Below are 72,089 nucleotides of genomic sequence, written 5' to 3'. Positions count from 1 at the left end.
CATGCTTGGCCAATCACAGCGCCGCCTGAACAGAGAGCCGTAATTGGCCAAAGCCAAGGAGGCTTTGGCCAATTATGGCTCAGGGGATTTAGTACACGCCCCACACTATATAAGGCCGCCTGCACGGCGGCCCTGTGTAGTGTGTGTTCCGGCGTTCATTGAGAGATAGAGAGAGAGACAGACAGTATCATTTGATTTGAGTTAGATAGATTAGGCAGAACAGTCAGTCAGTTAGCTGCACTTACAGTGTATTGTGTATTTATATGCATCCCAGGTGCTGCATATATATATATATATATATATATATATACACTGTATTCAGTTTAGCTAGATCCGTTCTTGTTATCTTCCTACTGACAGGCAGGCTTGTCTTGTTACAGTATTTACAGCTACCTGAAGAAAATTACTGGTGTTCTTTTGATCCTATTAGTACCACAGTCAGGCAGCTAGACTATTTACAGTTAGTGCAGTGCGTCCTGCTCACAGTGTTCAGCTAGATCCGTTCCTGTTATCTTCTTACTGACAGGCAGGCTTGTCTTGTTACAGTATATACAGCAACCTGAAGAAAATTGCTGGTGTTCTTTTGATCCTATTAGTACCACAGTCAGGCAGCTAGACTATTTACAGTTAGTGCAGTGCGTCCTGCTCACAGTGTTCAGCTAAACCTACAAGTTAGTGGGGTGCGTCCTGCTCACAGTGTTCAGCTAAACCTACAAGTTAGTGCAGTGCGTCCTGCTCACAGTGTTCAGCTAGATCCGTTCCTGTTATCTTCTTACTGACAGGCAGGCTTGTCTTGTTACAGTATATACAGCAACCTGAAGAAAATTGCTGGTGTTCTTTTGCTCCTATTAGTACCACAGTCAGGCAGCTAGACTATTTACAGTTAGTGCAGTGCGTCCTGCTCACAGTGTTCAGCTAAACCTACAAGTTAGTGGGGTGCGTCCTGCTCACAGTGTTCAGTTAACCTACAAGTTAGTGCAGTGCGTCCTGCTCACAGTGTTCAGCTAGATCCGTTCCTGTTATCTTCTTACTGACAGGCAGGCTTGTCTTGTTACAGTATATACAGCTACCTGAAGAAAATTGCTGGTGTTCTTTTGATCCTATTAGTACCACAGTCAGGCAGCTAGACTATTTACAGTTAGTGCAGTGCGTCCTGCTCACAGTGTTGAGCTAAACCTACAAGTTAGTGGGGTGCGTCCTGCTCACAGTGTTCAGCTAAACCTACAAGTTAGTGCGGTGCGTCCTGCTCACAGTGTTCAGCTAAACCTACAAGTTAGTGCGGTGCGTCCTGCTCACAGTGTTCAGCTAAACCTACAAGTTAGTGTGCTGCGTCCTGCTCAGAGTGTTCAGCTAAACCTACAAGTTAGTGCGGTGCGTCCTGCTCACAGTGTTCAGCTAAACCTACAAGTTAGTGGGGTGCGTCCTGCTCAGAGTGTTCAGCTAAACCTACAAGTTAGTGCAGTGCGTCCTGCTCACAGTGTTCAGCTAGATCCGTTCCTGTTATCTTCTTACTGACAGGCAGGCTTGTGTTGTTACAGTATATACAGCTACCTGAAGAAAATTGCTGGTGTTCTTTTGATCCTATTAGTACCACAGTCAGGCAGCTAGACTATTTACAGTTAGTGCAGTGCGTCCTGCTCACAGTGTTCAGCTAAACCTACAAATTAGTGGGGTGCGTCCTGCTCACAGTGTTCAGCTAAACCTACAAGTTAGTGGGGTGTGTCCTGCTCACAGTGTTCAGCTAGATCCGTTCCTGTTATCTTCCTACTGACAGGCAGGCTTGTCTTGTTACAGTATATACAGCTACCTGAAGAAAATTACTGGTGTTTTTTTGATCCTATTAGTACCACAGTCAGGCAGCTAGACTATTTACAGTTAGTGCAGTGCGTCCTGCTCACAGTGTTCAGCTAAACCTACAAGTTAGTGGGGTGCGTCCTGCTCACAGTGTTCAGTTAACCTACAAGTTAGTGCAGTGCGTCCTGCTCACAGTGTTCAGCTAGATCCGTTCCTGTTATCTTCTTACTGACAGGCAGGCTTGTCTTGTTACAGTATATACAGCTACCTGAAGAAAATTGCTGGTGTTCTTTTGATCCTATTAGTACCACAGTCAGGCAGCTAGACTATTTACAGTTAGTGCAGTGCGTCCTGCTCACAGTGTTGAGCTAAACCTACAAGTTAGTGGGGTGCGTCCTGCTCACAGTGTTCAGCTAAACCTACAAGTTAGTGCGGTGCGTCCTGCTCACAGTGTTCAGCTAAACCTACAAGTTAGTGCGGTGCGTCCTGCTCACAGTGTTCAGCTAAACCTACAAGTTAGTGTGGTGCGTCCTGCTCAGAGTGTTCAGCTAAACCTACAAGTTAGTGCGGTGCGTCCTGCTCACAGTGTTCAGCTAAACCTACAAGTTAGTGGGGTGCGTCCTGCTCAGAGTGTTCAGCTAAACCTACAAGTTAGTGCAGTGCGTCCTGCTCACAGTGTTCAGCTAGATCCGTTCCTGTTATCTTCTTACTGACAGGCAGGCTTGTGTTGTTACAGTATATACAGCTACCTGAAGAAAATTGCTGGTGTTCTTTTGATCCTATTAGTACCACAGTCAGGCAGCTAGACTATTTACAGTTAGTGCAGTGCGTCCTGCTCACAGTGTTCAGCTAAACCTACAAATTAGTGGGGTGCGTCCTGCTCACAGTGTTCAGCTAAACCTACAAGTTAGTGGGGTGTGTCCTGCTCACAGTGTTCAGCTAGATCCGTTCCTGTTATCTTCCTACTGACAGGCAGGCTTGTCTTGTTACAGTATATACAGCTACCTGAAGAAAATTACTGGTGTTTTTTTGATCCTATTAGTACCACAGTCAGGCAGCTAGACTATTTACAGTTAGTGCAGTGCGTCCTGCTCACAGTGTTCAGCTAAACCTACAAGTTAGTGGGGTGCGTCCTGCTCAGAGTGTTCAGCTAAACCTACAAGTTAGTGGGGTGCGTCCTGCTCAGAGTGTTCAGCTAAACCTACAAGTTAGTGGGGTGCCTCCTGCTCACAGTGTTCAGCTAGATCCGTTCCTGTTATCTTCTTACTGACAGGCAGGCTTGTCTTGTTACAGTATATACAGCTACCTGAAGAAAATTACTGGTGTTTTTTTGATCCTATTAGTGCCACAGTCAGGCAGCTAGACTATTTACAGTTAGTGCAGTGCGTCCTGCTCACCGTGTTCAGCTAAACCTACAAGTTAGTGGGGTGCGTCCTGCTCACAGTGTTCAGCTAAACCTACAAGTTAGTGGGGTGCGTCCTGCTCACAGTGTTCAGCTAAACCTACAAGTTAGTGTGGTGCGTCCACCTTACAGTGTTCAGCTAAACCTACAAGTTAGTGGGGTGCATCCTGCTCACAGTGTTCAGCTAAACCTACAAGTTAGTGTGGTGCGTCCACCTTACAGTGTTCAGCTAAACCTACAAGTTAGTGGGGTGCGTCCTGTTCACAGTGTTCAGCTAAACCTGCAAGTTAGTGGGGTGTGTCCTGTTCACAGTGTTCAGCTAAACCTACAAGTTAGTGGGGTGCGTCCACCTCACAGTGTTCAGCTAAAGCTACCTGTAGAAGGTTGGTGGTGTTCTCATACTACAGGCAGGCAGTTGATTTTGCTAGCTGCAGTATCAGTACATATATATATATATATATATATATATATATATATATATATATCCCAGCTTAGTGCAGCTACAGGCCATTAGTATGTCTGGAAGGCCAAGAAGGAGAGGTAGACAGTCACAAGCCAATAAGAGAGGGCAAGCAGGCTCTGTGTCTAGTGCTGGTCGTGGAGACGGTGCATCCTCATCAGCACGTGGCCGTGGGACACGCTTGGCCTTTTTTCGGCAGCTGGCCATGTTGAGCCGCAACATGCGGAAGACTTGGTCGAGTGGATGACCAAGCCGTCCTCATCCTCCTCATCCTCTCTCACCCATGCCCAGGGTACTTTGTCTGGCAAAGCAGCGGCCTCTTCCCTCGGCTCAATGTCATCAGTGACTCCTTCCCTAGCCCCACCATGTCCTCCTGAGGAGTCCCTCGAACTGTTTGACCACAGTGTTGGGTACATGCTCCAGGAGGATGCCCAGCGTTTGGGAGGCTCTGATGATGATACTGAGCTCGATGAAGGCAGTAACATGAGCACGGACAGAGGGGGTGCCCAAGAAGGACAGCAATCTGGCAGTCATGCTCCCGCTGCTGCAGCATACTGCCAAGTTTGCTCCAGTGATGAGGAGGGAGGGGATGATGAGGTCACTGACTCAACGTGGGTGCCTGATAGGAGAGAGGAGGAGGAGGAGGAGGTGGCACATCATAAGGGCAGCACATTGACTGCATCACACCCCAAAGCTCCACATGTGCAGGGCGCTGCAGTCTCTGCGCGTTATTCAAAAAGTTCTTTGGTGTGGGCCTTTTTTGAGACGAGTGCATCAGATCGCACCGCTGCTATTTGCAACATATGTCTCAAGCGTATCTCGCGTGGCCAAAACATCTCCCGCTTGGGTACCACATGCTTGACCAGACATATGTTGACCTGCCATGCAATTCGTTGGCAAGCGTATCTAAAAGACCCACACCAAAGAACAAAGAGGACCTCTCCTTGCTCCTCATCAGCTGAGATTTCCAACCCCACTATACCTTCAGTCCTCTCTGAGACCTGCACTGAGAGGAATGAAGGTGTAGAATTAGGTGTGTCACAGCCAAGTACTTGTGGGCAATCTGCTTTTGGTACACCGACGTCAGATTGTACCAGGCAAATTTCCCTGCCCCAGCTGCTGCACCGCCGAAAGAAGTTTGCTCCCAGCCATCCACATGCCCAGCGGTTGAATGCTAGCTTGGCAAAATTGCTAGCACTTCAACTGCTGCCTTTTCAGTTGGTAGACTCTGCCCCCTTCCGTGAGTTTGTGGAATGTGCGGTTCCTCAGTGGCAGGTACCCAAACGCCACTTTTTCTCACGGAAGGCGATTCCGGCTCTCTACCGGCATGTGGAAGACAATGTCCATGCCTCGCTGGAAAGGGCGGTCAGCGGTAAGAAGCATATTACCGCTGACTCATGGTCCAGCAGGCATGGACAGGGACGTTACCTAAGTTTCACGGCGCATTGGGTGACTCTGCTGGCAGCTGGGAAGGATGCAGGACAAGGTGCAGTAGTGTTGGAGGTTGTTCCGCCACCACGCCTCCAAAATGCTAATGATTGTGACACACCTCTCTCCTCCACCCCCTCCTCTTCTTCTTCCTCCATGGCCTCTTCCTGTGCTTTGTCCTCGGAACCAGCGGTGCTCCGTAGCCGTTCAAGGGGCTACGCAAGTACGCAGGCCAAAAGATGCCATGCGGTGCTTGAGCTGGTGTGCTTGGGGGACAGGAGCCACACTGGGGTAGAGGTTCTGTCAGCTCTGCAGGGGCAGGTTCAGAGGTGGTTGACGCCACGCCAACTTAAGGCAGGAATGGTGGTTTGCGACAATGGCACCAACCTCCTCTCTGCCCTCCGACAGGGACAAATGACCCATGTGCCCTGTTTGGCTCACGTCCTTAACTTGGTGGTGCATCGGTTCTTGGGCAGGTACCCGGGCTTACAGGATGTTCTGAGGCAGGCCAGGAAAGTCTGTGTGCATTTCCGCCGGTCATATAATGCCAGTGCTCGGCTGACGGACCTCCAAAAGGAGTTTAACCTGCCCAAGAACCGCCTAATCTGTGACATGCCCACCAGGTGGAACTCAACGTTGGCCATGCTGCAGCGGCTGCACACGCAGCAGAGGGCCATCAATGAGTACCTGTGCGACTATGGCACCAGGACAGGGTCAGGGGAGCTTGTTTTTTTTTTCCCCACGCCAGTGGGCCATGATCAGGGATGCATGCACTGTCCTGTCACCATTTGAGGAGGCCACAAGGATGGTGAGCAGTGACAGTGCATGCATCAGTGACACTGTCCCCCTTGTCCACCTGTTGGAGCACACGCTGCGTGGAATAATGGACAGGGCACTTGAGGCAGAACAGAGGCAGGAAGAGGAGGACTTCCTTAGCTCTCAAGGCCCCCTTTATCCAGACAGTGTTCCTGCGTGCCCGCCGATCACACAGGAAGAGGACGAGGAGGAGGAGGAGGAGGAGGAAGATTGTGTCAGTATGGAGGTGGAGCCTGGCACTCAGCATCAGCAGCAGTCTTTAAGGGATCAGTCCCAAGAAACACATGGACTTGTACGTGGCTGGAGGAGGTGGCTGCGGACCATGTCGTCCTTAGTGACCCAGAGGACTCCGGACCGAATGCCTCAGCAAACCTACGCTGCATGGCCTCCCTGATCCTGCAAAGCCTGCGTAAGGATCCTCATATTCGTGGTATCAAGGAGAAGGACCAATACTGGCTGGCAACCCTCCTTGATCCACGTTACAAGGGTAAGGTTGCGGACCTTAATTTGCCAGCGCAGAGGGAGCAGAGGATGAAACATCTTTGGGAGGCCTTGCAGAAAGGTCTGTGCAACGCGTTCCCAGAGACTGGGAGGTTACAAACTCCTGTTTCTGGACAACGTGTTGCTGAGGCTTCGGTCAGTCAAAGAAGGAGCGGTGGAAAAGGTGGCCGTCTGACCGATGCGTTCAGACAATTTTTTGGTCCGCAGCCCCAAGGTATGATCGGTTCCAGCAACCTTCGCCAGCGTCTGTTTTACATGGTGCAGGAATACCTAGGGGCAAGATCCGACTTGGACACCTTTCCCACCGAAAATCCTCTGGGTTACTGGGTCTTGAGGATGGATCACTGGCCAGAGCTTGCACAGTATGCAATTGAGCTACTGGCCTGTCCTGCATCCAGCGTTCTTTCGGAACGCACATTCAGTGCTGCTGGAGGCGTGGTAACCGATCACAGGGTGCGTCTGTCCACCGACTCGGTCGATCGACTGACCTTCATAAAAATGAATCAGTCTTGGATCACCACCAGCTACCAAGCACCTGATGCTGATGTAACCGAATAATTTTTTTTGAAATCTCAGATCCCTTCAAAGACTGCCTATGCTGATGCTGAGTGACTATCCCTGAGTAATTATCCTCTTCCTTCTCAATCATCACGCTGATAGCTTGTAAGAACATTTTTGGTTCTGGGCGCCACCACCAGTGCCTAAGGCACAATTTTTCTGCCCCTGTTTCACAGGGGCGTGTAATTACAATTTTTGATGCAATACTTTGCAGCAGGGCTCGTTCCTGCGTTCCAACTAGAGTGTCTGTGAGGGGTTGCAGTGTTGTGGCACCAGCATCAGTGCCTAAGGCCCAATTTTTCTGCCCCTGTTTAACAGGGGCGTGTAATTACAATTTTTGATGCAATACTTTGCAGCAGGGCTCCTTCCTGCGTTCCAACTAAAGTGTCTGTGAGGGGTTGCAGTGTTGTGGCACCAGCACCACCACCACCACAGGCCCAATTTTTCTGCCCCTGTTCAACGGGGGCATGTAATTACAATTCTTGATCTAATATTTCACAGCAGGGCCCATTTCTGCACCCACCAAGAGCGAGTGAGGACTTACAGTGTTGTGGCACCAGCACCACCAGCACCACCACCAAAGGCCCAGTTTTTCTGCCCCTGTTCAACAGGGGCATGTAATTACAATTCTTTATCTAATATTTCACAGCAGGGCCCTGTGAGGGCTTACGTTGTTGTGGCCACAACAACACCTAAGGCCCAAATTTCTGCTGAGTATATAGGGCAGGCCCCTACTTTCAAACATCTAACTTACAAACCACTCCTACTTGCAAACGGAAGGAGACAACAGGAAGTGAGATGAAATCTACCCCTAGGAAGGGAAATTCTCTCCTGTAAGAGTTAATATGGGAAAAACATTTCTCCTTTCCACTGATGCTTTCCAATCCTTGTTCCACAAAAAAACCCAAATTCTCAAAAAACATTTGTCATTGGGACAAAAAGTGAGGTGAAATCTTCTAAAGAGGAGGAAAGACAGCAAAACAAATGTCACAGGGGTGATAACCCTTCCCTATGTTTTCCAAAAAGCTTAAAAAAGATATTTTGGCTGGAGCTAAACACGTTAAAAATGTACCCGTTCAAAATGACAAACAGATTCTACCTAACAACAAACCTACAGTCCCTGTCTTGTTTGCACCGCCTGTATACTGCTGTTCAGAGTATATAGGGCCTGGTGGCCCCACACCTTTCCTTATTTTAATTTGGGTGCGGGGTTCCCCTTAATATCCATACAAGAGCCAAAGGGCCTGGTAATGGACTGGGGGGTACCGTTTGTCTCACTGATTTTCATCCATATTGCCAGGACCCGACATTACATTAAACCCGCAAGCAGTTTTAAATGAGATTTTTTCCTTTAAAAATGACATTTGGTGCAGGGACTGTTCTAAACACGGGAAACACGCGCCACTTTACAGGCATACTATAGACACACCCCAGGTACGATATTTTAAGGAATATTTCACTTTTTTTTTTTTTACTTTAAGCATCATTAAAATCACTGTTACCGAAAAAACGGACGATTTTAAAAGTTTTTTTTGCATTGATACATGTCCCCTGGGGTAGGACCCGGGTCCCCAAACCCTTTTTAGGACAATACCATGCAAATTAGCCTTTAAAGTGAGCACTTTTGATTTCGAACATTCGAGTCCCATAGACGTCAATGGGGTTCTAACGTTCGTGCGAACTTTCGGTCCGTTCGCAGGTTCTGGTGCGAACCGAACCGGGGGATGTTCGGCTCATCCCTATACACGACATGCATTTTATTCGTCATACTCATGTGAGTGAATATTTTCAATACTCAATACATTTGTTTCCTGCTGGACTTATAACCCTCTTGTGTTCTTCTAACCTCGGAAGGTTGTGTGTCTCACCCAGCAGGTTTACCACAACCTCTCCAAATTTAAGTTGCTATGATTAGTATTCCTATCTAAACCGCTATTTTTGAGGTTAGTCCTACAGTATATACCAGTGGTTCCCAAGGCAAGACATGTAATTTGCGCCCCTAACCCATGGACATTTAGCGCTCCCTGAGTCCCTTCCACTCGTACAGTATTAAAACCCTCTTATGGAACATTTTAGGATGTGCCACTCTCTCTCTTTGTTCTCCTTTTTTTCCCTTTTATCTGTTTCTACCCTAAATTTCTTGTTTTTTTCCCCCCATCCCTCTCTCTATCCGTTTTTTCTTGTTCTTTCTTGTTCTTTCTCTCCCTTTTTCTTTGTTCCTCACCCTCTTTTCCTCTCCCTTCCGTGTATTCTCTATTTTTTGTCCTTCTCTTACTCCTTGGTGGGGATGGGGGGAATGGGATGAGTGGCAATGCTGGGGGGAGTTCTGATCAGCCAGTTTAGGTGCTCTTGATCAAGATCATCTGCTGATCTGAGAACTATAGTGGGGACGTTTACTACCTGATTTATAATCACAGGTAGTGTTAGTCACTGTGTCTCCGGCTTCACTGTGGCTCCGACTTTTTGGTGTCTCGTAGCAGTGACACCTACACCGAAATCAAGAGATAGAGTCTCCTCCAGCCCCTCCTACTTAACATTCCTCACCAGTCAGCTGACCTCTAGTCTCTGCCCCCCAGCCATGCCTTGAACTGATTGGGCGGCTGCAAAGAGGCTAAGTTGGCAGCTGCGGGCTCAAGGATCAGCCCAGCTAGGTGGCCACAGGCTCCAGGGACAGCCCTGCTGGATGGCCGCAAAAAGGTTGGGAGAGCGGTGCAGGTTTCAGGAACAGCCCAGGATTTGGTGACCCCTGGCAAATCACCATTCGACCCCTGAGGGGGTCCCGACCCCCAGGTTGAGAACCACTGGTATATACAGTATATACTACTCTATAAGGGCTGCTCCGCCACACGATAAGCCTTATTTGAGTTACTACACATGTGTACTAACTCAAAAAGGCATTCATTTTAGGGATTGGGGTCATGAGTTAGTGGTCCCATATTTAGAGTGTGCATAGCTCCAACTATGCCTCCTTTGGAGGAACTGTCCTTCACTGGGAACCAAATTCCCCTTCCCCATTGTATAGATCTCTATAAATAATTTATTATATCATTGTCAGAAGTGTTTTACCGCAAAAAAGTTTTATCCAATTTTTTTAAATATTCAATTTGTTATTGTGAAAAGCCAAAATAAAGAAAACGTAGTGATGAAAAAGAAAACATTTTTCGGTAAAGCAATCATTTTTTGCTTATTAAACCTCCTGGTCCACATGACTGGAGGTTTGGCAAGGTTGTGTCCTTTGCCTATATACTTCATGCTACAGTATCTCACAAAAGTGAGTACACCCCTCACATTTTTTGTAAATATTTTATTAAAACTTTTCATGTGACAACGCTGAAGAAATGACACTTTTCTACAATGTAAAGTAGTGAGTGTACAGCTTGTATAACAGTGTAAATTTGCTGTCCCCTCAAAATAAATCAAAACACAGCCATTAATGTCTAAACTGCTGGCAACAAAAGTGAGTACACCCCTAAGTGAAAATGTCCAAATTGGGCCCAATTAGCCATTTTCCCTCCCCGGTGTCATGTGACTCATTAGTGTTACAAGGTCTCAGGTGTGAATAGGGAGCAGGTGTGTTAAATTTGGTGTTATCGCTCTCACTCTCTCATACTGGTCACTGGAAGTTCACCATGGCACCTCATGGCAAAGAACTCTCTGAGGATCTGAAAAAAAGAATTGTTGCTCTACATAAAGATGGCCTAGGCTATAAGAAGATTTCCAAAACACTGAAACTGAGCTGCAGCACGGTGGCCAAGACCATACAGTTTAACAGGACAGGTTCCACTCAGAACAGGCCTCGCCATGGTCGACCAAAGAAGTTGACTGCACGTGGTCAGCATCATATCCAGAGGTTGTCTTTGGGAAATAGACGTATGAGTGCTGCCAGCATTGCGGCAGAGGTTGAAGGGGTGGGGGGGTCAGCCTGTCAGTGCTCAGACCATACGCCACACACTGCATCAAATTGGTCTGCATGGCTGTCGTCCCAGAAGGAAGCCTCTTCTAAAGATGATGCATATGAAAGCCTGCAAACAGTTTGCTGAAGACAAGCAGACTAAGGACATGGATTACTGGAACCATATCCTGTGGTCTGATGAGACCAAGATAAACTCATTTGGTTAAGATAGTGTCAAGCGTGTGTGGTGGCAACCAGGTAAGGAGTACAAAGACAAGTGTGTCTTGCTTACAGTCAAGCATGGTGGTGGGAGTGTCATGGTCTGGGGCTGCATGAGTGCTGCCGGCACTGGGGAGCTACAGTTCATTGAGGGAACCATGAATGCCAACAAGTGCTGTGATATACTGAAGCAGAGCATGATCCCCTCCCTTCAGAGACTGGGCCGCAGGGCAGTATTCCAACATGATAACGGCCCCAAACACACCTCCAAGATGACCACTGCTTTGCTAGCATGTTTTCAGACCTAAACCCTATTGAGCATCTGTGGAGGAGCGCAAGGTCTCTAACATCCACCAGCTCTGTGATGTTGTCACGGAGGAGTGGAAGAGGACCCCAGTGGCAACCTGTGAAGCTCTGGTGAACTCCATGCCCAAGAGGGTTAAGGCAGTGCTGGAAAATAATGGTGGCCACACAAAATATCGACACTTTGGGCCCAATTTGGACATTCGCACATTTAGGGGTGTACTCACTTTTGTTGCCAGTGGTTTAGACATTAATGACTGTGTGTTGAGTTATTTTAAGGGGACAGCAAATTTACACTGTTATACAAGCTGTACACTCACTACTTTACATTGTAGCAAAGTGTCATTTCTTCAGTGTTGTCACATGAAAAGGTATAATAAAATATTTACAAAAATGTGAGGGGTGTGCTCACTTTTGTGAGATACTGTATAATGTGTCCCTCTTTCCCATCTTACAAAGTTGGGAGACAAGAGTCTGGGCAGGACAAACCTGTATTGTGGGTGTGATAGACGGTCACCGAATATTTAGAGGCGGGGTCTGGGTGGGACCAACCCATAAAGTAAGCATGAGTTTAGTGTTTCCACCTAGAAAATTGGTGGATAAAATGCAGACCACAGGTGGGGTTAACAGTATCCTAGGCCATAATGCTGGTAAGTAGGATACAGTTGTGCAGTTGCTCCCTCTAATGGTTGTCTGTATGTCATAGAAAGTGTTAGCATCCATGCTGAAAGCTCAACTTCAGACAGATATAAAAGATACAAATCTTTGCTGCTCTGTATTCACTGATACATTATAATCCATAATTAACCACTTGTTTACCGGGTACTTAAACCCCCCTCCTATCCAGACCAATTTTCAGCTTTCAGCACTGACGCACTTTGAATGACAATTGCGCGGTCATACAACACTGTACCCAAATGAAATTTTTATCATTTTCCGCCCACAAATATAGCTTTCTTTTGGTGGTATTTGATCACCTCTGCGGTTTTTATTTTTTGTTAAAAAAATGTAAAAACACTGAATTTAAAAAAAAATAAATAATTTTTTTATATTTTGTTATGAAAACAGGTAATTTTTCTCCTTCATTGATGTACGCTGATGGGCACTGATAGACGGCACTGATGGGCACTGATGGGTGGCAATAATGGGCACTGATCAGTTACACTGATAGGCAGCACTGCTAGGTGGCACTGATTGGCACTACTGGCGGGCATTGTTAGGTGGCACTTGTGGGCATTGAAAGGTGGCACTTGTAGGCATTGATAGGTGGCACTGTGGGCACTGTTAGGTGGCACTGTGGGCAGTGTTAGGTGGCACAGATGAGGCAGATGTGCCTCTTTCACTTCGGGACTGATGTCCCCCGCATCTGAGCCGGTGACCAGCTTTTTTTTCTACTCACGCTATCAGCGTGAGAAGAAAAAAAAAAGATTACCGATCTTTTGTTTACATCATGTGATCAGCTGTCATTGGCTGACAGCTGATCACATGGTAAGGGGCCGGGACCGGCCCCTTACTCGGATCAGTGATCACCCGAGTCTCAGTGACTCAGTGATCACAATGCACTCGGCGCGCGCCCTGGTGGGCGCGTGCACAGTGGAGGCCGTCATTTGACGGCCTCCCGGGAATTCAGGTCCGCGCTGTGGCCGTCATTCGGCCATAGCGCGGATGTCAAGTGGTTAATTAAGTTAATTATTATAATTAAGCGTGTAAGTACTTACAAGCAGTGTAAGTACCTGAACTTGACTTGGTATCAGCCTCTTGTGATTCCTGTACAGCAGAGCTTAGCCTTGGAGTGGAAGAAACAGAACAAGGAGTCAATCAGTTGTACATACGGGAAACATACTGATAAGAGGAGAGAGAAGAGTAGCAGAGAGACAAGATTATCATGCTGCTGCTTCTTCTTTGTTTACTATCCACTCACAGGCTCACAGGTAGGCATAATCCCTTTATGGCCACATGCACGCTGAGCGCTAAGCCCTGGTGCATGAGGCTCTGGCATTTATCTCCAGATGGAGGGCACAGGTGTCCCGTCCAGTCCTGCTGCCAGAAGCCTATCAAACTCTATGAAAAGCCTTTGAAAATGTCCCTCTCTAGATGTGCAAAGCTGGTAGAGACATCCCCAAAAAGACTTGCAGCTGTAATTGCAGAGAAAAGGGGTTCTACAAAGTATTGACTCCGGGGGGCACATACAAATGCCCCCCCACACTTTTCACATATTTATTTATATCATTTATCATTTTCCTTCCACTTCACAATTATATGCCACTTTGTGCTGGTCTATCACATAAAATCTCATAAAATACATTTACGCTTTTGGTTGTAACATGAGTCTGCCAGCTGTTGTAGCTAGAAGGACCTGGATAGTACGCCTAGCTGTATGAAAGTTTCGGGCAGTATGTGCCCCGGGATGAACACTTGGAACACAGATATCTGTGTTATGGGCATTCGTCCCTGGGTGCATGCTGCCCTAAACATTTGTACAGCTAGGCGCACCATCCTTCTAGCTGCAACAGCTGTCAGACTCTTATAGAGTTTGATAGGCTGCTGGCAGCAGGACTGGACAGGACACCTGTGCCCTCCATCTGGAGATAAATGCCAGAGCCTCATGCATAAAGAGTTTTATGGGCTGCCAGCAGCAGCAACTTTCAGTAGAATAGCCCTCCCACCAGCTAGCCTACCTGGGACCTCGATGAGCATCAGAGACATGGCAGCCCCCCCAGGCTGTGATTTCCTCCTCCAGGTCAAGACCCCTCTGTTTCAAGGCTCAGTGTATTTATACACACTCCTAGCCACCATCTGGGCACCTTCGTCCAGGGATTGGCCAGGGCTGCATTAATATTCACCTGCTAATTAGATTCTCCCAGCCCACTATATTCCATAACATTTCCAGACAGATCAAAACTACAATGTAGATCCATCGTCAATCATGATGACGACACCACCGCCAGACCCGAAAAAAGGGGGAAAAAGAAAAGCTCCACCCACGACAAAGACTACCGCTCATTGCAGGCTCTGCTGTTTGACAGCTCTTATATAGGTAAGGGGCGGGACCACCTGGCGAAGTCACCTGGTGGCACTGCCCCCTTGTGACGTCACCGGCCCAGCATGCACCAAACAGGGTCACTTATTGAAAAGAAAGGACCGTAGCTGAGCAGGGACAAATCAGCGGAGGGGATACATGACATGGTGATAAGGGTATCCAGTCAACGCAGGGTTAACTTAAATACTATCTGCTTAACCATGTCCTCACCTATTGGCCGGTTGAGGAAGGGAGATGGGGGGAGCTCAGAGGTGTTAGCTGCTAGCAGGGGGTGGGGTTTCAGCAGTGCAGAGAAGAAAGCAAGGAAAGAACATTCACGCCCTCCCGCCTCTGTTTTGTGCTGTATATGTTGGTTTGATTACTGTTTAATTTTGGTGTGAGCGTTTTGGAGTCCTTGACGGCAGTCTAAATATGGTCATTGGGTAAACGGTGGGGAACCATCTGAATTATGGTATCCTCAAGTGGGAATGGTTCACTGCGTATCGAACGGGTATTGTTAAGAACCCTGGGTGACTGAGGTCAGTTGGGTTTAGGCCCTGAGTCAGTAGGTCGCGACTGGGGTGGCAACTCAGCTAGTTGGTGCCTCAGACACAAAATATGTTAAGGGTATATTGGTACCATCAAGGATCTCAAAATCAGTGGATATGGAATAGGTCAGAAGTACTATGTTAGTCATTTTAAATAAAGCTGTTTTGTTAAAAAAGGGTCGATTTCGGCCATTTACCCCACCCATGGTGTTGCGTGGTTCTTACTTAGATAAGGGGGTGTCAATCTTTATAATGTGGTGAGAAGTGGGTTAGTTGGGTGGTTCGCTCTTAGCTACCCTAGTCAAGCTGTAATATATAGAATTTTTGGTTTAAAACCGCTTTAAGTTAAAAAGTAAACAAAAATAATGCCCAATTCTGGGAAACTTTAAAAGTATCCCTTGCAGTGGAGCTAAACCTGTACTGCAAGGGTTAATTGATTATTTAAGCCCAGGGGACACAGAAAAGAAGATTTACTTACTACTCTATCCTGCACTCTTCTGCATTGCTAGTCCGCTCCCCGCAGCGTCTTCTCCCCCATGCTCAATCAGTCTAAGGTCCTGGCATCATCAAGACTGATGCAGGGCCTGGCACTGGATGTGATGGCGCAGAAGAACAGCCCACCAGCGGAGCATGGGGGTGCGCTGCCTGCAGGGAGTGGAGGATAAGGTAAGTAAAAGCACTTCTCTCCCCTAGACAAAGAAGTTAACACTTGCAGTACGGACGCAGCTCCACTGCAAGGGATAATTTTAAAGTTTCCCAGAATTGGACTTTAAAAATTAAAGTTAACCAAAATGAATTTAAAAAAAAACGTAAAGCCCTCTCCCCTCCCCCACATACACACAAAAGTAAACCCATGCATCAGCTGCATCTATGTACACAAACAACAATTGCACTACAATGTGGTGTGACAAAGAAAAATTTGCAACTGCCACCGTTTTATTCTCTGTGGTCTCTGCTTTCAAAAAATATACAATGTCTTGGGGGTTTTAGGTATATTTCAGGCTTAAAATGTACAGTGTAGCAAAAATATGCAAACCGACTCTGGCAGTGAAAGGGTTAAACGCAGGTTTAGCCATTTAAACTAGCACTAGCTTACGCCTGTGCATTGTTATGCTTTATCCATGTGTTGTTGCATCAATAAGCGGTATAGGGGTCGACTGATCACAAATGCCATCTGTGAAAAGGTAGGATTATTCATACCATACATGGAAACTTACTATGATAAAAAAAGGCACAGAAAGGATGGACTTCAACCTAAGGAAAATAACCGATCTATGGCGACCTATGTTGCATCTTACATACATGCAAAACCGTGTTTGTTTCCTATTACATTTCATTTCGAAGGTTTGAAGATCCGTGCACCAAGAACATGGAATATAATTTTATTCACATTTAAGTTTTATTATTATTATTAAGTGTTGATGTTGAGAAAATTGCATTTTTCCCCAGACATAATTTGCGCGCTCCGGCGCAGGTTGGAGTGTCTGTCAGATTGCATCAGTCAGATGGCATTACCTGACGGATGTAACACGTTGTGACTGATTCAACCCGACACAATGTGGACTTGTAATAGGATTTGTCAGTGGGGAGGTGGATGCTTCAGCTTCTCCAGTGCCTTTTAGCTTGGTTACCTGTAGGGGAAAAGGATGTGCACATTTAATCTGCCTGAGTGTCCCCCTGGCATTCCAGAGTAAGTTGTTTAGACTGAAGGTTTTAATGAAATAAGTTCTTCATTGTTTTTATTGACTCAGTATCCGGCAAGTAGAGCAGGCTTAGAAAAGAGAGGAAGAAAAGAAAAAAATATCGGAGAAAATCAGCTGAATTACATGTCCATGTAAATGAAGTGTTTTTGGTCAGTTTCATGCGGGCACCATTCGGTCAGATCAGCAGGGGATCTGTGAACAGATTACCTTTGTGAAATATGTTTCCATTTACCGTTTAGCTCCATTTAGGTTTTCACCCCCATATTAGCTCTAAGGGTGGTTGGATGTAAACAAACATGCTTTTGTTTACATCAAACAACCTCAGATCCGTCACGTTTAAGTCCGGACTTACCTAGCCGGCAGTTCATAGTGCTTTCTCAAGCCCTAGGTCTTCTAGTGCATCTTATCGTAATTTTAAAGACATCCACTGCTCAAGCCCTGAAGCAGGGGAGGCCTTTCCCTTGAAACGCATTGGCTGCATTTCATTCTTCTACCAAGACCTTTTTGGAACATGAACTTTTGTACTAGGTTCTCCTCAATACCCACTCCATAAAACCTAAAGGATGAGGACCATTTACATTTTTTTCTGGACCTGAACTGACTCGTTGTCAGGTTTAAGTTGTAGTCAGTCCTTGTGGAACACCTACCCAGGGTTCCTCAGGGCACAAAGTCTAAGCCCCAACCTGATTCTTCACCGGGGCCCCTGATAGTGGGGATGGCCTTGCAGCAAGCTGGAACCAGCTCGTAGGCTCCAGGTACGCCCAACTGACGATACAGAAACCACTCGTGTATGCAGAGCACAAATGGCAGGAGACAGAAGAGAATCCGTGTACCAAGCTGAGGTCAGGCAGGAGGCAGACAAGCAAGTAAGACTAAGCCGAGATCGGTACATGGGAAGTCAGACCCAAAATACACAAAGCACTAGGTAAATAGGAGCTCAGAGAACCAATAAAGTTGCTCAGGCAACCAAGGCTGCACTGAACATGTCTATATATAGGGGAGTAGACTGTGAGGTGACCTGCTAAGTGATAGAAGGGAAAATATATAAATCCACCATGGAGAAGGTGACACCCATAGGTGAACAGAGGAGCCAGCAGAAGATGTAAATGGAATCAAAGATCAAGCAGAACCACTGCAACAAGAAGGTAAGAATTTCACAAACAGAAATCTGCAGACTAGAGCGTGACACTTGGAGATAAACATGGCTGCATGTCCTTCTGTCTGTCCATATATTTAGATAGAGCTTTTGATCAGGTCTGTCAACTTGGTGGATGTAATCGGAAAGCCTGTGAAAAGTGCCTTATAATATCTAATTCTGTTAACTCTGTCTTGTTATCCACACACACGTTAATGACCAGGTGATAGCCAGTCCCCCCTTTTTTGATCAGCTTTACTGGTTCATGGGTCACCTACCTGCTCATTGGACAGAGGTGAGGATGATAATCCAGTGACCAATGAGCATGCGCATCAACTCTGTTGAGGCCAACAGGCCCAGATTTTGTCTGAATAGTCCCACACCACGGTTCACTGTCCCAATGATGCTATAACCCAAGATTACAGTAACACCCTTATTTGAGTAAAGGAGCATTGAAAGTAATTGAAAAAAAGTGCTTGCCTCCACATTGGTCAAGGGATTATCACCATAAGAGGTTCCATTGACCAATGAGCATGCATATAAACTCCATTGAAGCCAACAGGCCCAGATATGCCTGGATAGTACCTCACCTCGGTGCACTGTCCCAATGATGCTATATCCCACGATTACAGTAACACCCTTATTTGAGGTGCAGAGCATTAAAAGTAATGGAAAAAAAAATGCTTGCCTCATCATTGGTCAAGAAATTATCACCATCAGAGCTTCCATTGACCAATGAGCATGCATATCAACTCCATTGATGCGAACTGATCCAGATTTGCCTGGATAGTCCCACACCTCAGTTCACTGTACCAATGATAGTATATCTCTCTTTATTACAGTATCACCCTTTTTTGAGTTACGAAGCATAGAAAGTAACTTGCCTCCTTAAGTGGGCTGTTCCCTCATAATCAGGTGCGGGACCATCACCAAAGTGGGTGTGGATTGGCTGGCCCATCTGGAAAATGGGCATGATCTGTAAACAAGATGTGATTTGTGTGGGCTGTGGGTAAGGGTGACATTGCCCATGGGACTGCAATGAAGATAATGGCAAGTAAGCAAGCCTGCCAGACAGCACAGCTTTGTTTGGTGACCTCATTCTTTTCCACTGAAGTTACACTATACAGTCGGTCACCAGCCCAACCCCAGGCTGCTCATTAGCCACTGAACTCTTTTGGGGCTATTTGAATTCCTTCACACCAAACTAATCAAAGCATGTCTTTATGGAACTGGCTTTGTACTTCATAGTCATGGTGGAACAGAGAAGGGCCTTTCCCAAACTGTTGCGACAAGGTTGGAAGTGCACAACCATTTGACATGCCTTGACTGCTGTAGCATTAACAGTACTTTTCATTGGAAATATCTGAACTCATTTGGAGGGCAGTCCTCATACATTTGGCTATATGTAGGTGTGATGGTCAGGAGTCCACAACCTTTGGCCATATCGCCCATGTCCACCCAAATGTACCTTTAACATTTTTAAACATCTTTATTCTGCCCTTGCTTATTAAAACACAGCCCTGTAGTTTAGAAGGCAGAGACATAAGCTTCCTGTGCTGCAGAGTCATTCATATCTCTTTTAAAATAAGCAAGACCAATTTTTCTTCAGCTTAAAGTGCGGCTTTGTGAAGCTCCGGATCAGCTGAACTATTTCTACCCTCTAAGCCCTACTCTCATCACCACAGACGGCCTCTAATGAATTGTCCCGTTAAATGTTCTAGCTCATAGATCCTTTCTAAATCTCCCCTAATTTTCTCCTAATGGCTATTTACCTACACCGCCTTGTATAATGTCAGCGGCCACACATTCTCATGCATTTCTCCGGCTCCTCGAGAACTCAGAGATAGCATTTTTAGTTATTACCAATGTGTCTTACTTTCAGCCAAGTTACTGGAGAATGGAAGTCACTAAAATAAAATTCAGGCTATTTAAACTCGGTATCTCGGTGTAATTGTGGAAGCGAAGGAAAAAAAAAACAAATGCGCTGCTAGTAGCATTTGTTGCACTCAATGGCTTGTTAGAAAGAAGGAAACAGCAAAACAACATGTTCTTTTCTTGTTTCAGTCTGTGCTTCGTTCACTCTGCATGTGTCATCCAAATTCCCTTTTTTGTTGTCATTTTCTATCTCTTATTCCTGTGAATTTCTTAACCTGTGTTCATATACAACATTTGCAGTTTATTGCTGGCCACTCAAATATTGATTAACTGCTCATTCCAATAGTTTGATCAACCCTAGCAATAATTTGGAGATTTTCACTACCATTTTGATCAATTCTTTCGGATTCCTGTTAGGACTTGTTCCTGTGACTGGCACCCTTTGCCACCTCTCTCTCTCAAAGGCGATGTCCACTGAGCTGGGCAGTCTTGGCACAATTTTGTGCCAGGACAAGTAACTCAGATAGAAAATATGTTGCCAGCACATGTTAATCTTCTGCTTGAGCTTCTGTCACGTACCTGGTGGTAGAGCCTGACATGAAGAGGTAGGCCTCCCCTACAACTCTTGCCCAGGAGCCCCTGGTAGTGAGACAGTGGCCATGAGAGCACAGCAAAGTATAAGTGCCTGTAGTTCGTCCAAAGATCTGCGCAGGTAGGTAGCTGGTGCTTCCTCAGGGGTGTGGTGAAGACAGCAGGTAGGTGCTTGCGGACCTGGGATGGAAGACAGCAGGCTGGCAGATGCTTGGCAGGCAGGTGACTGGTTGCCGGTGCTGGGCAAGCTGATCGAGGACTGAGTAGGGAGAGGGAAAGTCAGCAGGCACTTGGCAGAGTAAGGCAAGATGCAGAGTTAGATAAGCCGGGTCAGTAACAGATGAGCAGATTAGGCATAAATGGCAGGCCAAAGAGTAGTCAGGTCACAGGCCAAGGTCAGCAGCGGTAGAGCATATAAAGTAAAGCAGAAGGCAGAGGCAAATTCCAGAGACAAGCCAGAGTCAGAGCAGGTGGCGTTCAAACGTAGTCAAATGCAAGCTGGGTAAAACAATGGATCAAGTACAGAAACAGGTAGCAGGTTACATGGGAATGCTGTAGATCAGACAGCAATGAGTCAGTGCAGCAGCCCTTAAATAGTCCATTTGGCATCTGTATTTATGACAGGCTTGAGCACACCCAGGCGTGTGCGCGCTTGTGCGCACTTCTGCACATACCTGCATTGTTACTCACCGCCCTGCGCCTGCGCACACGTATGCACCTTGGAGCACTTCCATACTTTGGGCAAGCCTTACCTCACAGCTTCATTCAGCGTATCATACCGTGAAAATGCAACATTTCAGAACCACCAGGGGTCCCTTCAACAGACAAGGTGATATGTCACTAGGGAAAAGCTACTCAGGTTCAGACTTTATTTTGCTTGTTCGAGGTTTGACAAATGCCCAAACTAAAGGGGTGTTGGTATGACTCCACCTCCGACAGCAGCTGAAAGTGATACATTTAGCAACAATATTACTATACAATATTACTACCATTGCTAAGTGGGATAGTTTACCCTTAGGCTGGTTGTTAGGAAGCTGGCACCTTCCAGCATCCTAGCAACTGTGAGTCATCCCCACCTGGATTTTCAGTCAGCCGGGCTTCCCTGTGTAGTCACTGACCAAACATGGTCATGTCCATTCTTGGTCAATGACATCACCTCAGAGGCCCCTTTGGGTGGTGTCATTCTGTATGAGTGAAGTAACAGCACTAGACACGTTGGTGGTCTTTTTTCTTTCAATGGTTGTTCATTGTGATTAACATCTGTATTTATAAGATCTGTATTGCTGGACAGCATGACTGGCAGAGGATTTAGACCATTTTTTTTTATTAAAAGACTTGTCAAAAACCATGTGTGTGTGTATGTTTTACTTTTCACTTTCCACATGAGAAGGGGCAGTATCTGGGAGCCCACTTATTGTTAAGGGGCTTCCAGAGTGTGATAAGCCCTCCGCCAACAGGCCCCCACAACCACTGGGTCAGGGATGTGAAAAAAGTCCCTTGTCCTCATCAATATAGGGATAAGGTGCTTTGCCAGGGGAGACCCCCCTCCCCCCCGGAAAGGTTCCCCAAATATGGAGGGCATTGTAAGGGTCTTGTATGGATTTTTAAAGGAATCCCATGCCTTTTTTTTGTGGGGTCCCCTAATAATATATGAATCAGATCCTAATCTAGGACAAGGGTCTGGTATAGATGAAGGGAATCCCCAGCCTGGAGCTGTCATTTGCTGGAATTTTTTTTTTCTTTGTAAATGTCAGTGTTTCTGTAGTAGGTTGTATACATCATACAGATGTGCCACGTCACAGGAAGGGTCAGGGCATCCCCCAGACATGATATTTAAAGGGATTTTGCATTTTAAATGTTAACTTTAAAACTTGAACCTGGTCAATCTAGATCTTTTATTACCATGATGTAAATGAGATTCGGAACTCCTCTGAACCTTTAACACAGAAGTCAGTGCAGTGTTGGAACATTCAGAAGTCTTCAGGCAGAAGTCTACCAACATAGACCAGACACATTCCTCAGTGTTGGGTAGTGTGATGTGTAAAGATATTTTATGTCTGATTAAATATGCAAATTGCCACGTTGCAATCATCGAACATGTAATTATTCCCATATCGGCAAGAATGGTGTTGTGCTGTGGTCTCTGTTGATGGTGCCAGGTGCCAAAGCAGGAGCAGCATACCATGGGTGGGTAGTGAAGAACACCAGGCCTCTGGGACGAAGTTCTTTAAAGCTGGCCATACACTAGTACATTTTTGAGCGAACATCCATACAAAAAATTTGTATGAAAATTGCCAAATTTGGTAAAACGTACTTGAAAATGTTTGTTGGCTTTTAACATTCAAAATTAGAATGAATTAACGTCACCAAGCAAAAGCCGTATACCCGTATATGTTGGAAATTTGCTGGTTGAAGAAAAATTCTCCATCCAGATTCTACAAATTTTCTTGTCAATCCTCTCGAAAGCGAATGTTGATTTGACCTGAATAACACATTTTGAACAATACATTTTTCTTGTCACTGCTGTCGAAACTCAATGTTTTTCATGAACAAATGCACCTCCCACACAGTGAGAAAGCACCGGCTAGGCACACAGTTAACCCTTTGATCACCACTGATGTTAACCTCTTCCCAGTACAGTGACAGTTCGTATTTTTAGCGCTGATGTCTGTATTATTGTCACTGGTCCACAAAAAGTGTCAAAAGCGTCAGTGTCCGATCTGTCCACCGCAATATCGCAATCCTATAAGTCACTGATCACCGCCATTATTAGTAAAAATAAATAAATAAATCAATAAATATATCCCATAGTTTGTAGACGCTATAACTTTTGCGCAAACCAATCAATATACACTTATTGGGATTTTTTTTTTTTTTACCAAAAATATGTAGCAGAATACTGTATATACTGCCCTAAATTGATGAAGAAATTAAATTTTTTACATTTTTGTTTTTTATTGGGTAAGTTTTATAGCAGAAAGTAAAAAATACTGTTTTTTTTTTTTTCAAAATTGACGGTCTTTTTTTTTTTTTATAACGCAAAAAATAAATACCGCAGAGGTGATCAAATACCACCAAAAGAAAGCTCTATTTGTGGGGAAAAACAAGGACAACATTTTTATTTGGCTACTTTTCACATGACCGCTCAATTGTCGCAGTGTCGTATTGCAAAAAATGACCTGGTCATGAAAGGGGGGGGGGGGTAAATCTTCCAAAGGTCAAGTGGTTAAAGGGAAGATTAGCTGATCTATTTTTGCAAAAAATCCAACTGTCTAGTCCTTCACAACTAATGCCAGTACCAAAGGTATTTCTGCTCATCTTTTACCCTTTATTAAACCATTCCAGCTTTATGATGACATTTACCTATAGGAGCCCTTGCTGTCTTCATTTGTTTTCAGCCTTGGAAAGATATGCATGGTCTAATGACATCATTTATCCTCAGAAGGCTTCTATAGTATAGCCCTGATTTTCTAAGACAAATCTGTTTTACATCTATAACATACGCTGCGACAGGTAAGTCCCATTTATATACAGTATGGAGCATGATACATGTGACATATGACATTTTGTACTATACGTCGCCTGATTTCCATTCCAATTTGTGCCATTAAATGTCATTGGCATTAACTCATAGTTAGCATAATGCTCAGGATCTCATCTTTATCACAGCATGACCTGTATGTACAGAAGGCTTCATATGTGGAATGGAATGGAAAAGTATTAACATGGCCCTTATTTCTACAAATAGATACAAGAATGGAAGGGTGTTAGAAACTGGTGATGTTTAATCAGCCATAACTTTGTAACCACTGACTGGTTAAGTGAATAACATTTATTACCTCATTACAATGGCATCCGAAAGTCTTTGGGATGTACACGTATACATGCAAAGGTATTCACCCCCCCCTTGGCTTTTCACCTATTTTGTTACATTACAGCCTTTAGTTCAATGTTTTTTTTAATCTGAATTATATGTGATGGATCAGAACACAATAGTCTAAGTCGGTGAAGTAAAATTAGAAAAATATATACATAAAACTATTTTTCAGAAATAAAAAACTTATAATTGGCATGTGCGCATGTATTCACCCCCTTTGTTATGAAGCCCATAAAAAGCTCTGGTGCAACCAATTACCTTCAGAAGTCACATAATTAATGAAATGATGTCCACTTGTGTGCAATCTAAGTGTCATATGATCTGTCATTACATAGACACACCTTTCTGAAAGGCCCCAGAGGCTGCAACACCTAAGCAAGAGGCATCACTAACCAAACACTGCCATGAAGACCAAGGAACTCTCCAGACAAATAAGGGACAATGTTGTTGAGAAGTACAAGTCAGGGTTAGGTTATAAAAAAATATCCAAATCTTTGATGATCCCTAGGAGCACCATCAAATCTATCATAACCAAATGGAAAGAACATGGCACAACAGCAAACCTGCCAAGAGATGGCCGCACACCAAAACTCACGGACCGGGCAAGGAGGGCATTAATCAGAGAGGCAGCACAGAGACCTAAGGTAACCCTGGAGGAGCTGCAGGGTTCCACAGCAGAGACTGGAGTATCTGTACATAGGATGATAATAAGCCGTACGCTCCATAGAGTTGGGCTTTATGACAGAGTGGCCAGAAGAAGGCCATTACTTTCAGCAAAAAAACAAAACGGCACATTTTGAGTTTGCCAAAAGGCATGTTGGAGACTCCCAAAATGTATGGAGGAAGGTGCTCTGGTCTGATGAGACTAAAATTTAACTTTTTGGCCATCAAAGAAAACGCTATGTCTGGCGCAAACCCAACACATCACATCAGTGAATAGTTATGCACATTGACTTTTTCTGTTATTTTGTCCTATTTGTTGTTTGCTTCACAATAAAAAAAAAAACATCTTCAAAGTTGTGGACAACTTAAATTAAATTAAATGATGCAAATCCTCAAACAATCCATGTTAATTCCAGGGTGTGAGGCAACAAAACACGAAAAATGCCAAGGGGGGGTGAATACTTTAGCAAGGCACTGTATTAGGCAGCAAGTGAACATGTCCATGAAGTTGATGTTTTTGAAAGCAGAAAAAAATGGGCATTGCAGTTGCAGTTTGTTGTGTATGGGGCCGCGTATCTGCAAACCGGTCAGGGTGCCCATGCTGACCTGTGTCCACAGCCAAAAGGGGCTACAATGGCCATGTGAGCATCAGAACTGGACCACGAAAGAAGGTGGTCTGGTCTGATGAATCTCATTTTCTTTCAAATCATGTGGATGGCTGGGTGCATGTGCATTGCTTACCTAGGGAAAATCTGTCAGGGCCTGGATTTGAACCCAGAACCTCTGCTGTGTCAGGGAATGTCTTTTCTTGTTGAGGCGCCTGAATTGCTGTACATTTCCCTGGACAATTCCTTAAATGATCTTGCCTTGAACCTTGTTTGTCCTGAACCTTGAACTCTTTGCTCTACCCATCAACTTCCTGATAAATTCATGTCTCTGCACTTCCTGTTTACCGGATTATTGTGCTTTCTCCAGTCTTCCCTGCTGCCATCCGTATCTTTACTACCACTCGTTACTGATCCATGGCTTGTTCCTTGACTAGGCTTAAAGTGGTTATAAAGGCAGAAGTTTTTGGTCCCTCTAGATCCAGCGATATTGCAGGAGTGTCTCAGCTGCCCGGGGCTCCCCTCCTCACTGGCTGAGACAGCAGCATGGCACCATTGGCTCCCCCTGCCCTCAATCAAAGTCAGTCAGCCAATGAGAAGAGAAAGGGGGCGTGGCCGGGCCACGGCTTCGTGTCTGAATGGACACAGGGAGTTGTGGCTCAGCTTGGGTGCCCCCATAGCAAGCTGCTTGCTGTGGGGGCACTGAACAGGAGGGGGGAGCCAGGAGCACCAAAGAGGGGGCTGCTCTGTGCAAAACCATTACGCAGGGCAGGTAAGTATGACATGACTCGCAAAATATAAAAAGGACTGTTAAAAGAAATAAAACCTCTTTTGCATCCAAGAAGTGTCTGGCGCCCAATGACTTTCACCATCTTTGCACCCACTATGCCTCACAACCCACTACATATTGAAGGATGTTAGCGGCCTGTGGCCTCAAAGGTTCTCATTAGACTGAAAGAGGTTAAAGATTCTGCTACAATAATAATAAAAAGTTTTTATTATTATTATTGTAATTTATTATTATCAATTAGTTACGTTCCATTCCTTTAGATACGCCATTCGTTATTTCAGATAGTTCGTAACTTCGGATAATTTTAAATTCGTTACATTCACTAGCATCCGAATTTAAAAAGGAAATTCCAATACCTATAATTTAATAGCAAGTAATAGTTAAGTTATTATTAGTTAGTTATTGTTTCTGATTTTCGGGTTTTTGAATTTCCAAATTTCAGATTTTTTTAGAATATCTGAATTTCCGTTGTTTTTTATTACCGTGTTTCCGTCGTTTTTTTTGCGAATTTCCGAATCTCAGATTTTTTCGGAATTTCCGTTTTTTTTTTCGAATTTCTGTTTTTTTTAGAATTTATGAATTTACGAATATTTGAAATTACAAATATTCAGAAAAGTTTGTTAAATGGGTTTTTGATAATTCGGCTATTTCCGAATTAACAAATTTGTCGAAATTTGTTAAAAAACTAATTCGGAAAGAAACGAATTGCACATGTCTACTTTTGGCTTGTTTACTGACTACGCTTCTGTTGATCCGTACCTGCAATATCCATAATTGGACCCTGGCTTGCTCACCTCCTGGTGGGGCGATCCTGAGGACTGCGACCTGGTAATAACACGCATCTAAACCCATCTCCTCCATCTGGAGCTCTGGTGAACACTGGTTAGTATTCAGACTCCACACCTCGGGTTAGCCTGAGATATTTGCCAAGGTGACCTGCTTGTATACATATCCTGCTGGTTGGTCGGAGTCCCTCTACTGCTATAGCTACTGTTCTCTGTGCCTGACTCCTGACCGTAGGAAGATGGCAGCAGAATGCAGTATGGGAAGAAGGCAAGCTTGCAGAGGCAGTGTGATGCTTTGGGCAATGTTGTGCTGGGAAACCTTGGCTCCTGCTATTCATGTAGAGGTTACGTACCACCTACCTAAACATTGTTGCTGACACCCCTTCATGGAAATGGTATTCCTTGATGGCAGTGGCCTCCCTCAGCAGGATAATACAGTATACTGTCAGGGCTGGGCTCAGCCCTTCCTTCTCTGAGCTGGCCGCTCAGCTGCCGGCTAATTGCCAGCTCCTATCTCTTCACAGTAACTCACCTGTTGATATCCTGCTCGTCAGTCCTGCCTACTTAGGCCATCCAGCCCGGATGATCTATGTCTTCGCTTTGGTCCCATCCCTAGAGACGCTCTCCTGTGTTCCTGTTAAAGACTTGCTTGGCTGACATTCCTGGCTCCAGATCCTGCTTGCTGTTCTACTACGCTCATCTCCGGCTCCCTGACGTTTTGGCTTGTCTGACTATCCGTTCCGGTTCCTGAACTCTGGCTATGTTTTGACTACATTTACTCTGTTTACCTTTTTTTATTATTATTAAACAAGTACGATTTAACTGTACTTCTGTCTCAGTCTGATTCATGGTTTCTGACATATACCTCCTACACTGCAAAAATGGTTCAAGAATGAGAAACGCAAAAACAAGCTCAAGGTGCTGACTTGACATCCTAATTCTCTAACTCTCAGTTAATTGAACATCTGTGAGATGTGCTGGAAAAACAAGTCTGATCCATGGAGGCCCCACCTCACAACTTAAAGGATCTGCTACTGACGACTCGGTACCAGATACCACAGCATACCTTCAGAGGACTAGTGGCATCCATGCCAGTTTGGGCAGTAAAAAAGGGATGTTTTGGTGGAGAAAGGTGATAAGGCTGTGGAACAGAGTTGTGGATTGGGTAAGCCGTTTAATACAAAGATGTATGCTTTTATCATCAAGGATGTATCCCTAAAATGTGTCCCTACTCAGTAGCCAGAAGAAGGATGGAAACATGCATTGAGAGTCAAGTGGGAGAGGATTGTCGGCGCGGGTTATCATCTCTTGTGTACTGTAGATGTGTCATTGGGGCATCACTCATCTTGATGGATGATTGATCTACATCTTTGGAGTATATATATATATATATATATATATATATATATATATATATATATATATATATATATATATACATACATATATATACTATATACCCCTTACTTATTCACTTAGAGGGGTCAAATATTTGGGGGTCCTGTTATCGTAAAACAGGCTTCCAGATTCCATATGTCACACCCCTCCCAACGCAGACCCTCATATCCACAAGACAAAGGATGTGAGGATGAAGCCCTTGTCCTCATCAAAATGGGGGGCCCCCTGGTTCAGTACCCTCTCCATTTTCATGTTGAGTGCATGTAGCCTGGCATGGTTCAGGAAGAGGGGGCACATGCTCTCTAACACTCCCTTTCCTGGGCACCCAGGCTGCACTCCCAAATAAAGACCTGGTAGGTATTTTGAGAGGGAATATTTAAGGGTCTAGTATGACATTTATTTTAGTTTTTTTTTTTGCATGGAGCCCCCCTTAAAATTTCTGCCTTTAGTTCTACCTTCATTTAACCACTTTTGATGATAGGCTGAGCAGGACCTTTGTCATTCTGGGAGATCCTCCTGAGACATGGCTTGCGCGCCCCATGGGCCGCACTGTGCCACGATCTGTGTTCACAGCCTATGACTGATCAGTGTACCGGCCCGCTGCCAGTACCATGTGATCGCTGTGACCAGTCACAGCAGGGCACATGACAATTGTAAACAAGGAATGGCTTTGATTTGTGCTATTCATTGTATACAATTGTGTTGCTAGCTGGGATTGGTCACAGTGAACACATGGTACAGACAGGCCAATCACAGCCCACCTGTACCATGTGATTAGCTTTGACCAATCACAGGTAATCACAACAAGACACTGAATTACCGTATATACTCGAGTATAAGTCGAGTTTTTCAGCACATTTTTTTGTGCTCTCGACTTATACTCGAGTCAAGCGCTTTTCTGCAGCAAAAAATTTCATTTTCCGAACCGACTTTGGGGCCACTTTGTGCTAGGAACCCCTTGTTGTGCAAACCCAGTGGAACTGCTACCACAACATATCCAAAGCTGGGGTTCCTAGCACTAAGTGGCCCGGAGATACGGGGCCCCAAAATCGGTTCGGAAAATGTCATTCTCTGCTGCAGAAAAGTGCTTGACATTTTCTGAACCGACTTTGGGGCCACGTATCTCAGGGCCACTAGGTGCTAGGAACCCCAAATTTAGTGTGCAAACCCAGTGGAACTGGTACCATAACATATCCAAAGCTGGGGTTCCTAGAACCAAGTGGCTCAGAGATGCGTGGCCCCAAAGCCAGTTCGGAAAATGTCATTCTCTGCTGCAGAAAAGTGCTTGACATTTTCTGAACCGATTTTGGGGCCCTGTATCTCAGGGACACTTAGTGCTAGAAACCCCAGCTTTGTTTATATATATATTTCTTTATATATATGGTGCTAGTTCCACTGAGTTTGCATACCAAATTTGGGGTTCCTAGCACTAAGTGGCCCTGAGATACGGGGCCCCAAAATTGGTCAACTGTGTCCATCTGCAGCAATGTCATTTCGGGACCATTTGGGTTCAGAGACCCCAAATTTTGGCTGCAGCTAGGGGGCATCTAGGAACCCTTAACTACTGATTTTGAAGTTTGGGGGACCTATGGCTGCAAATGGGCACAGTGAGGCATGCAAATGGGCACAGTGAGGCTGCAAATGGGCATTGTTGACCCTCTTTTGCACTTACAGTAGCTGTGCATTTCTCACCCTCGTCTTATACTCGGGTCAATAAGTTTTTCCCATTTTTTTGTAGTAAATTAGGGCCTCGACTTATACTCGGAACGACTTATACTCGAGTATATACGGTAACTAGTTTAATTCAGTAAAAATGGTTGCTTATACCAATAAAATTCATTGGTATATGCAATCATAATGTGTAAAAAGAAAAAAAAATCCTGATCACTTCCACAGAGTAGCACAATGTTACTGTGGTAACTCTGCATTGCCCTGGTTTAAAAAAAAAATATATAAGAAAACAAAACCAATTTAAAAAAAAATATTAAAAGAGTGTTTTTTTATATAGTGTCACCACTCAGTGTCCCTGCTCACTGCCACACCAGTTATATGATGGTGCTGTACTGCACTGGTTATGTAAAAAAAGATTGTTAAAAAAAAAAAAAAAACTTTTTTTTTTTAAATGTCTTCATTTTCCAAAAAAAAGTTACAAAAAATTACAACTTCAAAAAGTTTTGCATGCCTCTTACTAAATACCTTGGACTGTCTACTTTTCAAAAAGGGGTCATTTGGAGGATATTTGTACTGTCCTGGCCTTTTCTGGCCTGAAGAAATGAGATAGGCCGTCAGTCAGTACATCAGAATCAATACATTTTCAGATCTATACCATAGTTTGTGTTCTCCTTCTATAACTTTCCTACAGACTAAATAATATACACTGATTTGGGTTATTTTCACCAAAGAAATATAGCAAAATACAGTTTGACCTAAATTAATAAAGAAAGATTTTTTATTTGAAAAATTTATGATAGAATCAAAGAAAAACACGTTTTTTTCACATTTGTTTGGTCTCTTTTAGTTTATTTAGCAAAAAATAAAAAAACGCAGTTGTGATTAAATACCACCAAAAGAAAGCTCTATTTGTGTGAAAAAAAAAAATAATATACACTGATTTGGGTTATTTTCACCAAAGAAATGTAGCAGAATACAGTTTGGCCTAAATTAATGAAGAAAGATTATTTCTATTACAAAATTTTGCAAATAAATTAAAAAAAAACATTTTTTTTCACATTTTTTTGGTCTCTTTTAGGTTTTTTTGCAAAAAAAAAAAGTTGTAATTAAAAACCACCAAAAGAAAGCTCTATTTGTGTGAAAAAAAATAAAAAACACTGATGTGAATTATTTTCACCAAAGAAATGTAGCAGAATACATTTTGCCCTACATTTATTAGGAAAGATTATTTATTTGCAAAATGTTATAACAGAAACAAAGAAAATGCTTTTTTTTCTTCAATTTTTTGGGTCTTTTTAGTTTATTAAGCAAAAAATAAAAAAATCCAGTGGTGATTAAATATCACCAAAAGAAAGCTCTATTTGTGTGGAAAAAAAAAAAAAAAAACACCGATATAGATTATTTTCACCAAAGAAATGTAGCAGATTACAGTTTGGTCTAAATTAATGATGTAAAATTATTTATCTGCAAAATCTTATAATAGAAACTAAAAAAGAAACACTGTTTTTTTTCCAATTTTTTGGTCTTTTTTAGTTTATTTAGCCAAAAAAAAATTGTTATTAAATACCACCAAAAGAAAGCTCTATTTGTGTGAACAAAAAAATATTAGACACTGATCTGGGTTATTTTCACCAAAGAAATGTAGCAGATTATTTATTGGCAAAATTTTATAATAGAAACAAAGAAAAACATTTTTTTTGTTTTTTTTTTAGTTTATTTTGCAAAAAAAATAAAAAAAATAAAGTTGTAATAAATACCACCAAAAGAAAGCTCTATTTGTGTGAAAAAAAAAAAGAAAACATTTTCATATGGGTACAGTGTTGCATGACTGCGCAATTGTCATTTAAATTGTGACAGCACTTAAAGCTGGAAATTGGCCTGGGCAGAAAGGGGGTGAAAGTGCCCCGTAAGCAAGTGGTTAAGCCTAGAAAATAAAAAAAAAAAACATATGTTAAAAATGGCATTTATGATATGCAGTGTTACAGATACACAAACTAAATTTCATTTTAAATGTCATTTTTATTTAATTTTTTTTCATTTTAGTTTACTTCATTTATGTATGTTACTTCTTTAGTGTTCACATCTACTCTCCCCCGTGCATGTGGCCATGGGGGGGGGGGGGGGGGGGGTGGTAAAAGTAGGCGGATGATACAGCTTTAAAGCTCCTTGCATTAATCTTTTGAATAAGCCCGATAAGGAATATTGCAATCATCTTGGTGTCAGTTCTGGAGCTGCTGTGATGAAAGGACAGCTGTGGTCACTAGGTGGCAGCTGTGCCTCTCCCAGCCGTGGATTCCGCACACACAGCTTTGCTAATATTCCAATAAGCTCGCCCGCATTCTCCCCGCTCAGAGGCAGGAGAGTTTTTATTTGTTGATTCCTCTAAACCCCTGTGTGCACATATTCCTGCCTGACTCCATACCGCCAACAGAACAAAATAAATTCTTCCTAGAAGTCTTGCTGAATAAATCCAGCTGCAACTTCCTTTTGTTTCCACTGTAAATCCACACGCGGTCTTCAGGGAGAAAAGGAGAATTTTTAATACAGCCACCGGTAGGGAGATATAAAAAAATGACAGCTGTACGTCAAGATCTATATCTCGCCTCTTGTTCTAGGCACGTTCCTCATGGCCTACTGAGGTCAAGGCTCAGCGGTTGGTCGCCTTCGATGTCAACTGCCGATCTGCGGCAGCTAAAGTTTCAGCATCCACCCTTAGGTGTCTCTGTACCAAGCTGAGAAAGAAAAGATGCAATATATATATATATATATATATATATATATATATATATATATATATATATAGATCATATTTAACGTATAACACACACACATTCGTTTTAAGAGGGAAGTTTCAGGAAAAAAAATTTTAAATAAAGAACTTTGAAGCCCTCATCACTCCACATCAATGCAGCCTCACCATTGCCTTCAATGCAGCAGCCTCACCATTGCCATCAATGCAGCAGCCTCACCATTGCCTTCAATGCAGCAGCCTCACCATTGCCATCAATGCAGCAGCCTCACCATTGCCATCAATGCAGCAGCCTCACCAGTGCCTTAAATGCAGCAGCCTCACCATTGCCTTCAATGCAGCAGCCTCCCCATTGCCATCAATGCAGCAACCTCACCATTGCCTTCAATGCAGCAGCCTCACCATTGCTATCAATGCAGCAGTCTCACCATTGCCATCAATGCAGCAGCCTCACCATTGCCTTCAATGCAGCAGCCTCACCATTGCCTTCAATGCAGAAGCCTCACCATTGCTATCAATGCAGCAGCCTCACCAGTGCCTTAAATGCAGCAGCCTCACCATTGCCTTCAATGCAGCAGCCTCACCATTGCTATCAATGCAGCAGCCTCAGCATTGCTATCAATGCAGCAGCCTCACCATTGCCTTCAATGCAGCAGCCTCACCATTGCTATCAATGCAGCAGCCTCACCATTGCCTTCAATGCAGCAGCCTCACCATTGCCTTCAATGCAGAAGCCTCACCATTGCTATCAATGCAGCAGCCTCACCATTGCCTTCAATGCAGCAACCTCACCATTGCCATCAATGCAGCAGCCTCACCATTGCTATCAATGCAGCAGCCTCACCATTGCTATCAATGCAGCAGCCTCACCATTGCCTTCAATGCAGCAGCCTCACCATTGCTATCAATGCAGCAGCCTCACCATTGCCTTCAATGCAGCAGCCTCACCATTGCCTTCAATGCAGCAGCCTCACCGTTGCCATCAGTGAAGCCTGACCGATGCCCATCTGCAGGCTAAAGGGGACAGGGAGGGGGGCGGGACAAGCGCCGATAGATTACATACAGTGAGAATCTCCTATGATAAACAGAACAGTGGTCCAATGGCGGCCCAGGAGATGGGACTATTACAGAGGCCTCCGAGTAAACAGGAGTTTCTCACTGTATGCAATCTGACGGCGCTCGTCCACCCCCCTCCCTGGCCCCTCCGAGGCAGCTAAAATACTGTATATATACACACACTGTATTTATTGGCGTATAACACGCACACACTATTTGCACCTGATTTTCACGATTTTGCGTGTTATACGCCAATAAATACAGTGTGTGTATATACACAGTATCTCACAAAAGTATGTACACCCCTCACATTTTTGTAAATATTCTATTATATCTTTTCATGTGACAACACTGAAGAAATGACACTTTGCTACAATGTAAAGTAGTGAGTGTACAGCTTGTATAACAGTGTAAATTTGCTGTCCCCTCAAAATAACTCAACACACAGCCATTAATGTCTAAACCGCTGGCAACAAAAGTGAGTACACCCCTAAGTGAAAATGTCTGAATTGGGCCCAAAGTGTCAATATTTTGTGTGGCCACCATTATTTTCCAGCACTGCCTTAACCCTCTTGGGCATGGAGTTCACCAGAGCTTCACAGGTTGCCACTGGAGTCCTCTTCCACTCCTCCATGACGACATCACAGAGCTGGTGGATTATTATTATTATTATTATACAGGATTTATATAGCGCCGACAGTTTACGCAGCGCTTTACAACGACATTAGGGCAGACAGTACAAGTACAATACAATTCAATACAGGAGGAATCAGAGGGCCCTGCTCGTTAGAGCTTACAATCTAGGAGGTTAGAGACCTTGCGCTCCTCCACCTTCCGTTTGAGGATACTCCACAGATGCTCAATAGGGTTTAGGTCTGGAGACATGCTTGGCCAGTCCATCACCTTTACCCTCATCTTCTTTAGCAAGTCAGTGGTCATCTTGGAGGTGTGTTTGTGGTCATTATCATGTTGGAATACTGCCCTGCCGCCCCGTATCCGAAGGAAGAGGACCATGCTCTGCTTTAGTAAGTCACAGTACATGTTGGCATTCATGGTTCCCTCAATGAACTGTAGCTCCCCAGAACTCATGCAGCCCCAGACCATGACACTCCCACCACCATGCTTGACTTTAGGCAAGACACACTTGTCTTTGTACTCCTCACCTGGTTGCTGCCACACATTCTTGACACCATCTGAACCAAATAAGTATATCTTGGTTTCATCAGACCACAGGACATGGTTCCAGTAATCCATGTCCTTAGTCTGCTTGTCTTCAGCAAACTGTTTGCAGGCTTTCTTGTGCATCATCTTTAGAAGAGGCTTCTTTCTGGGATGACAGTCATGCTGACCAATTTGATGCAGCGTGCGGCGTATGGTCTAAGCACTGACAAGCTGACCCCCCACCTCTTCAACCTCTGCAGCAATGCTGGCAGCACTCATACATCTATTTCCCAAAGACAACCTCTGGATATGACGTTGAACACGTGCACTCAACTTCTTTGGTCGACCATGGCGAGGCCTGTTCTGAGTGGAACTTGTCCTGTTAAACCGCTGTATGGTCTTGGCCATCGTGCTGCAGCTCAGTTTCAGGGTCTTGACAATCTTCTTATAGCCTAGGCCATCTTTATGTAGAGCAACAATTCTTTTTTTCAGTTCCTCAGAGTTCTTTGCCATGAGCTGGCATGTTGAATCACCAGTGACCAGTATGAGAGAGTGAGAGCGATAACACCAAATTTAACACACCTGCTCCCCATTCACACCTGAGACCTTGTAACACTAACGAGTTACATGACACCGGGGAGGGAAAATGGCTAATTGGGTCCAATTTGGACGTTTTTACTTAGGGGTGTACTCACTTTTGTTGCCAACAGTTTAGACATTAATGGCTGTGTGTTGAGTTATTTTGAGGGGACAGCAAATTTACACTGTTATACAAGCTGTACACTCACTACTTTACATTGTAGCAAAGCATCATTCCTTCAGTGTTGTCACATGAAAAGATATAATAAAATATTTACAAAAATGTGAGGGGTGTACTCACTTTTGTGAGATACTATATATATATATATATATATATATATATATATATATATATATATATATTTATTTATATATTGGTGCTGTGTTTTACCTATTTTCTATTTTTTTTCATCCCTGTCCATCCAGTGTTGAGATTTACACAGCTCTGCCTCCTGATCTTTCTGTGCTGCAACTTCACTTTAACGTGAAGTTGCTCCAGGAGGTGCTACTGAGCGCACACTTGTTTTGCGTGTTCCTGTGCATTGCAAGTAAGGTGCAAAGATTGTACCTGCACCTTTTTTTTTAAAGTCGCGCATCACAGAGCCGTAACTAGAACTTTCAGAGCACCGGTGCTAGAAACCATAAAGGTTGTCCCCCCCCCCCCGGTGACTGTCGGGATTGCGCTTGCGCTGCACAGAGGCGTAACTAGACATGCACAATTCGTTTAGTTCAGAATTCTTTTTTATAACAAATTTTGACAAATTTGTTCATTCGGAAATAGCCAAATAAACGAAAACCCGTTTAACAAACTTTTCCGAAATTTTTGTAAAATTTGAATATTCAAAAAAAATTGTAAATTCGAAAAAAAAATCGGAAATTTAATAAAAAAAATCAGAAATTTAAAAAACAAAAAAAATCTGAAGTTCGATAAAGAAAATGGAAATTCGAAAATCCAAAAATTTGAAAATCTGAAATAATAACTAACTAATAATAACTTAACTAATACTAGCTATTTAATTATAGGTATTGGAATTTCCTTTCAAATTTGGCTGTTAGTGAACGTAACGAATCCGAATTTTTCCAGAAGTTACGAATTATCCAAAATGATGAATGCTGTATCTAAACGAATTAACAAATTAATAATAATAATAACAATAATAATATTAAAAAATGTTTTATTATTGTTTGTTATTAATTTGTTGCATTTGTTTATTCGTTATTTTGGATAATTCGTAACTAAATAAATTCATATTCGTTACACAGCACAGCCTTCTGATCTTTCTCTGCTGCAACTTCACTTTCACGTAGGCTCCATTCCCACCAGGAGATGCTACTGAGTGCACACTTGTTTTGCGTGTTCCTGTACATTGCAAGTAACGCTCAAAGTTATGCTGCACAGAGGCGTAACTAGAACTTTCAGAGCACCAGTGCAACAATCCATAAAGGTCCTCCCCTGACCATCAGGAGCCCTTTCTATTGGTCCTGGGGCCCTTCCATTCGAGTACCATTTTTTTTTTTTAAGTTCATGTGCGTGTAAAGGCAGGCGTCACAATACTTTTGAGACTATAGTGTATGTAATAGACACATCCAAACAGTACCTTCTCTGTGTACCAATCACTGTATATATTATAGCATGGCAAAAAAGGGCAAGAGCGACAAAGTAAAAGGTCAAAATTGTAAAATATGTCACTAAGCTCATCCCCCTAAAACATGTAACATTTATAATGGAAAACATTATGATGAAAGTATGAAGCAGATAACGTCTGGCCCTGTAACTAACCTCCGAGAGAAGGAGAAATAGACAACAATGAGTATGGCATGTGTGTAATTATCGGCCAGCTCAGAGGATGGAGTAAATAATAATGCACTCAGCATTGTGTAGGTGGTGGTGTGAGCAATTATTTACAAGCAGCTTCCATTTCTGTGTTACTAGAGAGCTTAACTATTTTATTCCCAAATCCATTGGTTAAAAAAAAATATGTATATCTAAATATATAGATATATAGATAGATAGATAGATAGATAGATAGATAGATAGATAGATAGATAGATAGATAGATAGATAGATAGATAGATAGATAGATAGATAGATAGATAGATAGATCTATATATATCTATATAGATATATATAGATATATATCTATATAGATATAGATATATAGATATATCTATATCTATATATATATAGATATATCTCTATATATATATAAATATAGAGAGAGAGAGAGAGAGAGAGAGAGAGAGAAAGAGAGAGAGAGAATGTGTTTATTGTTTTATTATTTTTATTATATTTTATATTTCATTGCTATAAATGTTTTTGAAGTGCATCTATTTATCTATTTTCAGTAACTAAAACATACACTTACCAGACACTTTATTAGGTACACCTGTTCAATTGCTTGGTAACACAAATTGCTAATCAGCCAATCAAAAAAACAAAAACAAAAAAAAATTGGCATGGGGTCCCCCCAAAATCCATACCGGACCCTTATCAGAGCATGCAGCCTGGCAGGCCAGAAAAGGGAGGAGACGAGCGAGCGCCCCTCCCACTCCTGAACCTAACCAGGCCGCTTGCCCTCAACACGGGGAGGGTGCTTTGGGGCGTGTCACAAAGTAAAAACCATAACAGACAGTTTTTGACAATCCCTTTATTAAAAAAAAAAAAGTGTCCCGCGATGTCCATCCATCTTCAGTCATGCCACCCGACGGACCCGAAAAATAGAAAAAATTAAAAAAGCTCCCCCTTGATGGGAGGCCTCCCAGAGTCTGTTGTCTCTTGGCTTTGACAGCTGTTATATAGGCAAGGGCGGGGCCACCCGGTGATGTAACCTCGCCCCTTCTGACATCACATGGCCCCGTGATGCCCTTACTGACCCGTGTCCACAGCAAAAAGCAGTTACAATGGGCATGTAAGCATCAGAACCAGACCATGGAGTAATGGAAGAAGGTGGCCTGGTCTGATTAATTCAAGAATGGTTTGAGAAACAGGACATCAAGTTTGAGGAATTTAAAATTCTCCAGATCCATGGAGACCCCACTTTGCAACTTACAGGACTTAAATGATCCACTGATAACTTGGTGCCACATACCACAGGATACAGCATACATATAATATTTTGAATAAGATTTCTATAATCTTGCTTGATGATAAGTTTATTGTAAATGTAGCGCTGGTAGATTTATGATCTACCATCTGATAGGTAATTTTAGTAAATTGCTCGTTAGGGGAGTTAGATTTGCCTGTGTTCCAGCTTGGCTGATGTTGCGTGTGGTTTCACACTGAGCCGGTGGGTGTCGCTGTTACCACTGGCTAGTGTTGGAAAGGCAACGTGTTGAAGCGTATGAGTGCTCCTCTGTCCCGGAGACAACTTGGTGGAGGTGGTCCTCCGAGTTGCATTCTGAGAGAGGGTATTTATGGGACAGATGCCATGTATTGGGGTTCGTTTTACAGCCACCTGCTGGCCCTCCTGGCCGACAGGTATGCGTTAGAGTGCTACCTCGTGGTCTTCCGTTCCGGAGGCCCGCGTCACTGCCGCGCGTAGGTGGGCCCAGAAGCATGTCTGGGGCTTACCACAGCAGCCGAGGAATGGTCCTGAGCTGTCTATCCAGAGTGAAGAAGCTGGACAACCGAGAAGATCCCAGGGGAGGACCCGTCATGGAAGGATCACGCAGAGTGCTGGTCTGGAGAGGGGCCTGGTGACTCGGTTGGAGGACGTATCCTAAAGTAGTTTTACAGCATAGTACTGCCGGGTTGGCTTAGAGGTCCAAGTACTGTGTCTGACATTCATCGCAAAGTTTAATACATCCTGTGGCAGAGGATTGTACAGATTTATTTCTAGCAAGTCTGTGGCAGATACTTTTGTTTGTGCTACGTACTGGCTGCTAGGCAAGTGAGAGAGGCCTATCCAGACAAACAAAGATTGTGTCCCACAAGGGGATTGCATCCGATTACAATATTCAACTTTAAAGAACATTCTCAAGAATCCTAAAGAAAGGTATTTGAGCTTCCCTGTAGCTTCCCTCCTGCCTCTTTCCTGCTACTTCCTTCGTTACTTGGTTCAATAAAGCATTGAAAATGTACTCAAGTGTTGGTGCATTTATCGTCCAGAGGTAAACTCAACGGAACCCTAGACCCGGTGCAGGTGAAGCAGGGGTGTCGAGAGTGAAGGTAACAAGCCCGCTTAAACCAGCAGCTCCGCCGAGAGTTATTGCTACATAAAGATGCACAGATGTGAACAGACTTTAAAGAAGAAACCTTGAGGCTTTTTCAACAAAGTACTTAATTGTATGTTGGGTAAATAAAGTCAGCTCCATGTAAAATAAATGACTTTATTACGTGCAATGCACTATCCCAGCTATTCTCAACCAGGAATCCTTCAGGGCTTGTAAGGGGTTCCTTGAGCTGTGGTTGATTGACCTCCCATCTGATGGTGCCTGCCTATTTCCAGATCCAACACCATTTGTCAGAGCCAGTGGCATGACACCAATGATCTTTTCAGCCGACAACAAGGAAAAATGTAAATCAGTATGTGTACATCAATGGGTTAAACAGCTTAGTCAAGTTGGGGGGAGGGGGCAACCTAGTTTGCTTCCTTTTTTAAAGAGTTGATCGTCCCAAGGACTTCCGCAATGGTTATTTCCAATTCCATCTTGTCTGCTATGGACTTGGATGGAGGGGATAGTGTGATGTCTTGGAATAGATAGTCCACCAGTCTAAGGACTGGTATAGAGCTGATAAGACTGAAGTAAATTTATTCATAATAGTGACTGGGTTCGCCATAATGCTATTGTTGGGTAAACGTAGTTTAATAGGTTTGGTATCATGGGTGTGAGCATTGAGTAGATTAGCTAGCATGGGATCAGGTTTATTCAATGATCTTTTAAGCAATCTGTAAGGAGGGGGGCATTCTTTCCATAGGCCAACATTATAAGGGGTATTTTTCCCATTAACCCCTAATGAATTGGTTTTAGCAGGGGTTCATGATACCTGAAAATTATTTCAAGGGTTCCTCTGCGGTAAAACATTTGAGAAAAGCCACTCTAACTAATCCACACGAGTCACAGTTCTTGGTGGATGCCACTGTGGCTAGTGTGGTACTAATGCTTGAGGCAGTATGCACCCAGAGCGGACTGCCTGCATTCTGTATTGTCTGTCAGAAAACTCATACAGACAGAACTCAACGCATTTCAAAAACTTAAAGTTTCTTCTTCAGGAATAAGTGGTTATAATACAAAGCTTATCCTGTGGACACAAACGTATCTTATGGGTAACCGCATCATTTAAAAACTTTTGTGTATCCTTGTATACTCATCAACAATAATTTCTGTAACCGCATTGATATTTTATCTGCACGTGAATATTATATATATATCAATAAAGCTTATTGTAGAAACGTTTTAATTATGTTTAAATTTATGCCCTAAAAAATCTCACTTAGAGGGTCATGTCTATAGAATTTTTTCCAGGGAGCACATCAATGCTGTTCCCCACAACTGCTTATACTCATCTTTGCTCTCCCACTGCTCTGTTTTACCACAGGAGTATGGCGAGGGACCTGCAGCTTACACGGGGCTTGGAGCTCATAAAGGATGGAGAACTTTTTCTCCCCCCAGATAACCTGTCTGCCTGACACTGCTAAAGTTGCTCGCTTCCCCTCCCAACTGTGACACTGCAACATTTTCATCTCAGACTGCTTATAGCCTCAAGTGTTCTTCTGGACAGGGACAGGCCTTGTGTAGCACCCTGGAGTTTAGTCAGGGCGTTCCTCACAAATTTACTTGCCATGAGTCGTTATTTTGGTCGATTTGTAGAGATCTATTGATTTCTCCCTAAGTTTGGCTTTGTTGCACTTTTCTCTTCTACCACTAGGTGGCCGGGTACTTGGTGGTGCTAGATATGAGAAGGGCAACCCAAGGTCAGGTTATGGGTGAATGGGGTGATGGACAGGGGTTTTCTTGAATCCCTTGGCCTGCTGGGAGCACCTATATATTTGGGCGGAGTCAGGTGATCTGAATTCTGTGCCACTTCGATCGCTGTCTGGGTGGATGTGTATTGTACGCCCCGGGCTGCTAGGCCGGAGGTTGGGCCTATTCCCGGGCATCTGGCTGCCAGGCTGTGCGAGGGCCTATCCAGAAGTAAGAGGGCAGCACAGGGTTGGGACTGTGGCTTGCAGTCCAAGCGAAAGTGACGGTTCTGTCGGCCTGGAGAACCTTTCAGTGGTCGGAGGTAGAAGGGAAGCTGTTGCCACAAAGGGCCCAACCACCTTTACCAGGGACCAAGTGAGTAACTGAAGAAAATGCCGGAACCATATTCTCACCAAATGAGCACCGTGGAGAATCAGGAAACTTCAGGTGGTGATCAAGTCAAGGACCCAACCCGTGGAGGAGACGCTTGCAGGGCAGCCTTGTTAGTCAAGCCAAGGACCTCGCCGGTTAGCAGGGGTGAAGCTTGAGAAGTATCTGGTGTGCCAAGCTAGGGACCAGCAGGGAAGCGTGGGTGACGCTTGAGGGGATACCACCACAAACCTTGGAGGAGCTCAAGGGATTCAGAGTCAGTGAATCAGAGGGTCTAGTGAGAGACCCAGAGCTCAGTGTTGAAGAACTACAAGAGGCAGTTATAGTGAAACTGAAAGGACTGTTACGTTTAAGTTAGGAACTGTTAAAGACTGTTGCCATAGGAGACAGCAATCCTGCATATGCAGATGTGGCTTCTTGCTGGGGCCTTTCCCTGCACAGCTGTCCTCCTATTGAAGGGTCTGTCAATTGAATTTGCAACTACCTAAGGGTGTCTTGGCCTAACCCTCTTTCCCCTAAAAATACAAAAGGACTGTCAAAAGAAATAAAACCTCTTTTACATCCATGAAGTGTCTGGCGCCCAATGACTTTCACCATCTTGGCACCCACTATGCCTCACAACCCACCACATATTGAAAGATGGCACCCACTATGCCTCACAACCCACCACATATTGAAAGACATTGCCAGAAGACGGAGACGACCCGGAGAGGGGAGAAGAAATCCGAAGAGACGCCAGAGCTGATTTAATAAATTATTTTGTCAAAAACCTGTGTACTATTTTTATTTTTGACACTTGTTTTAGGTGAATGGGTATGGGTATGATGCCCCATACATAGGGTGGGGAGCCGGGATCTAGGGGCCCCCTTGTTAAAGAGGGCTTCCAGATTCTGATAAGCCCCTCACCCGCAGAACCCGACAACCACCAGCCAGGGTTGTCGGGAAGAGGCCCTTGTCCTCATCAACATGGGGATAAGGTGCTTTGGGGTGGGGGGGCAGGGCCCCCCCGCCCCAAAGCATCCACCCCCCCATGTTGAGGGCATGTGGTCTGGTATGGTTCAGGAGGGGGGGTGATCGCTCTTCCCCACCCTATTTCCTGACCTGCCGGGCTGCATGCTTGAATAAGGGTCTTATATGGATTTAAAACCCATACCAGACAAAAGGGCCTGGTATGCTCTTGGAGGGGGGACCCCATGCCGTTTTTTTTTTTTTTTTAATTTGGCCTGGAGTTTCCCCTGAAGAGTCGTACCAGACACAAAGTGCCTGGTATTGTCGGGATCAAAGTCAGATCCCAATTTATTGAAGTTGGATGGATGTCGGACTTCAACGCAGGACAAAGTCGGATCAACAGTCATACGACTGTCGTGTCGTACTAGTGTGAACTCGGCCTCAGCTCCAGTTAGTGGATTGGTTGCACCTGTTGGACTTGCCCGTGCATTGATTTGCTTCAATAAACGTAACCTTGGCTTCTACGGAAAGTGGCTTCCCTAAGGACAGAAGTGTTGGATGTGGAGTGGTTCACAAACCTAGGGAGCTCACTCCTGATTATAAAAAAGAAGAAAGGTTTGAACTTTATATGAGGCAATGACCTAGTCATATGCCCCCATCCCTGTCAATATTAACAAAAAGGAAAAGGGGAACGTGGGACTTTATATGAAGTAGTAGTCACAAAAAAACTATTTGGTGAATATAAATTCTTTTTATTAATACATATAATAGTATATACAATCCTTATATTGATCTGTATCAAGGTACAGCATAGTTATACATAATGATAATATACAGTATATTTAAATACAATTCATACACATACTAAAAAGGAATACCTAGGTGACCTGTAATTTCTCTAATCCCTGTCATTGTTGTTAGATAGAAATCATAAAAATGTAAAACGCATAAGGAGGTGTAAAAATTGTGTAAAAATCCTGAAACACATGGTACATATAAAAGTTCCATAAAGTTCTGTAAAATTATGATAGATATAGAACACGGCATCTGATAGCTCGACGCGTTTCGTGTCTTAAAGCCACTCTTCACGAGTGAGCACGTGGTAAGTATCTGAAATGAAATACATGAATTCCTAAATGGTCCAGCATGGTAAAGAATATAAAATGTGAAACAATATAAAACAAATGTGGTAAAGGGGCCCCCCTATCTTACTTCCAAAATATCTTTAGACTTTTTAGTATGTGTATGAATTTTATTTAAATATTTATTACAATTATGTATAACTATGCTGTACCTTGATTCAGATCAATATAATGATTGTATATACTATTATATGCAGGGCTTTTTTTCAGCGGGAACGCAATTCTGGCACCTCTTGGACTGACTGTATGTAATGGCAAGGGGTGCTGGAGTGTGCTGCAGGGTATTGATGCTCACTGCTGGGGATCTATTTTTGCAAGGGGGTATATTGTTGCTGGGGAGGTGTATTTTTGCTGGTGGGGTCTTATGTTGCTGGGGGGGTCTTATGTTGCTGAAAGAGATCTACTGTTGGGGGAGGGGGTCTATTGTTGATGGCAGCCAGACAGACTATTAATGCTGGCTGTGCGGAGATCTGTTGATGCTGCCGGGAGTCTATTGTTGCTGGCGGGGAAATTTTGTTGTGGTTGGTCCATTGTTGTTAGGGTGGGGTCTATTGTTGCTGGCTGCAGGGGATCTATTTTACTGCTTTTCTTGATATCATTACCAAATTCCATACAAATTACTTAGCACCTCAAAATGATGGAAAGGAGAAGCTGCGCTGTATAAAGGTACAAACCAGCAGTGGCTTATAAAAATCAAGATAATAAATGCATTCAAAGTCCTGAACAAAACACCCAGGTGAGCTTGATCCACAACTAAGTGCCACCACCTAATAGAAAACTCGCTTACCAGATGGCAAGCAAAAGCAAGCAGATAGCTACAGCCCAGCCAAGGCCTTTGCTTGAGTAAAGGAACGTCCGGACTGATATACCCAGATGAATCGTCTGTATACCGCAATCCCCTGATGCCGTGGATGTCCGGTGGACCTCGGTAACTCAGCAGGGTATAAGAGAAAGACCAACCATAGCATAATACCGCTTACACATCATTTATTAAGAAAAAATATTGCACTTACATGTAAATGAGGGTAAAAATCGTGCTATAAAACAGAGCCGGCCGGCTACAATAGAAAACCCCGTCCTCCTAGTACAACAGCGTGGTGACGTCAGCATGTATCCTTCAGACGCGCTTCGTCACAGGTTGACGTTATCAATGGGGAACCTCATGAACCAAAATGATACTTGGTTCTATATTGTCTAAAAGGGACGGTACTGGGAGGTGGGTAGGGGCAGAGAAAAGGGGTGACTCGGAAAGGGGAAGTTCCTGCACCTGTCTGAGAAAAAAAGCCCTGATTACATTTATTAATAATTATCATTTATACTCACCAACTTGTTTATTTGCAATTATGTACTTCATATAAAGTCTCACTTCCCCCTTTTCCTTGTTGTTCAGCTTACTCCTGATGCCCGGTGGCTGAAGAGGAAGGTGAAAGCTGCAGCAGAGCATTACTCTCTAGACATTGAGAATTTCATATGGCACTGGCCATGTTACTACATATTGCTGCAATAGTGGTACAGCGATGTGAATTTTATACAACCTGTCCCGTTTGGCAGGAAGTGCCACCACCAAACACGACCCTTTCATGTGAATGGGACCGTGCTGCAACTGCATGTAACAGACATGGTTGTAGAGCAGTGCTTCAGGCTGCCTTTGGTTAAAACAATTCCCTTTGTTCAAGACAACAATCACTCCGACCTTTCCTTTGATTGAAGTAAGGAAATCCAGGCTGATTGCTTTGGGGGAGAGCCATTCCTTCAGATAAATATATACATAATATATAACATGGTGAAAAAGTGTGGCCACTGTAAGTCATGCCTCCTGCACTTGGTTTTACCTGGAAAAAATGTATTTTGATGGTCCGTCTATGTAATCCTGGATTCAGATGAAGAAAAAAAGAAAAAGAAAAAAAAAACATTATCACCCATTACTACTGTGTGATAATGATTAGGGATCGTCTCTTCTTACAAATTCTGAGCTTCTTGACACAGGAGACAGTTACTAAGATACAAAAACCTCCTTGAATGCTTATTTTATTTTATCTTATTTATTTTTTTCCGCAGATTTTCCTTACAAAATGTTCTTGTTTGAGAAGTGACAAGATCTCGTGAAAATGACAGATTCTCAAAGTTTAGTATTTTTGTTTTTATAATTCAGGTTTAACTTTTTTTTTTACAGCTGTAGGCAGAGATAGGCTGTACTCACAAAAGTTAAAAAATACACTTCAAAGCACTACTGCCAATACTACCACAATCATGATTGTTACTACTTGTGTAGCTGCCAGTATTACTGCTACTGCTAGTACTCTTATTACCCCTAATAAGAGCTACTACTGCAACTACGGCTATTACTACTTCTACTACTAATGTTTTTTTTTTACCAAGGATTACATCTATTGTTTTTAATACCACTGCTACTACTACTTATGTTACTACTAATGCCGCGTACACGCGAGCGGAATGTCCATCAGAAAAAGTCCAAAGGGGAGCTATTCATTGTATTTTCCGATCATATGTAGGCCCCATCTGACTTTTTCCATCGAAAATTCAGACGGACTTAGATAGTGAATGTGTTCTAAATTTTTCCGACGGAACTAATTACTATTGGGAAAACCGCTCGTCTGTATGCTGTTCCCACAGACCAAAAATGAACCATGCTCTGAAGCAAGTACGAGACGAAAGCTATTGGCTACTGGCTATTGAACTTCCTTTTTCTAGTCCCGTCGTACGTGTTGTACGTCTCGCGTTCCGGACGGTCGGACTTTGGGTTGACCGTGTGTAGGCAAGACCACTTGAGCGGAATTCCGTCAGAGTTCCATCGGAGAAACCTTCGGAGTTTATTCCGACGGCAAAACGATCGTGTGTATGTGGCATAAGGGTTACCACTATTGCTGTTACTACTAATACACATATTCCTACTATGGATTACTACTACTGCTACTACTAATATTCCTACTATGGATTACTACTACTGCTACTACTCATATTCACACTATGGAATACTACTACTTCTACTACTCATATTCTTATTAAGGATTAATACTGCTACTACTCATATTCCTACTATGGAATACTACTACTGCTACTACTCATATTCCTACTATGGAATACTACTGCTGCTAGTACTCATTTTCTTATTAGGGATTACTACTGCTTCTACTCATATTCCTAATATGGAATACTACTACTGCTACTACTTATATTGTTATTAAGGATTACTACTGCTACTGCTCATATTCCTACTATGAAATACTACTTCTACTGCTACTCATATTCCTACTATAGAATACTACCACTGCTACTACTCATATTCCTACTATGGAATACTACTACTGCTACTACTCATATTCCTAATAAGGATTACTACTATTGCTGCTATTACTGTACTTATGTTCATACTATGGATTTCTACCACTGCTACTACTTATATTCCTACTATGGAATATTACTACTACCCATATTCCTACTGAGGATTACTACTATTGCTGCTATTACTCATGTTCATACTATGGATTTCTACCACTGCTACTACTCATATTCATACTAAAGTTTACTACTACTAAAACATATATTCATACTAAGGATTACTACTACTGCTATCACACATGTCCCTACGAAGGATTGCTGCTACCATTACTACTCATGTTCCTACTAAGGAATATTACTGCTGCAGCTATTACTCATGTTCATTCTAAGGATTACGACTACTGTTTTTACTACTGCTACTAATAATCTTCATACCAAGGATTACTACTACTGCTTTTAGCATTTTAATACTACAGAATACCACTACTACTGTTACTATTACTACTCATATTCCTACTAAGCATTTCTACTGCTACTACTCATTTTGTTATTAAGGATTACTACTGCTACTACTCATATTCCTACTATGGAAAACTACTACTGCTACTACTCATATTCCCACTATGGAAAACTACTACTGGTATTTCTCATATTCCTACTATGGAATACTACTGCTGCTACTCATATTCTTATTAGAGATTACTCCCGCTACTACTCATATTCCTACTATGGAATACTACTACTGACAGGTGTTCTAATCCATTTCCATCCAAAACTAAAGCAAAAAAGTTTTGCCTTTAGTTATACTTTAAGTTAAAAATAGGGTTAGTATCAATATCAGGAAATAAAGTCGTTCTAAACCCTTTGATGAAGTCACGTGAGCAGTGACGCAACGCGTCAGGGAGGAGTCAGGTGTTGTCACTTCCGGGTCGCGGCTGAGACCGGAAGTACTCTGTCCTGTGCTGTTTATCCAGTTTTTTTAATGTAAGTTACTACGTTGTGTTTTAATAAAACTGTGTTGGATTACTACACGATAGGGTTATTACTTTATATTGCATGCCCCCACCTTACTTTCCAAGCCTGAAGCCTTCCATTAGAGACCCGCCAGTACTGGGACGATTGGAGGAGATCGATCGACTATTGGATCACATCTGCTACCAGACTGCAGGCTTGACTTGACCCGTAGGGGTCTTTAATAGAGGTGAGAGGCTGGGGGAATCGTGTGGCGCACCACGGATTGTCGGTGATTGCAGGAATTTGAAACCGATCATTCTCTGCACATGCACTTTTGTTTTTTTGCATGAACTGTTATATGAAGATTGCACATGTTGGACTATGCACCTTTATTTATTGAATTAGCGGTTTTCTTGCACTTTTTTGCACTTTTTTGCACTTGCAATTTTTCCATTATATGCAACTTTTGTCACTTTATGCGATTTTTTTCATAATATTTGATTTTCTTCATTTTTATGTGCCTCATGAGTTTTATTGGATTCACTGACTGTATTTCTACATTTTTGGACTTATTTATTTATTTATTTATTTATTTTACTTATTTATGCAATTTTTTTATTCATGCAACTTTTTTTCACTTTATGCGATTTTTTAAAAATTTTTTTGATTTTTTCACTTTTATGCACTTTATGAGGTTTATTAAATTTACTGAATGTTATTTCTACACGTTATTATCCTTTTAGCCACTTGATGTCACATTAAAGAATTGTCATTAGCTACACAATTTAGTCACATTATTTTTGTGACATTTGATTTACTTTTACATTCTAGTTAGCGCCACATATTTCTTTTATTGTATTGTTTTTTTTTGTGTGGGAACACTTTTTATATGTTTGGCGGCTTCTCTCATCCTTAATTTATTCCTTTTTTTCACTTTGGTTTTGCGCACTTGTTCCCCTCTCCTTTTCAGTTCGACCATGTGTATGCTCCATCGAACATTTGCTGTTGGACTTTTCTCCAACAAATGTTGGCTAGCAGGTTCTCAAATTTTCAGCCAACAAATGTTTGTTGGAGGAAAGTCCGATCATGTGTACACAAGTCCATCGCACAAAAGTACGCATGCTCGGAATCAAGTACTAGCCGGAAGCGCTCGGTCTTCTAAAACTAGTGTTCGTAATGGAGATATCACATGACTATATAACTTCCTTTTTATCGGCTCGCCATACGTCTTGTACGTCACTACGTTCGTAATTGTTGGCCAACATTTGTGTGGCGTGTGTATGTAAGACAAGTTGGAGCCAACACCCTTCGGAAAAAAATCCACGGTTTTGTTGTCGGAAAGTCCGATCGTGTGTACGAGGCATAAGAGTTTATTACCTTTAAAAAAACTCCCCACTAATCGTTCCTCCTCCCCCCGCTCCCCCAAACATTTACCCGAGCCTGCCAGGAGACTAATGCCCTGTACACACGGTCGGATTTTCCGATGGAAAAACTGCGATCGGATTGTGTTCTCGGAAATTCCAATTGTGTATGAGCTCCATCTGACTTTTTCCGTCGGAATTTCCGACACACAAAGTTTGAGAGCAGGCTATAAAATTTTCCGACAACAAAATCCGATCGTTTAAATTCCGATCGTGTGTACACAAATCCGACGCAAAAAGTACCATGCATGCTCAGAATAAATTAAGAGACGAAAGCTATTGGCTACTGCCCCGTTTATAGTCCTGACGTACATGTTTTACGTCACCGCGTTCAGAACGATCAAATTTTCTGACAACTTATTGCGCCCGTGTGTATGCAAGACAAGTTTGGCCCAAAATCCGTTGGAAAAAATCTGATTTTGTTGTCGGAATGTCTGATCAATGTCCGATCGTGTGTACAGGGCATAAGACAGGAGCAGGAACCCATGTATGCAGCTGCTGTCAGTCAAAATCCACTGGGGAGCAGGGGGTGTGGTCAAGCCACGCTGTGCGTGTCTAAGGATGCATACAGCCCAGCTTAGGAACACGCCTGCATGGGGGCCACCATAGCACAAGGCTTGCTAAGGAGGAACCCACAGAAGGTAGGAGTGGAGAATGGTAGCCAGAAGAGGGGGTAGAGGACCACTCCTTGTATTACCATCGCATGGAGCAGGTAAGTATGACCTCTTTTCAAACAAAATATTAGGTTTCACAATCACCTTAGTGGTTAGAAGTAAAAGCTAAAGTATATTTAAAGCTGAATTTGAGGTATAATAAATAGCTAGCCGCGCTAAATGTGATACTGCGCCACCACAATCAAAATCATTTTGAGTAAAAACAATGTTGCGATAGTCCCAGCTGAATAACAAAATCACCACCGTGTCAATTAAGACAATATTGTGTTCCAACAGATCTTGCATTCACCATGTGGACCATCGCCAACAGTGAGAGTTAGACTCTTACCGGAACAGATAGACCCCACTACATAGTCAAATCAGCCTGTAAATCATCATGAGGGTTTCTGACCCAGGCTGCTTGGCTGGGGCTCTGCAATGCTTGCACGCTCTCCAATATGTATTAGCATCAACGACAACCAGATAATTCCCAGAGTTCACCATGAAGTAAAAATGGGAAAATCCACATAGTATAGATGCACGTAAAACCTTTATTGCACTTCAAGATGTATAAAACTGCTCACATTTATACAATGCATAAGCACTTATATTTAAAATGATCCTGGACAGTGTAGCAATTGTTCCAAACAAACAATTACCGATCCTGAGAGGCGTGGGAACATCACGCGAGTTAGCTCCACCCAACGCGTTTCGTCATAACTAACGTCATTGGGGGACATACTTTTTTTCCACTCAAAATGGACTTATGATTTGATTGTGGTTGCACAGTATCACATTTAGCACAGCAAGTTATTTATTGTTCTTTGTTATAAAATGTATCTGACAATTTCTTGTCAGCAGCTTGGTCTTTTTACCTGCCAGCGCGTTTTCTATTTTGTTTTTGAATTTGAGGTATGGCAATGTATGCATAGTTATATTGGTCCAGCTGGAACCAATGTAAGTTTGCATGTCTCCTACCCGGCCAGTCCTCGTGGAAACCGGTACTCATTGTAGTAGCCAGCGCTGCTACAGTGATCTCCACTAGCTTTTGGGTCCCACGCTGAATGGCTACACTACTGCATTATGAACACAGGAGGTTGGCCCTTTGGCACGGGCGCCATTCAGAAATCGAGTTGCATTCTCTTAAGGAATGCATAACTTTCTCTGATTGGATGAGGTGGAAGGACGGGTTGGTGACATTCGTTTTTACTAAAATAATCAGACGTTACAAGGGGCGAAATCTGTACAAAAGGGTGTCATCATTGGCTGGGGCAGCACGACATCTAAATATGGCCCTGCAGATGCTGGACCACTGCCAAGATGGTAAGCCCAAATAGTGTAATAAAAAACAGAATAAGGCCCCACATGTCAGAAACAGCTCCAGATTAGCTCTGACATACAAGGCACATTTATTTTCCCAGCAAAGACAACTTAAAAATGAATTAAAACATTAACGGTTTTATAACAACAATCTTCATGTCATGAGATGAGTAATCCTGATGCAGGTGCACAATCAGGATCCTGAAACTTAATTACACAAACTCGGTGCATGAATTAGTAAATTAGATCAGCTTCTGAAAATAGTTTGAGTGCTGTCTGATTTGTTCTCCTCTTCAACCTCACTTGACACGGAGGCCTACGATTAAAGAAGAACTCCAATTTGGAGTTGGTGGTGTTTTATTAAGTTTATCTGTGGACTTATGAGTTCTCCTCTTGACCCTACTGACTATTAACCTCATTCTCTCCCAGCCCAGTCATCCTTTATCTTGGTCGCTACACCCAGAAAGGGGGGGGGGGGGTGCAGGAAGGACCACCTAATCACTTGACCACTGTGATACATGATCAGGATCTGGTCCAGGTTGGGATGGACACAGGTCAAGAACTACGGTTGTCCATTGGACGTACAGTATATGTGTGACATGTAGGTATTAAAGCCCACTCTTGTTTCCACCACACATACACATTACATGGGCGAAAAGAGATTGAAATGCGTACATTTCCAGTTTTAGAGGATACAGGTTTGCAAGCCATCACTCTTTAAAAGAGCTATGAGAGCTACAGTGCACTATATTGTCAAAAGTATTGGGACACCGGCCTTTACATGCAGATGATCTTTAATGGCATCCCAGTCTTAGTCCGTAGGGTTCAATATTGAGTTTGCCTACCCTCTGCAGCTATAACAGCTTCTGGGAAGGCTGTCCACAAGGTTTAGGAGTGTGTCTATGGGAATGTTTGACCATTCTTCCAGAAGCGCATTTGTAAGGTCAGGCACTGATGCAGTCTCCACTCTAATTCATCCCAACGGTGTTCTATGGGATTGAAGTCAGGACTCTGTGCAGGCTAGTCAAGTTCCTCCACGCCAAACTCGCTCATTCATGTCTTTATGGACCTTCCCGTGGAGGGATTATAGTGTGGGGTTGTTTTTCAGGGGTTGGGCTTGGCCCCTTAGTTCCAGTGAAGGGAACTCTTAAGGCATCAGCATATTAAAACATTTTGGACAATTTCATGCTCCCAACTTTATAGGAACAGTTTGGGGATGGCCCCCTTCCTGTTCCAACATGACTGCGCACCAATGCACAAAGCAAGGTCCATAAAGACATGGATAAGTGAGTTTGGGGTGGAGGAACTTGACTGGCCTGCACGGAGCCCTGACCTCAACCCGATAGAACACCTTTGGGATGAATTAGAGTGGAGACTACAAGCCAGGCCTTCTCGTCCAACATCAGTGCCTGACCTCACAAATGTGCTTCTGGAAGAATGGTCAAACATTCCCATAGACACACTCATAAATTAAACCCACAAGGGAACTGAGTGTCAACATGCAACCCTACTGAACTGGCGAGTTGACTCATTTTGGGGGCACACCCTCATCCTCAAAGCTATGCTTATAACATCTGAGTATTACATTTAAGCACAGGAGGGGTTTTTTGTCTATAAACATACTACACGCTGGACCAAATATGCTTAGTGTCCTCATGCTCCAACAAGGAAGTGTGACTCATTAAAAAAAAAGGGGGTTTTGAAGTTTGTCTTCAGTGAGGACCCGTAGTCTGTACTTCCTGTATCTTGTGTGTAGAGGAGCATTGCAGGGCATATAAAATGCAACTCATTTTTAAACACATGCAAATTGTGTTTTCTGTGCAATTTTTCATAGCATGCTGTGTGAACGGGCCCAAAAACATTTTTTGATGCATTTAGTCATGTTTACAACTGTTCACATGCAAGCATCGAGCTTTGTTCTACTCCAGAAAACCAGCACTAAAAGGACCATGAAAATATTTTATTCAGGATTTGGTAAACATTTTGCTTGTAAACGCTTTTCAACATTTCGTGTACAAATGTATATAGAAGACCATAGAATTTATTCAAAAATCTGTTTAATAATGTCCACTTTGTGGACCTAAGCGGTCCATTTTTGAGCCAGTGTGCATGGGGCCTTTATGTTTCCAAGAGGCTGCAGGAGAGGCTGAAAAACGTAACATGTTTTCGATCTTCAAAGGTGCTAAAACTTTTGTAGGCTTTAGGTGCCATATTTAAAATGGACCCAAAATCAAAAAGTGAAGATTTGTTATCTTATATGGAACTTTTAAACATGTTAATTATGCTCCGAAGGAGTACCCTTAGATAAAGTGCGCCTAGGTAATCTTGTGCCTTGATCCTTATGGGGCGGACTTTTCGACCGGACTGGTCCGACGGACTTTCAACGGACTTTTGATGGACTTCCGACTGACTTTTTAACGAACGGACTTGCCTACACACGATCACACCAAAGTCCGACGGATTCGTACGTGATGACGTACACCGGACTAAAATAAGGAAGTTGATAGCCAGTAGCCAATAGCTGCCCTAGTGTCGGTTTTTGTTCGTCGGACTAGCATACAGACGAGCGGATTTCTGGGTCTGGCGGAGTTACAACCAACGTAAAGATTTGAAGCATGTTCCAAATCTAAAGTCCATCAGATTTTCGACTGCAAAAGTCCACTGAAGGTCCAATGAAGCCCACACACGATCAGATTGTCCGCCGGACTCGGTCTGTCGGACCAGTCCGGTCGAAAAGTCCGACCGTGTGTACGCCGCTTTATAGTTTTACATCAGCAGGGTAAGATCATCTAGGGCAGGGGTCTCCAAACTTTGTAAGCAAAGGTCCAGTTTACTGTCCTTTAGGGGTTTAGGGGGCCAGACTGTGGCCAGTGGGAGTAGAAAATGCCCCAGCATCATTGCCCCATCATTGGTTTCAATGGGAGGAATAGTGCCCCGTTGTTGATATCAATGAGAAGAACTGTGCCCCATGGTGTCAGTACGGGGAATGGTGCTCCATCATTGGTTTCATTTGGTAGAATAGTGCCCCAAAGGCCAGATTAAGGCAAGCAAAGGGCCACATGCTGCCCCCTGGCCACAGTTTGGTGACCACTGATCTAGGGCAACACTGCTCATGACTGCTAGTCTCACCAGATTTGGCGTTAAATTTAGTGATGTTACTATTATGCTGCTCACTCTTCTCCATGCTGGAGAAAAAGTTGTACCTAAGGACCAGCAGTGCAAGTATCTACCTGCTTCATTCATTCTGAGTTTTTCTCTGTTCTACCTCTCCTCCTGATTTTGACTACCAGTCATCAGCAGTCAGACTTTAACATGAGGAAACAAAGCCCTGTTTCTCTACCAAGATGGCCATCCTCATACAGAGATACAGTGCAGAACAAGACTTTGCAATTCAGTACTGTGGAAAAGAACAGCTGCAGGAAGACCACAGGCAACACTGGCAACTTGTCCTTTGCTTTCTGCTTGCTTTTTTTTGGGTACAGCTTTCCCAGTTCACATCCGCTTTAATAAGAAAACTGGCTCTGCACCAGCAAAGACCAATATGACTGGCCTAAAATTAACTTCATGACCCAAACTGCTGATAACAATGATAAATAGTCCTTGGTTTGTAATTTATCTTGCATATCATTAAAGCTTCATTTGCTTAACAAATTAGATATAATACAACATGGTAGCTTAGGGAATTCTATAGCGTTTGAGAGCAACATAAATAAAGTTGGAGTTCTACAAGTGGGTGATTCAGAAAGACATACCTCTCCATCTTTTCGAGATGGGAACGAGTGACCCCTTTGCATGCAAACTACTGAGACAAAGGACATACCCATCTCATGTCCCAAGGTACACAGATCATAAAGAATGATTATGCAAAACATGATTGGTTAAACCTGCATGCCCTTTTTTTTTTACTGCTTCTTCCTTATACTGGCTTTTTGAAACAAAATATGAAATTATTTTGAGTTTGGATGTTGGGTTTTGTGTCGTATAAAATGTAGGCAGTTATATAGTGCATTTTATAGAGGTCTACACATTAGATAAAAAAGGCAACTGTGGAGGAATGGAGGAAGGAGGGACAGAGGGTTCCAAAAGATGGTCAGTTCATCCCAATAAGAAAAACTTGGGGGAAATGCACATGATTCAGTGTACATTTGCTAGTATACTACTTTCTTATTAAGCAAATCACTTCAATAGGTCTGGAAATTCTCACCCCACAATCAAGGGCGTAACTACGGCTCATGGTTTTCCATAGCTAATTTTTGATGGGCACCCCAGTGGCTTCTGTGTAGCAGCTGGCAATGTCAACTTTGACAATACTGCCATTGATCTTAACAAACAATATTCCCAAATTAAGGTCAGGAAGCAGGAAAGCTGCCAGAATTGTCAGACTACTAGAGAGAATTGCTTTAGATAAGTTATAGTTATAGTAGCAGCAATAATAGTACTGATAGCCATATAGAATTTTTATTTTTATTTTTAAATAAGTTTGAAGTTGGATGTAGGATTTTGAGTAGTATAATACTTTAGGTAGTTAAATAGTGCATTCTCATAAAGGTTTATACTTTAGATAAAAAAAATGGCAACTGTAGAGGAGAGCGGGATAGAGGGACCGGGTTCCAAAAGATAGCCTTGACAAAGAGGTGGAGGCCTCAAAACATTGCTATGGAGACCCAATAAAGCTTCTGCACTCCTCTGTCCCCTTCACATTCCTCCCCCACAGTATTGTTCTCTGCCCTCTTCACATCCCTCCCCCACAGTACTGTCCTCTGTCCCCTTCACATCCCTCCCCCACAGTACTGTCCTCTGTCCCTTCACATCCCTCCCCCACAGTACTGTCCTCTGTCCCTTCACATCCCTCCCCCACAGTACTGTCCTCTGTCCCCTTCACATCCCTCCCCCACAGTACTGTCCTCTGTCCCTTCACATCCCTCCCCCACAGTACTGTCCTCTGTCCCTTCACATCCCTCCCCCACAGTACTGTCCTCTGCCCCTTCACATCCCTCCCCCACAGTACTGTCCTCTGTCCCCCTTCACATCCCTCCCCCACAGTACTGTCCTCTGTCCCTTCACATCCCTCCCCCACAGTACTGTCCTCTGTCCCCTTCACATCCCTCCCCCACAGTACTGTCCTCTGTCCCTTCACATCCCTCCCCCACAGTACTGTCCTCTGTCCCTTCACATCCCTCCCCCACAGTACTGTCCTCTGCCCCTTCAGATCCCTCCCCCACAGTACTGTCCTCTGTCCCCTTCACATCCCTCCCCCACAGTACTGTCCTCTGTCCCTTCACATCCCTCCCCCACAGTACTGTCCTCTGTCCCTTCACATCCCTCCCCCACAGTACTGTCCTCTGCCCCTTCACATCCCTCCCCCACAGTACTGTCCTCTGTCCCCCTTCACATCCCTCCCCCACAGTACTGTCCTCTGCCCCTTCACATCCCTCCCCCACAGTACTGTCCTCTGTCCCCCTTCACATCCCTCCCCCACAGTACTGTCCTCTGCCCCTTCACATCCCTCCCCCACAGTTCTGTCCTCTGCCCCTTCACATCCCTCCCCCACAGTACTGTCCTCTGCCCCTTCACATCCCTCCCCCACAGTTCTGTCCTCTGCCCCCTTCACATCCCTCCCCCACAGTACTGTCCTCTGTCCCCTTCACATCCCTCCCCCACAGTACTGTCCTCTGCCCCCTTCACACCCCTCCCCCACAGTACTGTCCTCTGTCCCCTTCACATCTCTCCCCCACAGTACTGTCCTCTGCCCCCTTCACATCTCTCCCCCACAGTACTGTCCTCTGCCCCCTTCACATCCCTCCCCCACAGTACTGTCCTCTGTCCCTTCACATCCCTCTGCCACAGTACTGTCCTCTGTCCCCTTCACATCCCTCCCCCACAGTACTGTCCTCTGTCCCTTCACATCCCTCTGCCACAGTACTGTCCTCTGCCCCCTTCACATCCCTCCCCCACAGTACTGTCCTCTGTCCCTTCACATCCCTCTGCCACAGTACTGTCCTCTGCCCCCTTCACATCCCTCCCCCACAGTACTGTCCTCTGTCCCTTCACATCCCTCTGCCACAGTACTGTCCTCTGCCCCCTTCACATCCCTCCCCCACAGTACTGTCCTCTGTCCCTTCACATCCCTCTGCCACAGTACTGTCCTCTGTCCCCTTCACATCCCTCTGCCACAGTACTGTCCTCTGTCCCCTTCACATCCCTCCCCCACAGTACTGTCCTCTGTCCCCTTCACATCCCTCCCCCACAGTACTGTCCTCTGCCCCCTTCACACACCTCCCCCACAGTACTGTCCTCTGTCCCTTCACATCCCTCCCCCACAGTATTGTCCTCTGTCCCCTTCACATCCCTCCGCCACAGTACTGTCCTCTGTCCCCTTCACATCCCTCCCCCACAGTACTGTCCTCTGTCCCTTCACATCCCTCCCCCACGGTACTGTCCTCTGTCCCCTTCACATCCCTCCCCCGCAGTACTGTCCTCTGTCCCTTCACATCCCTCCCCCACGGTACTGTCCTCTGCCCCCTTCACATCCCTCCCCCGCAGTACTGTCCTCTGTCCCTTCACATCCCTCCCCCGCGGTACTGTCCTCTGTCCCCTTCACATCCCTCCCCCACAGTACTGTCCTCTGCCCCCTTCACATCCCTCCCCCGCAGTACTGTCCTCTGTCCCCTTCACATCCCTCCCCCACAGTACTGTCCTCTGCCCCCTTCACATCCCTCCCCCACAGTACTGTCCTCTGTCCCCTTCACACTCCTCCCCCACAGTACTGTCCTCATTCCCCTTCACATCCCTCCCCCACAGTACTGTCCTCTGCCCCCTTCACATCCCTCCCCCACAGTACTGTCCTCAGTCCCCTTCACATCCCTCCTCCACAGTATTGTCCTCTGCCCCCTTCACATCCCTCCTCCACAGTACTGTCCTCTGCAGATGTCACATCACCCTCTAACAAAACGGTGCCCCCTTCTTATCACCCCCCACAGTACTTTCCTTTGCCCCTTCACATCACCCCCCAGCAGAACTGTGCGCTCCCCTCACATCCCCCCAACAACACTGCCCCCTCTTTACATCTTCCCCTTACAGCACTGCCCCCCTTTCACATCATCACAACCCCTCCACAATAGTAAGCTCTGCCCTCCTCACATTAACACCCCCAACACACAGCGCATTGTCCTCCTTTACATCACCCCCCCACACACACACACACACATACATACACAGCACTACCCTCCCTTTGCATCACCCCCCTAGCACTACCCCCCTTCATTTCCCCCACACACAGCCAGAGTAGTGTCCTCTGTCCCCCTTCACTCTCCTACCTTAGACAGAGCAGAGAGAAGGAGGCAGAACATTTCTGGACCGAGTGTGGGACCCACAGCATTGAACAGGGGGTACGGGAGCAGGAGCTGCTGGTGTTAGCTTTTTGTAGTAATCAGCAGGTGATTGGCTGCTAGGACCGCCATGCAGACAAACAGCTGCTGGTTAACTCAAAAAGTATACCCCGGCAGCTCTTGCTCCCTACCCCAATGCTGTGGGTCCCACATTCGGTCCAGAAATGTTCTGCCTCCAGCTCCCACACTCTGTTCAATGCTGTATTACGCCTCCCACACTCTGACCAGAAAGGCTCTGCCTCCCGCTCTCTGCTCTGTCTAAAGTAGGAGAGTGAAGGGGGCAGAGGACACTTTTTTTAATCATAATTATTATTATTTTTATTTTATTTTCACCATATTTGTTTTCTTTTTTATTTATTTTCTCTCTTTTTTATAATTGTTGTGTTTCTTTTTCTTTATTTTATTATTTTTTGATAATCTATGTTTTTTGCAGTTGCCTGTTGAGCCCCCTGACCAGTGTTTGGCCATTATTTGGCCATCCTTGGCTGGCATTGGCATCACGTCCCTTTGTACCCTTTCTTGGCATCGAGAGGGGGACTTCCAGTGCACGCCCCAACCTTGATGTCATGTATCCCTCTTCCCCCGCGCCCGGAGTCCATCTGCCAGTCTACTGATGTCCAGCGCATGCGCAGTGTGGCTCTGCCCTTGTGCATGCTTGGGACGTCCTCGGGCGCGGGCCATCGTGCCTTTGTGACATCACACGCCGTGACTGTTTACACACCACATCTCGGCAGTGTTCTGCTGGCAGCTCCCAAATGACGTGACCGCGGGTCCAGATGGAATAGTGGCTCGGTCTGGATGAGGTCCGCCATTTAGTGATGCCTGTTATAGGCGGTGGTGGAGCGCGACAAGGTGTCCTGAGAGCTGCACATTAAGTCAAACCCTGCTGTATGATAGTGAATGGCAGTCTCAGCTTGGACCCCCCACCCGGGCCATGCCCCCCACTCTGCCCACCGGAACTTACTCATGTGGCATATACAGTATACAGCCTAGCAACCTTGTTTTTTCCCCATATACTGAGTGTGCTTTACCCCCTTTCTTTTTCTTCAATTACAAAAGATGATCAGTCCCTCCAAATAAGGGACACTTGGGAGCTTTGAGGGATTGAATGAATCAATTTGACTTTACTACCCTTATCTGGAAGTACATTTATTAGTATTAGAAATACACAAAGCACAGCAAGATTCAAAGTAAGACTTCACAATTTAGGTTTTCTTAACAGCCTTCCTAATGGGGCCCCCCTCCTACCTCAGGCCTCATAGCAGCCACATGGACTGCTACGGCTATTCTTACCCCACTGCCTCCTAATCCTCTTCTAGCAGAATCTCCTTTCTGGAGCCTCTCAGAACATGGACAAGTGGAAAGTGACTTTTTTGGATCACTTTTTGTTTGTTCAGAATTATTCTGAGTAAATTGAGTATTTGCTTGGTGGATCCTCCAATGAAGGTCTGCTGTCATTGAGCAGCACTCACAATTGTAGTGGAAATTGTGTTATTCACTTGACTTCAGCTGTAAATTCTGCATGGTTTTTACTAGTCAAGTTCCTGAAAGATGTAAGATGTCAGTACGTGAATTGAAATTTCAGATTTCAGTAGACTGATCCTACATTGCTGCACACCAAGGGATGAAATTATGAAAAACTGAATGTTCTCATTCATGTACAGTCATTACCTGATATTCCCAGGAATAATTAACTCAACATTTAGAAAGGGTCAGGCATATTAGTAAACTATACGGAAGGCTTGCAATATAAGACAGATTTAGCCTTATCTGCATTTAAAGTGATAATATCAACCAATTATTTGAAATAAAAAAAAATATATATATTGTTCTTTGTTTATATTACATTTTAGTTTGGTCCTTGTATGCCTCCTGTGTTGACATATAGTCTTTGTCGGGTTGACACCAGTGGGAACATCTCTTGAATAGTTCAGATTATACATTCAAGGTATATAGAAGTACCTGTGGGGTAAGCATGCTGGATCAACATTATTGAATATGTGCATATACTTTTGTAATACTGTTTATATATATGTATACTTTCTCTTTATTTGATCTAGTGCCATGACCTTTTAGCGGAATATACATTCCCCTGAAGAAGCTCAATTGGGAGAAACATGTCAGGGATTCACCATCAATACCGCTATGAATTCAAAGACTATTGAAATGGGTCATGATTGTATATGGTTTTATATTGATACGTTATTTTAACTAAATTCTTTAATAAATATTGAACTTTAATTACGTTTTTGAACCCCTTTTTTTCTTTTTTCTTAATACCTATTAAGAAAAATGATGATTCACCCGCACTCATCTATATCAAGTCATTAGTTAAAGTTGTTCTTTTTTTGGGGGGATTAAAATTTCTCATTACAGAAATTTGCCTTTAAATCTGTATTAACCCCTATTTTATGGCAGCTTACCAATTCTTAGATGTGATGGCTGCATTAGTTTCCTTTGTTCAGACTTTCTTTCCTTTGTTTTTACCTGGTGACCTGGTCAGCAATTTTGTTGTTTTTCAACAGAACAAGCTCTCCTGCGGTTATAGCAGTGAGAGGGGGAGACAAACCATATACCACTGATAGGGGTGCTTACAATGATTAGCTTTTATATTTTTATATAAAACCTTTATCCCAAAGGGAAAAAAAAAATGCTGCAACTACTTATAAATTGTTAGCAAATGTTCAGCCTCAATTGTTAAGTGTAGCACAATATGGGTGCCCCCCAGTGCTTCTTCATCCAGAGTGTAGGCACTCTCTAATACAGGAGATGTGTTACTGGGCAGATCACCAGGTGAAACAGAGGATAAAAAGCCAAAGAAAAGAAAACGAATGCAGCCACCACATGTAATGATTGTTAAGCTGCAATAATATACTATTGTTTTTAGTTTTGGGTTTCATACCACTTTCATTTCTTAAAAGACTCAAAAGGAAGTGGAAGGATATCTTGCCAGGGTGAAAGAAAACCTCTTATTCATTTGGGTGCTGTGGCCTGTACAGCATGAATGAACGCCTTGTTTATGTGGCTGTGCTTTGCTGCCACTCTTTGCCAACCTTTGGCTTGTTCCTCAACAATGCTTCTGCTTGATCCCAACCTGCAACCACTTGTTACTAGGGATGAGCCGAACACCTCCCGGTTCGGTTCGCAGCAGAACATGCGAATAAGCAAAAAATTTGTTTGAACACGTGAACACCGTTACGGTCTTCTATAGGACATGAACGTGAAAAATCAAAAGTGCTAATTTTAAGGGCTAATATGCAAGTTATTTTCATGAAAAGTGTTTGGGGACCCGGGTCCTGCCCCAGGGGACATGTATTCATGCAAAAAAAAGTTTTAAAAACGTCCGTATTTTCAGGAGCAGTGATTTTAATAATGCTTAAAGTGAAACAATAAAAGTGAAATATTCCTTTAAATTTCGTACCTGGGGGGTGTCTATGGTATTCCTGCAAATTGGCGCATTTTTCACGTGTTTAGAACAGTCCCTGCACAAAATAACATTTTCTAAAGCGCTCCCCCCTCCTGAACCGTACCAGGCCACATGCCCTCAACATGGGGAGGGTGCTTTGGGGTAGCCCCCCAAAGCACCTTGTCCCCATGTTGATGGGGACAAGGGCCTCATCCCCACAACCCTTGACCGGTGGTTGTGGGGGTCTGCGGGCGGGGGGCTTATCGGAATCTGGAAGCCCCCTTTAACAAGGGGACCCCCAGATCCCAGCCTTCCCCCATGTGAAATGGTAACGGGATACAAATGCACCCCTATCATTTCACAAAAAAAGTGTCAAAATGTTAAAAAAGACAAGACACAGCTTGGGGACAAGTCCTTTATTAAAAAATACAAAAATAAAAATGTCCCACGAAGTTTAATCATCTCCTTCTCTCGCTCCGCCGACGGACCGAAAAAGAAAAAAAAAAACAAAGCCGCGATCGACCCGCCTCCATGGGAGGCACCCGCTGTATGATGCGTCTTTGCTTTGACCGTTCTTATATAACTGAGGGCGGGGACACCTGGTGACGTTCCCGGGTGACCCCGTCCCCTCTGACGCACGGGGACTTCCCCATGGCTTTCCCAGGGCGTCAGAGGGCGGCGGGGCAACCCGGTTACGTAAACGGGGGAGGCCGGGATCTGGATCCTTGTTAAAAGGGGCTTCCAGATTTCGATAAGCCCCCACCCGCAGACCCCCACAACCACCGGTCAAGGGTTGTGGTTCTACCCCAAAGCACCCTCCCCATGTTGAGGCAATGTGGCCTGGTACGGTTCAGGAGGGGGGCTCTCTCTCATCCCCCCTCTTTTGCTGTGGCTTGCCAGGTTGCGTGCTTGGATAAGGGTCTGGTATGGATTTTTGGGGGGACCCCATGCCATTTTTTTTAATTTTGGCGTGGGGCTCCCCTTAAAATCCATACCAGACCTGAAGGGTCTAGTATGGATTTTGAGTGGGACCCCTACGCCATTTTTTAAAAACATTTGGCGCAGGGTTCCCCTTAATATCCGTTTCAGACCTGAAGGGCCTGGTATGGAATTTGGGGGGAACCCCACGCAATTTTTTTTTTTAAATTTTGGTTCGGGGTTCCCCTTAATATTCATACCAGACCCAAAGGGCCTGCTAATGGACTGGGGGGATCCCATGGTGTTTTTTTCAATGACTTTTATCTGTATTGCCGAGACCCGACAATTCACTATAGCCGCTATTACTTTTTTTTTTTTTAATTGGAAAACCAACTTTATTAAGAAAATATATGCTTGGTACATGAAAAATAATATAAGCCAACATGGCCAAATCAGCAGTACATACATGAGCACATTGAGTTATCTACATAATATAGGGTGAGATATCCGCCGGACATGAAGCCAGTACACAGTAAAAAAGGAGGAGGAAAGAAGAAAGAGAGAGAGGAACATATCAACATTTCAAGTACATGTTTCACCATCCTCCAGCCATCTGTTCCAGACCTGCTCGTATTTAAGTGGGCATCCTCTATGTACATAAATCAGCTTCTTATATGGGAGAGTGTCATTAATTTCTTTTTTCCAACACTGGATTGTAGGGGGTAGGGCCTGCATCCAATTACGGGCAATCGCTTTTCTCGCCGAGAATAGCGTTTCATGTAGAAAGGTACGGAGGGGATTGTCAGTATCTAAGTCAGGTAGCAGGCCAAGCAGACACATCTTTGGGTCTAGGGTAGCAGGAGAGCCCATCTGATCGTGGAGGAAGCGTATCACTTGTATCCAGTACGCTTGGATAATTGGACAGGACCATATGAGGTGATAGAAAGAGCCTGGGGTGTGATCGCATAGGTGGCATCCTGGGTTATGCGTGGGTTCAAAACGCGCCATCCTCTGGGGAGTCAGATATGTTCTATGTATGATATATAATTGTGTTAGGCGGTCCGAAAGTTTAGGGGAAACTTTTTTTACGCTTTCCAAAATCTCATCCCAATCCTCATCCTCAAGCATTCCAACCTCCACCTCCCATCTATTCTTAGCACTATAAGCTAGGGCTGTGGAGTTAGAAAGACGGATGGTGGAATAAAGAGTGGAGATTAGTTTCGCTGGCTCAGCGCCTGTGATCGTGTCAATTATGGAGGGGACTGTCAGGGATGGGTTGGAGCCAGAAAACTGAGTTTGTATAGCAGGGCGAAGTTGCAAGTACCTGAAAAACAGGTGATTGGGAAGTGAGAATTCGTCTTTTAGTGTTTGGAATGTTTTAAGTCCCGTAGTCGTCATGATCTGATATATATACAAGACCCCGCAACGTATCCAGACCGCGGGGTCCGGAATAGACAACAGCTCAGGTAGGCGCGTGTTGAACCAAAGGGGGGTGTGGGAATGAACCTGTGGAATCCCGAGTTTCTGTAGTGCCAACCGCCATGTGTCAGCATGTCTGCTTTATGTTGGGGGGTATGTCCTGTCAATAAGGGCCTTAAGACTGATTGTAGTGGGGTATGAGCTGGGTTATCAGGGTGTTCACAGAGTAGTAGCTGGTATCTTGGTAGCTCATTCTTGTCAAAATGATAGAAGTGGGACAGTTGGGAGGCAAGATAATAGTCCTGAAAGTCTGGAAGAGCTACTCCTCCTAATGTCACTGGGTTTTTAAGTATTTTCCAGGATAATTTGCGTCTGCTGGATCCCCATATAAACGAATTGAGAATAGATTCAATTGTTTTGAAAAATTTTTGTGGTATATACAGGGGAGCATGCCACACCAAATAAAGTATCTTTGGGAGAAGTATCATCTTGACTAGACTAATGCGGCCCATGACACCCAGGGGAAGTCGAGCCCAATTTTGTGTCTTAGTCTTGATCAGGGTGTACAGGGGTTCAATGTTCAAAAGTATGTAATCTGTAAGCGATCTAGTAACTTGCACACCGAGGTACTTAATTACAGAGACCCTGGGGAGAGTCAGAGGGGGGGATGCGAGTGAGGGAGGGAAATGGTCAAGTGGAAGGACCTGGGATTTAGACCAATTTATGCTTAGGCCCGAGTGGCTACCAATATGCTCTATGGAGTGGAGGGCTGCAACGAGGGAGGGACCCGAGTCGGCTAAGTAAAGGAGCGTATCATCTGCGTACATCCCAATCTTTTCTTCCAGATTCCCTACCCTAAGGCCTCGAATATTGGTGTCTGCACGAACCATGATGGCCAATGGTTCCACGGCCAATGCGTACAGCATAGGGGAAAGGGGGCAGCCTTGTCGGGTCCCTCTCTCCAGCGGGAATTGATCGGAGAGCCAACCACTTACGAACACCCTGGCCTTCGGAGATTGATAAAGGAGCTGGACCCAACGAATAAAGTTGGGGCCGAATCCAAATCTCGAAAGGCATTCCCATAAATAATTCCACTCCACGGAATCGAAGGCCTTGGCGGCGTCAAGAGCCACCACAACCCTCGAGCCGACTTCATCGTGGGACCCCTGGATGTTCATAAATAGACGGCGAATATTCATAGCAGTGTTCTTCCCTGGCATAAAGCCCGTCTGATCGGGGTGGATCAGGGAAAGAATAACCTGGTTAAGGCGGGAGGCCAGAATCTTCGCTATTACTTTTAAATTACTTTTTTCCTTTAGAAATGTCATTTTGTGCAGGGACTGTTCTAAACACGGAAAACATGCGCCATTTTACAGGCATACTATAGACACCCCCCAGGTACGAAATTTAAAGGAATATTTCACTTTTATTGTTTCACTTTAAGCATTATTAAAATCACTGCTCCCGAAAAAATGGCCATTTTTTTGCATTGATACATGTCCCCTGGGGCAGGACCCAGGTCCCCAAACCCTTTTTATGACAATAACTTGCATACTGTATTAACCTTTAAAATTAGCACTTTTGATTTCTCCCATAGACTTTTAAAGGGTGTTCAGCGGCTTTCGAATTTGCCACAAAGACCCCAAATTGTTCGATATTCGGCGAACAGGCGAACACCTGATGTTCGAGTCCAACTTGCATTCGACTCGAACATCGGGCTCATCTCTACTTGTTCCTGACCTTTGGCTTGTTTACTAACTATGCTTCTGCTTGATCCCTACCTGCTATATCTGCTATTGGACCCCGGCTTGCCCACCTGCTGGTGGGGGGATCCTGAGGACTGCATCCTGGTGTTAATATGCTGCAAAACCCATCTCCACTATTAGGAGCTCTTGTCAACACCAGTTAGTCCTTAGACTCTGCACCTCGAGTGAGCCCACATCATCTGCCAGGGTGACCTGCTTGTGTACTTATCCAGCTGGTTGGTGGAAGCCTCTCTACTGCTATAGCTAATGGTCTCCAAACCTGACCCCTGACCGCGACACTCAGACTTTAGAGTAGAGAAATACTTTTCATACCTAACCTACCTGCACTATTCCCCTCTCCAGTGATGTGGTGTCCCTCAACATCCTCACAATATGGAGCAGGTGGTCCTGCATTGGCCCTGTATTGTACATGATGATGTTAGAGCGGGTATAGTTGCATGATGAGCAAAGAGGAGTTGCTTCTTGAGACCGCTTGGGTAACAAGTTAGGAGACAGCCTACGGGAGTCAGGAATAAGTAAGTATACCTCAATATTAGACCTCTGCTAGGCTCAACAAACACCTGACATCTGAGGGGCTTTATTTGCATAACTGAATGTTTTCAAGGGTTGGTCAGTTTGGGGAGCATAGGAAGACATCAGGGAGGTACAGTATGTCCATGGCCTGTCTAGGTACCTAATTTACAATCCTATTGCCAATTTAATACATGTAAACTAAGCACAAGTTTACTTTAGGGTATTATTTAATTTCACAGCAGCATTAAAAATGCAAAGAAGTATCTGCAGTATATTCCAATTTAATTAACTCGTCAAAACATGTCATAATTTTGGGAAATAATTATTTGTGTTGGTACAGGACACTTGTGAGCGTGATGAGCTTACATATGCCAAAAACAGCAGTAAAGAAAACTTGGAAACAAATGTATTGCTGTGTCTCCTGAGTAGGATAGCAGTCATGGCACCATACTTCCCAGCCTTTTGAGATGGGAATGAGGGACACCTACTAACAAATGAATGTAGGCATAGTACACGCCCCCTGCCACACCCCGTTAAAGGAGAATTAACCAAAAAAAAGGTTAATTAAATCCACAAGGACTTTTTTTACCACTACTATTCCTTTATATTGGCAAAAAAAAAAAAAAATTCTTTTTTTTTTACTTTTTACATGATTTTATGCTGCACTGCTGCCTCCTGGGATAGCTACATCACAGCTGTTCCAACAGGCAATGTGTTAATAAGCTGCAACTACTGTATGCAATGTATATGCACATGCGCGACGGGTTTAAACACATGCCACAGGTGACAGCGCACAAGAGTGGTGGGAGGGGGGGGTTTATTCAGTGGTCTAGTCCTGCTTTAAAGTGGATCTCCACCCACCCCCTTTTTTTTAACCCCTGATTGCGGGTTAAAAAAAAAATTGCGGGTCCTGCACATTTACATACTTGCCAACAGTCCCGATTTTCCTGGGACAAGCCCGATTTTGGGACCCTCGTCCCGATCGGAGCTCATCCCAATTAATTTCCAGGGATTTTGCTTTTGTCCTGGGAAAATCGGGAATGTTTTAAGCAAAAAACAGCCGGTGGGCTACAAAATGTTGGTGGCCACATTTCCCCTTGTGTTCAGTGGAGGGGGGATGGGCAGCCAATCGGCTGCTCTCTTCAGTGTACAGCGGACAATTCTCTTGTACACTGGAGCCTATTGGCTGCACGGCCCCGCCCCTCTCCACTGAACACACGTGAAAGGAATTGTAGCTGCTACTGCTGGGGACATGATACACTTTAATGAAGGAGATCGCAGCTGCCTGGGGACGCTGATGTGAGGAGGGCTCTGCTGCCTGGGGACACCAGATGTAAGAAGGGGCTCTGCTGCCTGGGGACACCAGATGTAAGAAGGGGCTCTGCTGCCTGGGGACACCAGATGTAAGAAGGGGCTCCGCTGCCTGGGGACACCAGATGTAAGAAGGGGCTCCGCTGCCTGGGGACACCAGATGTAAGAAGGGGCTCCGCTGCCTGGGGACACCAGATGTAAGAAGGGGCTCCGCTGCCTGGGGACACCAGATGTAAGAAGGGGCTCGCTGCCTGGGGACACCAGATGTAAGAAGGGGCTCGCTGCCTGGGGACACCAGATGTAAGAAGGGGCTCTGCTGCCTGGGGACACCAGATGTAAGAAGGGGCTCCGCTGCCTGGGGACACCAGATGTAAGAAGGGGCTCCGCTGCCTGGGGACACCAGATGTAAGAAGGGGCTCTGCTGCCTGGGGACACCAGATGTAAGAAGGGGCTCTGCTGCCTGGGGACACCAGATGTAAGAAGGGGCTCGCTGCCTGGGGACACCAGATGTAAGAAGGGGCTCTGCTGCCTGGGGACACCAGATGTAAGAAGGGGCTCCGCTGCCTGGGGACACCAGATGTAAGAAGGGGCTCCGCTGCCTGGGGACACCAGATGTAAGAAGGGGCTCTGCTGCCTGGGGACACCAGATGTAAGAAGGGGCTCTGCTGCCTGGGGACACCAGATGTAAGAAGGGGCTCGCTGCCTGGGGACACCAGATGTAAGAAGGGGCTCTGCTGCCTGGGGACACCAGATGTAAGAAGGGGCTCCGCTACCTGGGGACACCAGATGTAAGAAGGGGCTCCGCTGCCTGGGGACACCAGATGTAAGAAGGGGCTCTGCTGCCTGGGGACACCAGATGTAAGAAGGGGCTCTGCTGCCTGGGGACACCAGATGTGAGGATGTGACATACATATCCCAGGAGGCACGAAGTGCACATCATTCACTTAACCTCTTCCTGACCAGGCCATTTTTTTGCCATACGGCACTGCGTTGCTTTAACTGACAATTGCGCGGTCGTGCAACGTTGTACCCAAACAAAATTTATGTCCTTTTTTTCCCACAAATAGAGCTTTCTTTTGGTCGTATTTGATCACCTCTGAGGTTTTTATTTTTTGCACTATAAACAAAAAAAAAAGAGTGACAATTTGGAAAAAAAACTAAATTTTTTACTTTCTTCTATAATACACATCCAAAAAAAATAATTAAAAAAATCAAATTTCTTTATCAATTTAGGCTAATTTGTATTCTTCTACATATTTTTGGTAAAAAAAAAAAACACAATAAGCGTATATTGATTGGTATAGCGTCTACAAAATAGGGGATATATTTAGGGACTTTTAATTATTTTTATTGTTTTTACTGGTAATGGCAGCGATCTTCGATTTTTAGCGGGACTGCAACATTGCGGCGGTCAAATCTGACCCTAAGTGATCCTTTTTGGGGACCAGTGACACCAATACAGTGATCGGTGCTAAAAAAAAAAATGCACTGATCAATGTATAAATGTCACTGGCAGGGAAGGGGTTAACACCAGGGGACGATCATGGGGTTAACTGTGTTCCCTGGGTGTGTTCTAACTGTGTGGGGAATGGGCTTAATGGGACAACACAGAGATCGCTGTTCCTGATCACTAGGAACAGTGATCTCTGTGAACAGCTTTGTTGTAGGAGCTGCAAGGCCGTGTATCCTGCGATTCAGTTGTTTTACTTAAAGTAGTAAATTAAAGGCAATACATGTTTTAAATTTTGAATAGAGAAAGGAAGAGTTATAAACCTTCATAAGTTTTTTTTTTTTTTGCAACCTGTGTCCCTATTGAGGAGAATTTCCTTCACTTCCTGTCCCATAGCCAAAACAGGAAGTGAGAAGGAATCCCCGGTTGTCACCAAAACTAGTGTCCTCTTTGGAAGATTTCCCCCTATTCCTGTTCTGGTGACAACCCAAAATTTGGTATTTTCTTTTACTTTCAAGGTAAACAGGACAAATAGAGAGGGTGGATTTTCTTACTTGGGCCACAGATAGCAATAAAAGCTGACATGGGGTCTAGTCCCTCTCCACTCTATCCAAAACGAAAAAAAAAGTTTTGCCTTTAGTTATACTTCAACTGCTTCAGCCCCGGAAGGTTTACCCCCCTTCATGACCAGGCCATTTTTTGCGATACAGCACTGCGTTAATTTAACTGACAATTGCGCTGACCTGCGACACTGTACCCAAATAAAATTGACGTCCCTTTTTTCCCACAAACAGAGCTTTCTTTTGGTGGTATTTGATCACCTCTGCGGTTTTTATTTTTTGCGCTATAAACAAAAAAAGAGCAACAATTCTGAAAAAAAACTAACAATATTTTTTACTTTCTGCTATAAAACACATCCAATACAAAAAATCTAATTTCTTCATCAATTTAGGCCAATATGTATTCCGCTACATATTTTTGTCCAAAAAAAAATCCCAATAAGCGTATATTGATTGGTTTGCGCAAAAGTTATAGCGTCTACAAACTATGGGATACATTAATGGATTTTTTTTTTTTTACTAATAATGGCGGCAATCAGCGACTTATAGAGGGACTGTGCTATTGCGGCGGATAAATTGGACACCTAACTTACACTTTTGACAATTTTTTTGGAACCAGTGACACTAATACAGTGATCAGTGCTAACAAAAAAAATGCACTGTCACTGTACTAATGACACTGGTTGGGAAGGGGTTATCATCAGGGGCGATCAAAGGGTTAAATGTGTTCCTAGGGAGTGCTTTCTAACTGTGTGGGGGGAGGTGCTTTAACTGTGGGAAGACAGAGATCCGTGTTCCTGCTTAGGAAGAGACAGTGCTGATTGGCCCTGTGCTGATCGCATGCACTCTCCCAAGAAATAAAAAAAAAAACTCTCTAGCAATATACACCAAACTGAGCATGTGCAGCTTGACTACAAAGGCTCTGTTTTATCCAGACTTGTCCAGGGAGACAGTGCAGGGACTGGAGGATCTGTGCATACAAGATCAAGCAGCTTTTTTACACAATGCAGAGGATTAACCCCTTAGGATCCACAGAGTGTATAACAAGCATGCTTTACTCATACCTCCCAACTTTTTGATATGGGAATGAGGGACACCTACCAGTAAAAGTATGCAGGCATAGGACACACCCCTGGCCACGCCCCCTTAAAGGAGAATTGTACAAAAAAAACAAGATTGGTTAAACCCACAAGTGCTTTTTTAACACTACTATTCCTTTATATTGGCTTTTGTAATTTACAAATGCAGCAATTTAGAAATCAGATGAAAGGTTTAGCACTGGGAAACACTTATTGAAAGATAAAAAGTGCATTTTATATACATCTATATAGATCAGACCAGAATGAGGGAGAAATGAGGGGGAATGAGGGACAGAGGGACATTGCTCCAAATCAGGGACAGTCCCTCGAAATCAGGGACACTTGGGAGCTATGGCATTACTGCGTATACAGACTGATTTTACTGTTGTGGGTTTAGTAACACTTTAAGAACTATCTTCAGTGTAAAGAAGAACAAGGAGTCCTGGAAGTGATGGTTTACCCCCCACAGAGCCCTGATCTCAACATCATGGAGTCTGTTTGGGATTACATGAAGAGACAGAATGATATGAGGCAGCCTTCATTCACAGAAGATCTGTGGTTAGTTTTCCTAGATGTTTGGAACAACCTACCTGCCGAATTCCTTCAAAAACCGTGTGCAAGTCTACCTGATAAGATTTGATGCTGTTTGAAGGTAAAAGGTGGTCACAC

This window comes from Aquarana catesbeiana, linkage group LG11 (assembly GCF_042186555.1).
Source record: "Aquarana catesbeiana isolate 2022-GZ linkage group LG11, ASM4218655v1, whole genome shotgun sequence".
NCBI classification, from domain to species: Eukaryota; Metazoa; Chordata; class Amphibia; order Anura; family Ranidae; genus Aquarana; species Aquarana catesbeiana.
Note: the sequence above shows the minus strand (reverse complement) of the source record.